Source organism: Elaeis guineensis, chromosome 1 (assembly GCF_000442705.2).
Source record: "Elaeis guineensis isolate ETL-2024a chromosome 1, EG11, whole genome shotgun sequence".
Classification (NCBI taxonomy): Eukaryota; Viridiplantae; Streptophyta; class Magnoliopsida; order Arecales; family Arecaceae; genus Elaeis; species Elaeis guineensis.
Window position 1 is genome coordinate 157774420 of NC_025993.2, and position 72089 is coordinate 157846508.

General features: G+C 39.4%; 1 protein-coding gene across 1 annotated transcript; it reads right to left on the minus strand.

The window, feature by feature from the left end:
- Window positions 1-25403: 25403 nt before the first annotated feature.
- On the minus strand, window positions 25404-32400 carry LOC105039259 (4-coumarate--CoA ligase 2). Its single transcript, XM_010915347.4, has 5 exons — window positions 31310-32400; window positions 30043-30241; window positions 27431-27644; window positions 26737-26839; window positions 25404-25743 (listed from the first exon to the last, which is right to left on the minus strand). The coding sequence occupies exons 1-5, from the start codon at window positions 32300-32302 to the stop codon at window positions 25612-25614; spliced, it is 1641 nt and encodes a 546-aa protein (XP_010913649.1). The 5' UTR covers window positions 32303-32400; the 3' UTR covers window positions 25404-25611.
- Window positions 32401-72089: the final 39689 nt, after the last annotated feature.

Consider the following 72089-nt stretch of genomic DNA (forward strand, 5'->3'; position numbering starts at 1 on the left):
CACAGAAATTTATTCTCACTTTGGAGAAGGCATGTCATTAATCGCTTGGTTATTAACTCCTGAAAAGTGCTGATTAGCGATTGATCTGGCTGCCATCACTTATAAATAGAGAGCTAGGAAGCAAAGGGATCTCCACTCCTTCTGTGGTAAGAAGTCTCTTTTTTCATCTGCTGCCATGTCATCGCCTTCGAATCTACCACCCTTGGAGTTAATTAAGAGATGGGTGAGAGAGCGAAATACCGTTGCTAGGGACGCCCGTCGGAGGTACTTAGCCCGTGAAAGGGAGAGGGCTAGGTGGATCGATGCATCCGCTTCTCATGGGCTCCCCCTCCTTTACCTCCTGCAACCAGATTCCCCCCTCAGCTTGAGCACATCCCGCCTGTAATTCGGAAGCACTGCATTATAAAATTTTGAGATTCTACGATGTTTCGGAGGGAGTTGCTCGACGTTGCTGTCGCTGCCTTCATCCAGGACTTTGATGATTGTAAGGTCCATCTACTGAGGATAATGCCTATCTAGAACTTCACAGCATACAGACTAGCGGTACCAATGAAGAGGTGAAGACCTCGATGGATGAAGATTGAATCAGCTCATCCAGATGTTGAGGAGGTGAAGTCTTTGATGGACGAAGATCGAACCAGCTCATCTGATCGATCTGATATTCTGTCGATTACAGTGGGACATCCCTCCTTATCTCCTCTTCTTCCTCTTCATCTTTCGCTGTCCTCCTTTTCTTTTTCTACTATCCTCCTCTTCTTCCTCTTACTTTCTTCATTTTTTTCTCTTGTTCACAAAACGGTGCCTGGAGCAACCATCCTCTAAAGTGTTTAAAACATCAATTTTTTCTTTTTAAAGTGCTTAGAGCACTGGCTTTTTTTTTGTAAAAATTTTAATAAATAAAAAAGAATATTTTGTTTTAGAAGTCATTACTTCATTTTCAACTTTAAATTTGTATCTGTGGACTTTATGAATTTTGCTCGGCTCGTAGAGAACAACACAAATAGGCACTCAGATCAGTGTGAGAAAATATTCAGAGCTCAGCTCAGCATGAGTAAAGTTCTAGATTGCTCAGCTTTAGCTTAGATATACTTAGGATAATTTCAATTAAAGTGAATATGTTTAGAGTAGTTTAGAATGACTAGAATGTAATCTGACCACTCATAAATCTGAGGCATCATAATAATTATCTCAACACTACCTCCCTACTCCTGAGTGTAAGAGAGTGCCTCAGGCAGAAGAAGTACTTGTTGAGGTAATACCTCTCGCCGTATGTTGTCCATCTTTTTATTTTTTTCTGAAGAGGTTGTGTGTGCCGGTGACGAGCTTGTACCTATAGCATCTAGGGCTTTTCAGTAGCATTCTGAGGGTTGAATTAGTTATCCCTCATGAGTGGCATTGTATGCTTACGACGACCTTATGCCTATGGCATCTAGCACTTCTTGTCTTCATGCGAGAGGCAGTGTGTGCTAGTGGCGAGCTTGTGCCTATGGCATCTTGCACTCTCGATAGTATTCTGAAGGTCTGATTAGTTATCCCTTCAGAGATTTTTTAAGGATCTCTTTCCACTTCTTATGTGACTCGGGCTCTAAAAGAGTCTGATAAGTTAGCCCCACCTCGGAGTCATTGAGGTCTTCTCGAGGATCTGACAAGTTAGCCCTCAGATCTAGACAACCATCAAAATTTGAGGCTTCGACCTTCACATTTCTAAGAATATGCTCATCTTGATCGAACTGGTTATGATGCGGACGTACCCCTATAGGTCGATCAAGTTCTAGATTCCTACCTCTTTGTCCTATAGGTAGTCGGAGAGACTCAAGTTCAGGTTGTTTCTGTCTAGCTTCTTCTAATACCACTATTCTCTCATCCATAGCTTTCATAAAATTTTTTATGTCATCAAATTTTTCAGTCAGAGCATTAATGATGGCTGCTATATTGGGATCCATATTGGTGTTGGATGAAAAAGTAGGATGTTGGTATCAGGTACCTGATCTAGTGGTCATGCAACTCTATGATGCAGAAATAAGGTGTAATAAAAATTAAAATGCTTAAAAGTAAAATACAAAATTTAGAGTATGAAAATTTAACTTGCAAAAATTTAAATTACTGAATTTAAACTAAAGCCCTAATCAATCAACTCTGATACCAAATTGATGCGAGACAATCCTAAAGAAGAGAGAAAAAAAATCAATCCTATTGGTCAAGCTCTCTTCTATTCATCAACAACAAATCACGTCTAGGGGCTCATTATTTTCAGGACCTACAGTATAGTTGCCTATACTCTGCTCAGGAGGTATGATTGATTGATAAGAGACTAAGTGAGATCAATCTAAATGATACAGATGAATGCCATTCGAGAGATCAGTAAACAACTAGCAATAGAAAATTTCATAAATAGATAGTAGAAATTAAACATGCTCATGAGTAAATGCAAAAAAAAAAATATGAATGGAATGAGAGAAAATAAAATATTAAACTGATGAAAAAAATCTAAAAAGATGATAAGAATATGGATCGTGGTAGTTAACAAACTACTCTGATTAGGACTCTTAATCTTTTAACCAAATAGATCCATCGATAAATAACTAGGTCTTTACCAACATCGGATTAAAAAAAATCAAAGATCAACTGATAAGGAACGAAGGTCCTTGACAGCATATGATCTGTAGAATAAAAGATCACTCCTTTTCTCAGCACTATAGATGAAAATTCTGGAGGAGATAAATCTTCTCTTAGCGGGATAGGCTTGCGTGGATAGATGGTGGAGTCAAATTAGAGTTGCAGGAACACTGGATCTTAAGTAGAAGGAGTAGGATAGAAAGTGGACCTCACACCTTCCCCTTGTGGGATGATTTTGAGTCTCACACCCTCTCCCTCTCGGAGCGATTGACACAAGTATTTGTGGAGTTTGTAAAATCATTCATTGTCCTCTTCATGGAAGATACAAAGATTTATATAGAACTCTAAGGGTCCTGTTTCTTTAGGAATCTCTTATCTTTTACAAGAAAAAAATCAGCCCTCCACAAAAAAGTAAAGCATTATATGTGATAAAATAATCTACCATGGAAAAGAAATCAGCCTTCAACAAAATAAGTAAGCAGCCAAGAACTCTTAAAAAATTTTAGGAAAGAATGAAACTCCATGTAGGTGCTTGATACTTGACACAACTTGGCATGAGCACGGCATACGCTGGCATGCATATTTCTTCTCTTGGCTTGTGAAGAGTGGTGGCTCCAAAGGTGACGTGGACAAATCCAAGTATGGTCCTATGGACCCAAAGCTAAATGCATTAAAATTTATTGACTGAAAATAAATAACTAAAGTAGAATCAATCTAATGAGACTTCTTCGATCCAAATCGAATTTAAATTATATTGTCGATTTTTGATGGCTCAGGTGTCTGCACCACTTAAGGGAGGTCCCTTTAAATAGACACAAGAATTGAATCCTATTCAATTACATAATACAAGTCCGACTTGCATTGATTTTTTTATTAACTTAAGTTATCTAACTTACTTTTAGAGACCTTTTAGATGTCAACAATTGGAGCCCTTGCATCCATAATTAGACATCCCAAAATACATTCAAGAGATGCCCCATAGAAGAACTAAAGACCCTCTAATCAATGGACACGCCCAACTTGATCAAATCAAGGTGGTGCCCAAGAATAACTATCAAAAAAATTAATTAAGGACTTGCACCCTTAATTTATATGATCCATAACCTTAGACACCCAACAATTAGAGTTTCATGAATCTTATTCATGTAAGTTATTAGCACATAATTAAGTTAGAATTATTTTATCAAATAAATAATTCCAACGGAAAGAGAAATTGGGTCCAACCATGTACTAGCAAGATTACCATGAATCTAATGAGTTTCTCTAAATCCAATTGATACTTCATAAGCTCAATTACTTATTCTGGACCTAATTTCTTTGTTGTATGATCCCATAGGTTCAATTCTTCTGGCAGTGAGACATACAATGATCTCTATCATCATATCATTGAAACTCTTTTCAATGGATCAAAATAATTTCACTCTAACTCAGCAAAGATTGTCGATCCAAAATAATCCTAGTGAGCTCTCACAATCTACCAGTGACGCCTAGCAGTATGTAGTAGCAACTCAGTAGAACTGAAATGAACCTCTAGGTGTAGTTAATGTGTGATTCAGTCCCTCTATCATGAGTCTTGACTAGATGGTAGGTCATGGATAAATCGTCAAACCTCATCATCAATCATATGATAGATTCGATTAGCTCAAGTCCAGTTATAATTTCTATGAAAACTCTTTTCCATCAATCACACTGCCGTGGTCATAGACTCTTGGACTTAGCTTCTCAAATCTCATAGGACTACTCTTCTCTATCAAGGTTGGTAGATCCTATCTTGATGCGTATCCTATCTCTATAGTGGACCAACTATCACCAACATCCACTAGAAGAGCTCATTAAGATCCATGTTTATATGTCAGCCAAACTCCAGTAGCCTCACTGTAAGTAGCAGTATCATCTCAAGTCAAAAGATCAGTCACACAACAACAACATCGAGATAATCACTGATGATCAAATAAAAATTTAAGTGATCTCTCATATGGTCATGCTCAGTACTAGTTGTTCTCTAACAACTACTCACACTCGTCGCCCTGTGTCTCTACATAGTAGACTAGAGACTCATCTATCCTAAAGGAAGCGATTTATGCACTAGTCTATCCAGATCTATCATCGTCCTCATGATAATCCTATGACTGAGAGCATTTAAAAATTAAATACATGTCTCTAATTCTCAACACCTTGAGAATATGTATCGAAACTAATTTCATGGATGATTCAAGGACACATCATACTTGAATGAAAAAAAACTTATTCTTTTATTGATTATATCAATATATTAAGTATAAAATTATGTTCTAGATTTATTACAATGTGTCAGTCATATTGACTTCTAGGACATACATCTAACAGTATCATCGACAAAAGCCTCTTCCATGTGGACATACTTCTCTATATGGGTAAGTATATCCAGGAGATCTCGAGGATAAGTCTTAACTAACGACCTTTTCAAGTTGTTCTTTGAGAGACCGCTCATCATCGCGACCATCACGGTCAACTGGTCTAGATTTTGGACCTCCAAGATTGTCACGTTGAATCTGTTCATAAAAAAGTGAATTGTCTTGTCCTCTTTTTGTTTGATGGTATGAAAGTAGTCGAACTGCTTCTGCTATCATCGACTGCTGATAAAATAATGGATGAAAATCGATATAAATCTTCAAAAAAATGGATAGATGCCAGCCTCAAACTCGACTACCACTGTCGAGCGGCCTCGTTAAGAGTTGGAGGGAACGTTTGATAGAGGATCACATCTGATGCTCCCTAAAAGAGCATGGCTGCCTTGAAGGACTTCACATGATCGACGAGATTGATGGTTCCATCATAGACCTCCAACTGAGGTAGTTTAAAATATAGGAAGAGTGGTTCCTGCACAGTCCTCGAGATGAAGGGCGGCTGACTGTTATACCCTTCGTAAAGTAGTGTCGAGGAGCCATTATTATTGAAGGTCTTTTCAATTCTCTGACCTAACTACTGGTCGAGCTCCTGGAACTATCTTTCAAAATCAACTTCATGGACAGTACCAGCCTCAGAGCGTAGAGGAGATCGACGTCCGGAGGTTGAGTCATAGCCTGACTGTAGACATGGAGATTGCCGCCTGGCCAACTACTAGGCCTTAAGGCGACATTGATGAGTTAATCTTCTCTTTGAACTTCAAGAAGATGCTTGCGGCTCTGATTGAAGCGATGGCCGTGGAGCTGCAGATAAAACAGGATTCTATGGGAGCATCGTTGTGGAAGGCATAGATGGCACCATTAAGGGAACTGCATGACGCACCATCGTAGGAGGTGCAAGGACAGTCTGAGTAGGCTACAGTGCCATCTGAAAGGGTATGAGAAATGTCTAGACCGTCTAGACTGCGGTCATCAGATGTTGAACTTGTTGAAAGAGCTGACCGAATTGATCGACTGTGACTGATGCCGGCAGGATCGATTGAATCGATGGAGGGACGATTGATTGAACCAACGGAGAAATTTTTGACACCAGCAATTGAACTTGATTGTCAGCCTGACTGACCATCTATCCGAAAGCGACGGTATTGGAATGTTGAGAAGATGTCCATCTTGGAGCCATAAATGCGAATGTAGGCCCTTCCACTATCTGTTGCTGCTTAAATCAGTCGAAGTCAAAAGACGAACATCTAGAAATCTCACACGATGATGCTGGTGCTGGAGTCACCTGCAAAATAAATTCTAAATCAGAGGTTGTGGCTCCGATGAGGATCCTTCGATGCTTAAGTCAGAAAAATAGAGAACAAAAAAGTAGCAACGGATTCTTTGAGAGGAATGCAATTGAACTTACCTGGATCCTTGGAGCTCTGATTATTTATATAGAAGAATGTCAAACAGCTGGATTGTTAGCCATGAGATTGCATGATCTCGAGATTGTCGGATCATTGGACATGCCAAATTGGATGAGATAATTCAGCCCGTAATTGCTCCCACGAGATCAGGAGAGATGGTTATGCCAAATCTTATCTTATTCGGAATAGACTGCTGTTATACACGTTGAAGAGATAAGTCGGCTGAGTAGCTCATACACAGGTCAGATCTCAGAGATACCTCAGCTCAGCATGAAGATGGACTCCTCAGCCATACGGTAGTCAGTGGTCGTATTAATGATCTGAGAGCTTGACATGTGTTGTGATATAATGCTGATCCGAGACGCTCGCAGTAACCACCGTAATAGATTAAAAAAATAAAAATAAAAAAAATAATTCACTCCTTCCTATTTCTATGCAATCATATGAGTCTTCTCACCAGCAGGCTCAGTAATCAATTGGTAAGTCAAGCCCAGCAGCATTCAAACAAGGCCCAACCAATCACTTGCATTTCCATCACCATTGGTGAGTTGGATGGATTCCCCACCCCCTTCATCATTTTTTTTGATAAAAATGGAGCATTCATATAAGTATTATGTGAATACATTCAAAAGACTCAAAAAACAAAAAAAATCCCTAAATGGTTTGGGGGCCCTCCACTTCCATCCATGAGAGATCCCCAGTATGCTTCGCAACATAAGGTATCACCTAGTCAGTTGCAATATTCACCTCCTGAAAGACATGTCTGCTAGTAAGGTCTACACATTCGAAAAGTAGAATCAAAATATCCTGCAAGAAAGGATGAGTGCCTATTTCCTATGTATACCCCTGTATCCAGATCACCACTATGGCTAAGTCATCCTCGGCAATGATATGATCAGCTCTCAAGATCCGCCAAGTATACATGCGCTACAAGAAAACTAACTATTAGCGACGGCTAATTGCCATTGCTAATAGTTAGTTTGCCATCGCTAATGCTAGCCATCACTAAAATTCTAATGGAAATATCCTAGTCACTAATTACCATTATTAGCGACGGTAATTTTGTCGTCGCTAATAATAATAATTAGTAACGACATTAACAATGATAATACGATTGTTAATAGTTTTTTATTTTTTAATTATAATTTTAAAAAAATATTAGCGATGGCATTAGTGATGGTCTACCATTGCTAATAGTTTTTTATTTTTAATTATAATTTTTAAAAAATTATTAGCGACGGCATTGATAGTTTTTATTTTTTTAAAAAAAATTATAATTAAATATTTTAAAATCTATTTTATAATTATTTTTTAAAATTTATTATAAATAAAATAATAATTATTTAATATAATTATAAATAAAAAATTAATTATATTATATTAAAAATCTAAATTATTTAACATAATTTTTTGTAGGGAATCAAATAAGCATAACTGTTAATAGTGGATGTCTGTTAAGTCATTGAAATATGAAACAGATCAAAATAAACTATTTTTCATATTTATATTGAAGTGAAATGGCTGAAAGATCACAAGGATAGCTAAGAGGAAGGGGCACAAATAAGCAGGAATTAAAGAAAGAAGTAAAGTATGTAGGATTTTCAAATATTTTAAGATGATCAATGGTACTTTTATACTTTGATTTCACAGTGCATTCTATTATGCTGGATAAAAATTTGGACCATTATCAAAGTATGGAAATTGCTCAAGTATTAGAATGAATAACTGAAAGCTAACCATTAAATAAGAGCACTGCTTGCTTAAAGTAATTAAGAAAGTATGCATGTGGCGGCAATGGCTGAGAATACTTTTTGATATCTTTTTTTATTTCAAATGATCAAAACTATCATTCTTTATTAACAAAAGCTCTAAAATATATCTAATCTTGCAAGGACAGATACAGCATATTCTTGACTAGCTATATTTTTTTTTTATTTAAGTTATCTGAGGTCAAGGCAAAAAAATATCAAATAAAATTACAGGCTCATTGTTAAAAAGTAAACTCTGTAAAAATAATTTTTTTTTGAAGATGCAAAATTTCTCTTTCAAAAATTTGACTATACAAGAATTTTCATCTTTGCATTCACAAATTATTTCAAACACTCTAAGATTGTTTCTTATTCTGGTCATCATACATGATAAGCAGTCCAAAGTGCAACCAACATTAATTGATATTAGCAAATCAATCAAACTGGACACACAAAAACTAATATCAAGGCATTTAGATTTGGGAAGTAGAAGACATCAATACATAACAAATGAAAATTTACTGTTTAATAATATCAATCTATGATCAAGTAGGATGAATCTAGATCTTGACACTAACTTATTCATAAAAGGACACAAATTCTGTTGCAGCATCAGACCAACAAATGCAATTCATATTCTTAAACATTAAAAAGATAGAGCCAGTATAATGTAATAATATACCTGATTTGTTTTATGACCAAGCCATTGAATGCATGTACTCAACTTGGTTAATCTACAAGCATAAGAACTATTTTCAGAATCATGGACAAGCAAACATTAATCTAAGCCCTTGGATACAAGATAAGGTCTGATAACATAAAGAAGACAGTGTACATATGAAACTAGCTAATGGATAAAAAAATAAAATATTAAAATATACACATGTGAATAATGAAAGTTTAAAAATAAAACACTACATCAGATTTTCAGAATCATGATACATGAATGGGCAGTATGAAATTATCCAATAACTCCTTTGACTGCAATCCAACCATGTTATCACTATAATTCTCCACTCTATATGTTAATACCTAGACAACAATAAACCACCAAATAAAATATCAAAAAACCACCAGAAATAAAGATCCAAAAGATTAAACCATCACATATTGATAATCGGCGATCCAATCGGAGAGAGGAGGGTTGGGGGCTCGGGGAGGTGGGTCGGTGGCTCAGGAAGGCGTGAGGTGGCTAAGGGGCTCGGGATCTGACAAACGGGGGCTCGAGGAGGTGGCCTAGGGGAGGGGGGCCAGGGGCTCAGGGAGGCAGCTTGGGGCTCGGGGATTAGGGAGGCAGCCAGAGGAAAGCGGGTAGGGGCTTGGGACTTAGGGAGGTGGCCGATAGCTTGGGGAAGCCGAATCCGACGACGAGGTAAAGAGGAGACTGGAGGTAGTCAGGGGGAGGTGGGCCGAGGCCTCGAGGAGGCAGTCAGGACTCGGGAAGGCAAAAAGCGACTGAGGGGCTTGGGATCCGATGGATAGGGGCTTGGGGCGACAGCAAGGTCGTACTAAAGACGTCGGGGTCAGGGCGGGGGCTCAAAAGCCAACGGGGCGGGGTTGTAGGCTGGGGCAGTTGGGCAAGGGCCGCAGGGCCGGTCGGGTCAACTCAGGGTCGGGCCAGGGCAGGGGCCACGAGGCCAGCTCGAGGTTAGGCCGACATGGGGAGGGGCTAGTGGTGTCAGAGCAGTCGTGGAATGCTAGAGAGATGGGAGGAAAGGGAGGTTGGGGGGGTGAGGGCACCGGCAAGAGGAGCATGAGGAGCAGGAACGGGAGAGAATGAGCAGGCAAGCAAAAAGTTTTTCTTCCATGGTGGTTTATATGATGGACTATTAGCGATGGCAAATATACCATCGGTAAAAATATTCGCGATGGCATATTTTGAATATGGCATAATAACCATAATTCTGTCGTTAATAACCATAACTCCATCCCTAAAAAATCATTTGAATATGGCATAATTTTGAAATTTAAAGATCATCTTCACTATTCATTATCTAAATAATTATCATTAGAATATCATCATAAAAAATCATCTCGATCCGATAGCCCTAGCTATGTCGATCAATAAAATTTGATTTCGACGATCACAAACGATCGCATGATGATCTAATAGATAGAGACCACCGATGGATCCAAAAATTTATAATAATAATTTTGATGATATTTGTAGTATACTATCAAAATTTTACTTGAATCAGATATTATTATCATGATCAATTTAGTACGAAATGATTTTGACTGTTAAATAAAAAATAAGTAATCAAAAGATTAAATAGTGTCTGATTAAAGTAATTTTTTAAATAAATGATCTTTGTTACTATTTTAATCATTTATATGATTATAATCATAAAATTTAAACTGCACGTATATGAACCATCCACGTTAAGCAAATCTTACAGAAGCACAAGTATAATTACTTAAGGACTTTAAGAATGAGTATCAAGAGACATATAGTTTTAAATCATTCATATATACATAGTGTTGGGTATAAAATACCCACAGCCGGAACCCACGGCGGAACCGCCATCAGCAAGTGCAGCTCCGCCCGGACTCCTACGGGAGCCGGGCTCCACCGCCATCAGCAAGTGCAGCTCCGCCCGGACTCCTACGGGAGCCAGGTTCCACCGCCATCAGCAAGTGCAGCTCCGCCCGGACTCCTATGGGAGCCGGGCTCCACCGCCATCAGCAAGTGCAGCTCCATCCGGACTCCTATGGGAGCCGGGCTCCACCGCCATCAGCAAGTGCAGCTCCGCCCGGACTCCTATGGGAGCCGGGCTCCACCGCCATCAGCAAGTGCAGCTCCGCCCGGACTCCTACGGGAGCCGGGCTCCACCGCCATCAGCAAGTGCAGCTCCGCTCGGACTCCTACGGGAGCCGGGCTCCACCGCCATCAGCAAGTGCAGCTCCGCCCGGACTCCTATGGGAGCCGGGCTCCACCGCCATCAGCAAGTGCAGCTCCGCCCGGACTCCTACGGGAGCCGGGCTCCACCGCCATCAGCAAGTGCAGCTCCGCCCGGACTCCTACGGGAGCCGGGCTCGGCCCACGACATCAGCGCAGCTCCCTCCGGACTCCTACGGGAGCCGGACTTCGCCGCCAACATCAGAACAGCTCCGCCCGGACTCCCACGGGAGCCGGGCTCCGCTCTCAGTATCAACTGCTGGTAAGCTCAATCCGGACTCCTATCAGAGCCGGACTTCACCCTTAACTTTGTTTGCAGCGCAGCTCCGCCCGGACTCCTACGGGAGCCGGGCTCCACCGACGACATCAGCGCAGCTCTCCCCGGACTCCTACGGGAGCCGGACTTCGCCGCCAACATCAGTACAGCTCCGCCCGGACTCCCCCGGGAGCCGGGCTCCGCTCTCAGTATCAACTGCTGGTAAGCTCAATCCGGACTCCTATCAGAGCCGGACTTCACCCTTAACTTTGTTTGCAGCGCAGCTCCGTCCGAACTCCTACGGGAGCCGGGCTCCACCGACGACATCAGCGCAGCTCCCTCCGGACTCCTACGGGAGCCGGACTTCGCCGCCAACATCAGAACAGCTCCGCCCGGACTCCCACGGGAGCCGGGCTCCGCTCTCAGTATCAACTGCTGGTAAGCTCAATCCGGACTCCAATCAGAGCCGGACTTCACCCTTAACTTTGTTTGCAGCACAGCTCCGCCCGGACTCCTACAGGAGCCGGGCTCCACCGACGACATCAGCGCAGCTCTCCCCGGACTCCTACGGGAGCCGGACTTCGCCGCCAACATCAGTACAGCTCCGCCCGGACTCCCACGGGAGCCGGGCTCCGCTCTCAGTATCAACTGCTGGTAAGCTTAATCCGAACTCCTATCGGAGCCGGGTTTCGCCCTTAACTTTGTTTGCAGCGCAGCTCCGCCCGGACTCTTACGAGAGCCGAGCTCCACCGCCGACAGCAGCTGCAGCTCCGCCCGGACTCCTACGGGAGCCGGGCTCGGCCCACGACCCCTACCGCCAGGAGGACCTCACCCGCACCTCAACAGAAACTGGGCTCCGACCGTTACCGAGCTTCAATCGACAGATCCACGACCCCTGACAGGCCCTCAAAGCGGCCACGACCCTGCTCCACCTCCTGTGGCGGACTCCACGCAGTATCATCATTCCCTGACAAGCCGCAGCAGCCATAGCCGCCCTGCTCCACTTTTTGTGATGGACTCCGCACAGCTCCACTACCCCCTGGCAAGCCACAGTGACGGCCACAAACCTGCTCCACCTCCTGCGACGGATACCATGCGATTCTCCTGACGGCGGACGCTGCTCCACCCCTCATAACAGATTCCACGTGGCAAGTCGAGGTGATGCCCACGTGTCTGCTCCATTATCTTTCGCAATCATTTCCCCTGACCGTGGGCGGCCCACTACCAGGCGGTTACAAACATCGCCATCAGTTCGTTGCCTCCCCCGCCTATAAAAGGGGAGACTCAGATACGTTATTCCTTAAGCCCTTTCGCCTTATCTCAAAACTCTGCTAAACTCTCCGTTCGAGCACTCCATTCTTGTTGAGGCAGAGAACTGACTTGAGCGTCGGAGGGTCTTGCCGGAGCAACCCCACCTCCGGTTTAGACTTCCCTTGCAGGTCCCGACGGCGACCGCGGCTTCCTCAACTCCAGCTTCTCCGGCGCAGGCGGATTTCTGCACCAACAGGATTGGCGCTAGAGGAAGGGGCCTGTGTCTTCGCAGCACCCTTGTTCTTGAAGGAGCGCTCGACGGAGCCGTCTCCGGCCATCTCTCCGTCATCTACTCCTAATCCTCCCCCGCGAGATCGACACCCGATGCCTCCGCGCAGGGCGTCCACCCGATGATCCACGGCCTCCGCGGCCAGGTCTCAGGCTCCGGCCTCCCCTCCCGTCTCTCAGCCAGCTCCTCCTCCCCCTCCGGCGACGGCGGTCGGCGCGGAGCAGTTTGACTTGCTGGCGCAGCAGGTCAAGGGCCTCGTCGAGGCCGTACAGGCAATGCAGCAGCAGCCACCGCGGGCGTCAGCGCATCCGGAAGGGGCATCTCCGGAATGCCAGAACCCGGCGGTGGGGCGGGCCACCTGGGCCAGCCGCCCTGTCCTTCCCGGGAAGGCGAATCCAAGGGTGGAGAGCCCTCAATCGGATCACGACTCCACCCCTGGGAGATCCCTGCCCCCGTTCTGCCAAAGGACCCTCGAGACTCGGAGTCGAGAGGACTTCCTGGATCGGAGGCTCCAGGAGATGAACCGGCGGATCGAAGAACTCCGCCATGCGCCTCCCGCTTACGGTGAGGAGATCTGCACTGACCCTCCCTTCTCCCAAATGATTATGCAGGAACCAATCCCGTCGAATTTCAAGCTCCCCCAGTTTGAAAGCTACGACAGGACGTCGGATCCGGTGGACCATCTGGAGGCCTTCCGAACGATGATGCTGCTTCATGGTGCTCCCGACGCCATCTTGTGCTGGGCTTTCCCGTCTACTTTGAAGGGAGCGGCAAGGAACTGGTACTCGGCCCTGAAGCCGGGCATCATATTCTCCTTCGACCAAATGAGCCACCAATTCGTGGCCCATTTTGTCAGCAGCCGACGTCCCCGGAAAGGTTCGGAGTCCCTCATCAACATCAAGCAGAGGGAAGGGGAGTCCATACGGGCCTACATCAACCGCTTCAACATCGCGGCGTTGGAGGTCCGGAACTTGGACCAGTCGGTTGCCATGGCCGCCCTGAAAGGTGGCCTTCAGAAGAATGATCTCTTGTACTCCCTGGAGAAAAAGTATCCCAGGGATTTTGCTGATCTACTGGCTCGGGCTGAAGGATACGTCCGAGCGGAAGAGGCCTTCAAGATGAAGGATGAAGAGACGGCGAGGGAGCGCCAGGCGGGAGATTCTGGTAAGCCCGCAGTTGAGAAGAGGCTAAAGGAAGCCCGGCCTCGCTCTCGGTCCCCTCCTGGACATAAGCACGCCCATACTCCCCCCCAGGCACGCAGGCAGAGGAGCCCGGACAACAGGTTTCGACGGGGTTCCCCGCCAGGAAAGTTCCGCAGCTACGCCCCCCTCAACGCCTCGAAGGCCCAGGTACTGATGGAGGTCAGGGAGCTGCTCCCAAGGCCGGAGAGGATGCGCATGCACCCCGGGAAGCGCAACCCCAACAAGTTCTGCCTCTACCACCGCGATCACGGCCACGACACCGAAGAGTGCATCCAGCTCCAGGACGAGATCGAGGAGCTCATCCGGCGAGGTCGGCTCGACAGATTCATCCACCGCCGGCCTGAGGGTAGAGGAGACCGGCCAAGAGCCCTCCCACCGCCTGAACTGCAGAAAAGGGAGGAGCAGCCCGGAGACCGGCCTCCTATCGGGACCATCGACTCCATCGTCGGAGGGCCTCAAGAAGGAGCGGGAATACTGTAAATGTATCGCTTACTATTTCGCTTTGAATCTACCTTTCTTTTTAGCTAACATGCTCCTCCCACCTAGCATGGATGTATTATGACCGGATATGATTCCTCCAAAAGCACGGCCATGTCAGGAACAGGAGGAGAACCTCGTCCTGACATGCGCAAGGTCAAAGGCCCGGTTCTTTTAGACCGGATGGGGGGAGAGGCCTTACAACGCCCTAATGTGCCCCCACAGCCCTGTTAGAGACAGGAGGAAAACCTCGCCCTAACTTGAGCAAAGTCAAAGGCCCGGTTCTTTTAGACCGGATGGGGGGAGAGGCCTTACAACGCCCTAATGTGCCCCCACAGCCCTGTTAGGGACAGGAAAAAAACCTCGCCCTAACTTGAGCAAAGTCAAAGGCCCGGTTCTTTTAGACCGGATGGGGGGAGAGGCCTTGCAACGCCCTAATGTGCCCCCACGGCTATGTCAGGAACAGGAGGAGGACCTCGTCCTGACATGAGCAAAGTTGAAGGCCCGGTTCTTTTAGACCGGAGGGGGGAGAGGCCTTGCAGCGCCCTAACGCGCCCCCACAAGCCAGGCTGATAACGAGAACCTCGCGCCGGCTCAAGCAAAATGGAAGACCCGGACTCCTACGGGAGTCGGGTTCCGCCGCCAAGGTAAACTTCACCCGGACTCCTACGGGAGCCGGGTTTCACCGCCCAGGTAAACTTCACCCGGACTCCTACGGGAGCCGGGTTCCGCAGCCAAGGGAAGCTTCGCCCGGACTCCTACGGGAGCCGGGTTCCGCCGCCAAGGGAAGCTTCGCCCGGACTCCTACGGGAGCCGGGTTCCGCCGCCAAGGGAAGCTTCGCCCGGACTCCTACGGGAGCCGGGTTCCGCCGCCAAGGGAAGCTTCGCCCGGACTCCTACGGGAGCCGGGTTCCGCCGCCAAGGGAAGCTTCGCCCGGACTCCTACGGGAGCCGGGTTCCGCCACCAAGGGAAGCTTCACCCGAACTCCTATGGGAGCCAGGTTCCGCTGCCAAGGAAAGCTTCACCCGGACTCCTACGGGAGCCGGGTTCCGCCGCCAAGGAAAGCTTCACCCGGACCCCTACGGGAGCCGGGTTCCACCGCCAAGGTAAACTTCACCCGGACTCCTACGGGAGCCGGGTTCCACCGCCCAGGTAAACTTCACCCGGACTCCTACGGGAGCCGGGTTTCGCCGCCAAGGGAAGCTTCGCCCGGACTCCTACGGGAGCCGGGTTCCACCGCCAGGAAAGCTTCGCCCGGGCTCCTACGGGAGCCGGGCTCCGCCACCAAGAAAGTCGGGCTCCATCCGCTACTTCGCCAGCAAGGGTTAAGAATGATGGCGAGGCTTGGCCACATGATGAGATCGGATGGAAGGGAAGAGTCCCTTCCCACGACGACCTCTAAGCCAAACAGGCCAAACGACGAGAAAGGGTCAACGAACGACAATATTGGCGCTACGCGCGAACAAGGTAACACAAAATGCTTTTTCCTCATTTTCGATATATGTACTACAGGGCCAGGACGGCCAGAGAAAGAGGGACAAAACGACAAGAAAAGAAAAGGAGGCAGCTACAAAAAGGGGGTGACTACAAAAGAACTCTAAGGAGGTCCTGCTCCCTCTAACCTAGGGTGATCACCTCCATCCCTCGACCAGGACTGCCTCAGGCTCTCCACTGTTTCCTCTAGTTCTTCCTTCTTTTGCAGCATATCCTGGAGCGCCTGACGAAGTCGCCGGCTCTCAGCCTCCGCTTCCCGATGTCACTTCCGCAAAACTTCGGACTCCGCCTCTGCGTCCGCGACGGCCTTTCGCTCGAGTCCCAGTTGGATTTTTACTTGTTGAAGTTCGACTGTCTTCTCCCCAAGGGAGACAGAAATCCCTTCGACAGTGCCTCTCAGGGCTTGGAGCTCTTCGTTATCTTGGGCGTTAGCAAGCTGCGCCCTAGTAACCAACTACCCCTGGAGACGAATCACCTCGTCCGTCGATCGATGGAATCTCCCCTTGTACTCTTCTACCTGCCGGCGCCAGCTGGCCCGCTGCACGTCGTGGCTCACCTCAGCATCTTGAAGCTGCCTCTGGAGGTCGGAAACTTTTTGTGACCATATCTGCTCATCCCGCGCTGTGAACCGGGATGAGTTCCCCTCCAGTTGGCCGATCCTCCTCTTTGCAGCTGACAGCTCCACCTTAAGGGCGCTGATCCTGGCTTCTTGAGCCCAAGTTCGGTCGCTGGCGCTCTTCGTGCATTCTTCGAGCTCCTTCGCGAAGTTCGCCTTCCTCCGGCTGTAGTCCATGATTGCCTTCACTTGGAGACTCCTGAAGTGGGCGGCCTCAGCGGCAGCCTCGGAATAGCATTTTTTCGCCTGGCGGAGCTCGCCCTCTGACTTTTTCAACTTCTTCATCAGGTGGAGGACCTCCTTTTTTAGCCGTTGGATAGTTGACTTCAGCGGGACCCCCAGGGGCAAGGGAAGTGCTTCGGCGGGACACTGCCATCGGAAGATGCAAACGTCAGAGACCAACTCGTTACAAGAAGAAAGGCAGAAAAGAAGAAGCAGGGGGAAGGAAAGGCCATCCACAATAAGAAGTTCGACTTTATTGATTAATTTTGAAGACAAACGGAAAGGAAATATGGCGACAAAAGAAAGATACAAGGTCGGACGTCTCAGACCTCGGGGGCAGGGGGTGGAGAGCCCGGCGCGGGGGGTGCGGCTGCGGCAGCGGCGGACGAAGGGGCGGCCTCATCGTCAGACTCCTCCAGAAAGTCGAGTTCAAGGTCGGGGTATCTGCTGGCCACCCTCTCTCGGCAGAGCTCGAACCCCTTGGTGAACGCCTCCAGGCCGAACTGGACGTTCAGCTCCCTCATCTCCGCGGAGGTCTTGAACTCCTCCACCGCAAGGGTCCTGGCCTCCGAAACCAGAACCGGAGTTTGCTCGGCCAGATGGGCGACCTCGGCCTCCGCCTTCCTTGCCGACTCCTCCAGGCTTCGCCTCTCCGCCTCCCGGACTCGTCTTTCCTCTTCCCGGCCTTGTCTCTCTCTCTCCAGGGCCTCCCGGAGGGCGGCCACCTCGGCCGTCTTCGCTTGAAGACGAGCAACCTCGTCTTGGCAGCGCTCCTCCGCCCGAAGAAGATCCCTTCTCGTGCGGCCCGACGCCTCGACATAGGCGAAGAGCTGGTGCCCGATCTGCAAGGACAGATGGAGAATTACAACAAAAACCGAGCAACTGAGCAAATAAAAATCCGCTTACCTCAAGAAAGGACCCCAAGGTGTCCCAGGCCCGCTGCTCGGGATCTGCACGGTCGATCCTCTCCACGACATCGGGCAGAATACAACCATCGAGCAGCCGACGGATCAGAGCCTTGTCGTTGAAGGGGTTCTCCGATCCCCCCTCGGAGCAGACGGACTCGTCTGCGGTGGCTCGGTGGCTGCTTGGCCTACGGGCCACCGATTTTCTCCTCCTCCCCACGGCGGGCGCCTCCGCGGGGCGGACCTCCGGAATGGGGACCTCGGTCGGCGGGCTCCTTGGGGGAGCCCGGGGGGCCGCTGGCTCGGCATCCGAAGGAATGTCGATTGCCGGAGTGGCCTGGACGGGCACGGCCAAGCTCGTCTCCTCCACCCTGGCCCTCTTCGCCGAGCCAGAAGTCGCCGCGCCCTTCCTTTTCTGGGCTCTCATGGCCTTGGCGAGCATCCGTGTGGCTTCGGCGTCCATTGCTAAAAAAAAAAAAAAAAAAAAAAAGGAAGAAGAAAAGAAGAAGGAAAAAGCGGCACCAATCAGTCCAAAAAAAAAAAAAAAAGAAGAAGAAGAAGAAGAAAAGAAGAAGAAAGAAAAAAGAGGAAAAAGGAGAGAGAAAGAAAGAGAGGGAAGAAGAAGACAAAAAAAGGAAAGACGTGTACTTGCTGGATCCTGAGGGCTCAGGCCGATGTTGAAGAGAAGCTGCTCCCTCAGTAGGTTTGGAAGGGAAGGAGCGGGGTAACTCAGGAGCTTCTGGGCGGCCTGAAGGTCGTCCTCTCCCAGGCTGGGAGCCCGGCGGACGGAATCCCTCAGAGACCCCCAAGGGGGCAGGCCCAGTTCCAGGGTCGGACAGTAAATGAAGAGAAATTTCTCCTTCCAGTTGTGAATCGAAGAAGGGGCGCCCTTCAGCAACCCCTTCTTGCCGAACTGGGGGGAGAAGTACCACCAGTCCTTCGCTGAAGGATGGCGCTTGAAAGTGTAGAAATGTCTGAACAGGGAGAGGGAAGGCTGGACCTCGGCTATATGACAGAGGGAGAGAAACCCTATCAAAAACCTAAAGGAATTCGGGGCGACAGAGGCGAGAGAAATGTCTAAGAAACGAAAGAAGACGGCAACAAAAGCAGGAAGCGGAAGCCGGAGTCCGGCACGGAATGCCTCCTGGTACAAACAAAAGCGACCAAGAGGGGGAGCGCTGGCCCGGTCAGAGGGGCCAGGAAGCTCCAGGTCGTACTCTGAAGGGATCCCGTACCGAGCCCTTATCAGAAGAAGTTCGTCCGGAGTCGACGAACAAGGAATGGCGCCCGGTGCGAAAATCGGGCGAGACCCTGCCCCGAACGCGGGTTCGTCCGCAGAGACAGGGGCCTGGGGGTTGGAAGCAGAAGAACTCCCAGAACTTATGGGGGCAGAAGAATCGGAAGACATTTTTCTTTGGGGGAGAACCAAAAGGACCCTAGAAAAGCAAGCCGAGAAGGGAGGGAGACGCCGGAGGTCAACTCAGGAGAAGACACAAAAGAAGTGGAAGGAGGAGAGGACCCTAGGCGGTAAGAAGAGGAAGGTGGGCACTAACCTATCTTGCTCTGGGGGCCTGGGGAGCGAGAAACGGAAGGCGCCTACGGCTCGAGAGGGCGTTCGCTAGGGCAGACTCTCGGGGAGATGACAGACGCCAGCAAGAAATCAGGAGCGGAGTGGGGCACCTGAAGGGGGGAGGACGGGTTTAAATAGACGCTGGGATCCGGCGCCATAATGATCTCGAATCCCCCCGGGCCAGTCCGCATCCGACACGTGTCCCACTCCCCGTGGCAGACGGCTGAAGGCGGCTGACGGTTGGCAGGGTCATAATTGCGCCGTACCTAGGCCAGCGTACCTGCGGGGTATTCGAAGCATCCCCTCGTACCGCCCCAACTCGAAAAGACTCCGGCACGCGCTCATTTAATACCAAAATATCTGGGAGCGGCGGGGCGCGGGATTCGAAGGGACGGTTCCGGCTGTACTTCTGTGTACTTCCTTCGTTTGAAATTCAAAACTCGGATGTAGGGGGACTGCTGTTGGGTATAAAATACCCACAGCCGGAACCCACGGCGGAACCGCCATCAGCAAGTGCAGCTCCGCCCGGACTCCTACGGGAGCCGGGCTCCACCGCCATCAGCAAGTGCAGCTCCGCCCGGACTCCTACGGGAGCCGGACTCCACCGCCATCAGCAAGTGCAGCTCCGCCCGGACTCCTATGGGAGCCGGGCTCCACCGCCATCAGCAAGTGCAGCTCCGCCCGGACTCCTATGGGAGCCGGACTCCACCGCCATCAGCAAGTGCAGCTCCGCCCGGACTCCTACGGGAGCCGGGCTCCACCGCCATCAGCAAGTGCAGCTCCGCCCGGACTCCTACGGGAGCCGGGCTCGGCCCACGACATCAGCGCAGCTCCCTCCGGACTCCTACGGGAGCCGGACTTCGCTGCCAATATCAGAACAGCTCCGCCCGGACTCCCACGGGAGCCGGGCTCCACTCTCAGTATCAACTGCTGGTAAGCTCAATCCGGACTCCTATCAGAGCCGGACTTCACCCTTAACTTTGTTTGCAGCGCAGCTCCGCCCGGACTCCTACGGGAGCCGGGCTCCACCGACGACATCAGCGCAGCTCTCCCCGGACTCCTACGGGAGCCGGACTTCGCCGCCAACATCAGTACAGCTCCGCCCGGACTCCCACGGGAGCCGGGCTCCGCTCTCAGTATCAACTGCTGGTAAGCTCAATCCGGACTCCTATCAGAGCCGGACTTCACCCTTAACTTTGTTTGCAGCGCAGCTCCGCCCGGACTCCTACGGGAGCCGGGCTCCACCGACGACATCAGCGCAACTCCCTCCGGACTCCTACGGGAGCCGGACTTCGCCGCCAACATCAGAACAGCTCCGCCCGGACTCCCACGGGAGCCGGGCTCCGCTCTCAGTATCAACTGCTGGTAAGCTCAATCCGGACTCCTATCAGAGCCGGACTTCACCCTTAACTTTGTTTGCAGCACAGCTCCGCCCGGACTCCTATGGGAGCCGGGCTCCACCGACGACATCAGCGCAGCTCTCCCCGGACTCCTACGGGAGCCGGACTTCGCCGCCAACATCAGTACAGCTCCGCCCGGACTTCCACGGGAGCCGGGCTCCGCTCTCAGTATCAACTGCTGGTAAGCTTAATCCGGACTCCTATCGGAGCCGGGTTTCGCCCTTAACTTTGTTTGCAGCGCAGCTCCGCCCGGACTCTTACGAGAGCCGGGCTCCACCGCCGACAGCAGCTGCAGCTCCGCCCGGACTCCTACGGGAGCCGGGCTCGGCCCACGACCCCTACCGCCAGGAGGACCTCACCCGCACCTCAACAGAAACTGGGCTCCGACCGTTACCGAGCTTCAATCGACAGATCCACGACCCCTGACAGGCCCTCAAAGCGGCCACGACCCTGCTCCACCTCCTGTGGCGGACTCCACGCAGTATCATCATTCCCTGACAAGCCGCAGCAGCCATAGCCACCCTGCTCCACTTCCTGTGGCGGACTCCGCACAGCTCCACTACCTCCTGGCAAGCCACAGTGATGGCCACAAACCTGCTCCACCTCCTGCGACGGATACCATGCGATTCTCCTGACGACGGACGCTGCTCCACCCCTCATAACAGATTCCACGTGGCAAGTCGAGGTGATGCCCACGTGTCTGCTCCATTATCTTTCGCAATCATTTTCCCTGACCGTGGGCGGCTCACTACCAGGCGGTTACAAACGTCGCCATCAGTCCGTTGCCTCCCCCACCTATAAAAGGGGGGACTCAGATACGTTATTCCTTAAGCCCTTTCGCCTTATCTCAAAACTCTGCTAAACTCTCCGTTCGAGCACTCCATTCTTGTTGAGGCAGAGAACTGACTTGAACGTCGGAGGGTCTTGCCGGAGCAACCCCACCTCCGGTTTAGACTTCCCTTGCAGGTCCCGGCGGCGACCGCGGCTTCCTCAACTCCAGCTTCTCCGGCGCAGGCGGATTTCTGCACCAACACATAGTTTGAATTTTATGATCATCAACATATAAATGAGCAAAGTAGTAGTAAATATCATTTATCTAAAAAATTATATTATAATCGGATGTTGTTTGGCTTTTTGATCACTCGATTTTTATTTAACGGTCCAAATTATCCCGTGCTAAATGGACTATGATAATGATATCCGATTGAAGTAAAATTTTGATAGTATGCTACAAATATCACTAAAATTATTGTTATAAATTTTTGGATCCATCGGTGATCTCTATCTATCAGATCATCATGCGGTCATTCATGATCATCAAAATAAATTTTAATGATTGACATACCTAGGACCATCAGATCAAGACAATCTTTTATGATGATACTCTAACGATAATTATTTAGATAATGAATGATGAAGATAGATTTTAAATTTCAAAATTACATGATATTCAGAAAAAAATAAAAAAAAAAGATTTTCTTTTTGCGACGGACGTTCTGTCATTAATAATTATTAGTGACAAAATTTGCCATCTCTAATACTTTTCGCACCATCACTAATAATTATAATAAATAAATAAAATTATTTTTTATGATGGACACATCGTCACTAATGGTTATTAACGACGGTATTTGCCATCGCTAATATTTTTTTTACTATCGCTAATAATTTTGATAAATAAAAAAAATTTTGATGGCTAATAATCTTAAAAAAATATTTTTTATTAACGATGATGAAATGTTGTCGCTAATAATTAAGAATCCGTCGCTAATAATTTTTTAAAAAAATAAAAAAAAAACTTTTTATTAGACTGCTCGGATGACTGCAACTTTGGACGCATCATCCTGGCACTCCACCTCAAAATCCCCAAGAATGCCTTGATCAGAGCCTTAGTCTAGACGATCTATTGGTATAGATATACTAGGTACCAGACTTATCTTACCCTTGAGCATAGAAAGAGTATATGCTCCACCATCTCCTCCTCCAAGCCACAACATGGGTAGGTTAATCGGAGATCTATGCCTCTCTCCTCATAATAGTCCTGATCGAAAGCCAGCCTCAGGCCACCTTCTATAAGAAAAGGCTCACCCTCGAGTATACACCAAACCTCCAAATCTACCTAGCATCCAAACACCTACTGGGCTCCCACTAGTATAATCAGTAGAGGTCGGTTGTCACTTCACTTGGAATACAAAAAAAATATCCAGACCCTGACATTCCGACTGCTATGGAGAGAAATTGCTAAAGATATAGCTTGCTCTCCCATCTACCCCCTAAAAAGACAGACCATGACTACTAGGTCCTAAAAAAGAGGTCGTAAATTATCATAGAACCTGTCACTTCGATACTGATGAAGGTTAGCCACCGGCTCAAGGGCATGTCAGCAACCCATGGGTCAAATAGGATGCTCACAGACCGACCATCCCTCATAAGCCATCTTGTTTAGGGAATCATATTAAGAGCTCATGCACAAATCTTCCTCCATAAGAAGGAGGCACTCCAACCAATCTGAATTTCACCATCCGTAGTCCACGGTCCATATCTAACCCTCACCATCGTGCTTCATAAGGATCGAGTCCGAGTGAGACCTAACAACATGCCAAGCAATTAGAGCCTCCTATCTCGTGATCAAGGACTAAATCTCAAGGCCACCATCCCTCAATAGTTAGCACACTACCTCCCAAGCCAAGATGTGCACATCGCCACTCCTACTACGATATAACCCCCATAAGAAGCACTAAAACTATTGCTCAAGCTTCACCACCAGAGTTTTGAGCAAGATCGAATTTGAAAGAAGATAAATAGGCGTAGAACTAAGAATCGACCTCACCAGGATAATCTAGCCTATTATAAAAAAGGCCCGGGCCTTCCAGCCGCTCTCGGACTACTCGCTTTACACCCACACACCAGGCCCTCCTCAATTTGTGCCCAAAGATAGGGACTTCTAGGTACTACAAAATCCCATCATGCTCTGCAACTCTCAGTCTGTCCTTGACCAAGTGTCGCACCTGAGCCAGCATCCTCGGACTAAAGTATACTACAGATTTGAAGAAATTTATCTTTTGGTCTGAAGCATCGCAATACTCCTCAAAGATTCTCCTAAATTTGATGGCATTCTAGATCTAGATCCGACCTATTAGTAGACATTCATTTATAAAAAATAAATGCGAGATCGACTGGACTCCTGAGACTGACATATAGGGGTCTAGTACCAGCCTTAGAGATGTAGTATGCAAAGCTCACGAGAGGGCTTCAACATAGATAATGAAGAGATAGGGGGATACAGGATAACCTTACCGTAGCCCCATTATGAAATAGAACAAGTCTAATGGCATCACATTGATCAGAATGAAAAAAAAAGAACCATACTTCCTCCTCCATCACAGGTTTGAAAAGCTCTTTGTTCTCTTGCTTCATGAACCCTCCCCCCCCAAAATGGCATCATCTACCTCGATTCGTAAAAATGCACAATCTCTAGCCTCATCCCCTCCTCACCAATCAGCCACCCTCTGGCATCCCTAACTATCCTGATCTAGTTCCTGTGCCTCCAGATGATGGAAGAACCTTATGTTTTAGCCTCCTTTTTTGATTCACTGTACTCTAAACTTCTACCTTCAAAAGATTTCTCTACCTCAAAAGAGAGTGGTATGTGGAGAGCATACCCTGAAAATCAGCTAACTCCCTCTTCATAAGCCTACCCTCCCGGTCCTCCCACTCTTGGAGCACAAAAATAAAAGCCTCAACAGGCTCAAGCCTTCTAAAGATGTCGCCCATCTTGACCATGTTCCATCTCAATAACCGTCTCTTTGTCAAGTCAAGCCTTCGAGTCATCCAGCACCTGACATCATCTCAAACCAGTAGTCTCCAAACCTCCTCACAATATCCCAAAATCAGAGGCAGGAGAGCCAAAACTTCTTAAATCGGAATGAACTCTGGTAGTCGAGAAAGAGAGGTATCAATGATAAACAAAACTGGACAATTGTTGGAAGCGATCCTCGACAGGTGGCAAACTTGATGGGTAGGATGCCGTTGAATCTAAATGGCTATCGTAAGAACCATATCGATCCTCTCCTATACTCTAACCCCTCCATGATGGTTATTACACCAAGTTAATTTCAGGCTGACAAAATCAAGAACCACTAGTCGACTGGACTGAATGAAGTCCTTGAACTCTGCCAATTCCTCATCATTTTCTTTTCAAGAAAAAGAAAGAAAAGCTTCTTAGGATTTAGAAAAGATGAACTCATGAAGGCTAAGAGAATAAACAACTTTTCTGGACCCTCAGAACGAAAAGGTACAAAGGGAAGAAAGGAGAAGGTAGATGCAACTGTGCTTGGAGAGAGAGAGGAATTGGGAAATCGAGCATCCAAAGCTTGGTGGATCCGAGTGTGCAGCCTAGGTACACGAAGGGCCAGCGTTAGAATCCCCAGCCAAAAGATTCAAAGTGCAGGACACTTTTTCCTTTTTTCTTTTCCTTTTTGTAACAGAGAGACTACATATGTTCTATACTTGAAGATTTGCCTCCGTTTGGATGTAGGTTTTGTGATATAACTAAAATAGTATGTCATATATAAATTATAACCATAATTTCAATTCCAGAAAAATCATTGATATTGTATTGGAGCAAAAAAAATCATGGCATATTGTATATGAACACGGCACACTCGACCAACAAAATAATTTGTCTAGATATATATATATAGATTGCAGCCGGATTGGAAGACAAAATTGCCCCTACCCAGCTGCCCACAACCTATAAATATTAAGGAAGCATATTACACGATCCCTCCTCCTCCTATTACATCAGAGGAGAGGTAAGCATATGGTATTGATAAGCTACGGTGTATCGCAGTACAAACAGCTTAACAGCCTTCACGACTTCTGAACATCGGGCAATCCAGCCGCTAGCTTCGCTCTCAAATCCTTTCTCAGGATTTTGCCAGACGGCGCCTTCGGGATGGCCTCAGTGAAGAAAACCCTGTTTATCCTCTTGTAGAAAACCACCTGCGTGAAACAAGGCATCTATCAAAACCAAGTTTTCAGAAAATAACACAGTGAGGCCTCAGATTTCGGGGAAACTTAGACACAGCGAGGCCTTTGCTTTACACCTGATTGCTCGTATGGTTACTTTGTGTTGCATAATTAGCATTTTATGTTTGGTTATTAAACATGAAATAGCCATCAAAATTTTTGACTTGGTATAAATTTCTCGATCATCATAAGTTAAAATATAAATCAGTAGTCGATCTGGGAGGTTAACATTGATTATCCTGTGATTTTAGATGAGAAAATTATTTAGGTCCATTGGCATCAAGTTACTTCACATAATTTATTCTTACTGGTTGTGGAATAATCATAATTGACACTATAATAGCTTTGCCTGAGAAGGTGTTTTTTTGGAGTATGGCAACCAATGCCTTTGGCAAGGTTAGTTTTAAGATTGTTCGAACTCTGTTTCAAATTTGATTGAAGCTTAAAAGCTAGGTTAGGCCGTAATATGGGGATGATATGCAAATCAAAACTTTGAAAGTCAAGGTTTATATTTCAGCAATAGAGCATTTGATTGGAGATTAACAGATTAATGGGTCTGGATCCAGTTGGGACATGTCCTTGTTTTTTATACTTTTTGTTCAACAGCATAATTTATATCTTTATTCAACAACATAAATATTTAATTTTATATGGTATTGGTTAAGGCAGTTGGGTCGCCTATCATTATCCACTTATTTGTTATACAATAACAAATATTATTATTTATCTTTTCATAAAATAGATAATTAATTTTTTCATTCAACAAAACAATTTTTTTTATATTTTTCAAAAATTTATTTTATAAATAAGGTCTGATCTTGCTTTGAGTTGCTTCTTTTCACTTATATACGTTGAGCTTTATAATCTGCTATGATTGAACATGAACCTTATCTTAACAGAAAAGAGGGAAAATTTTACCAAACAAAAAAAACAGAAGAGAGGGAAAAATATGAACCTTATACATACCTGTTTTGAGATGTATTGCTTGATCTCGTCCTCTGTGATTTTAGAGCCATCCTTTGGCACAACAAAAGCTACAGGGACTTCCCCAGCAAGTTCATCTTTCATGCTGCAATAATTTGTAGAAATCAGCCAATTTATTGGCATTAGAAGCTTCTTGTGTACTCATCCAAGATATCTTTCTTTGGCATAAATTAAAGATATTAAGGGTTTTGATTATGCCATCAGGTATCTTGCTGGTGAAAGTTTAATATAACTATTAATTTCAGGAAAACAATGAGATGTATTCGTTTTTGTCTAAATTATAAATATATTGTCATCGATTACCAGTTTACAACTAACTCATGATAATTATGGCTTGATAATATATGTACTCATTGTCTTCCAAAGGAGCCATATTGGGCGAGGAATATTTTGGATACTTTGAGAAATGTTATATTTAGATTTATCTAAAAATATTTAAAAGATGTGCTTGAAAGCTAAAATAAATATTTTTGACAAAGCATATCCCTACATTGTCCAACTAGCCCTAGCACTTCACTCTGTATTTTAGCAACATCCAACCAATACACACATATCAAAAAGAAAGTACATTTGTTGTCTTTCTTGAAGTAATAAATAGAATTTGGAAAATTAAAACTTAGGATGTTGGGATGATTTATGAAAGCTAATATCAATGAATTTGAAGAGAGTAACTCACGGGACAACAGCAGCTTCTACAATGTTGGGATGGGCGATGAGCAACGCTTCAAGCTCCGCGGGAGCAACTTGGAATCCTTTGTATTTGATGATCTCCTTAAGTCTATCTACAATGAAGATCTCATCATCATCATCCACATAACCAATATCTCCGGTGTGCAACCAACCTTCCTTGTCTATTGTATTCTTTGTAGCCTCAGGATCATTGATATAACCTGAATAATCATCCATAACCTCAGTAAATGATAAGATATGACAATATATTGTTTTTCAAAATTGTAGCAGAAGAACAATTTTTATTTTTTTTTTTCCCACAAGCATATTATAGTAGAATGAACATTTTTTGAAACACAAACATATATAGAAACAAGCTTTCTACTCCATGATTAAGAAAAAAAAATTTCTTATGAAAACACAAATAAATAGAAATTTTTTATTTTAGGACCAGTGAACACAAATTCTGATCCATAAGAATGGATATTATTCAACCCGTAGTAGATAACTTTATTCAATCCATATCCATCAACCTGTTTCATCCTGAGGTAAATACAAAGTCGGCATGGATAATAATCTATATCCAACCCAGATCCATTACCACCTTTACTATGCCTCAAGTATTTTAGACAGATTCCAACTCGTACCTAAAAAATTATTAGCGGGTCTTCTTCACTACGATGCACGCGGATGTCATTTTGAACGCATCGCAAGAAGCCACATCATCACACCTTACTGCAGCGAGGCCAAGCCGTACGGGATATTAGCAAAAGAAACCGGCCTGCTCTTTGTCTTGGAGGGGGCGCCATAAACCTATCAATCGTCATGGCCACATCAATCCCATCGTACCATGAGAACCAACCAACTCATCATGTGGCGAAAATTAAGTTTGTTTCTTTTTAATTCGCTCGATTCTTTGTGCACCGCGCGCGGTGATTGATCACCGCGAGGTGAGGATGGATTTCCGCGCCAATCACCGCGGGGGGTGCAGCTCGTTCTGCACCGCCCGTGGTGCCACAAGAATTTCGCTTTTAATTATTATACGAATATATAGTGACGCACTAGAAAAAGGTGACGGGCCCAGGCACAGATAATGGACCACGATCGTAGAAACACAACGGCAGCTTGAAACCACCATCTCTCGGTGGAAGACAAACCGCAGCAAGCACTGTACCCTACGTGGCTGATCACAGCCGCTTGTCTTTACAACAATGTACCAAAGTATATGTTTAACGAAAAAAATTGATGAAAATAAATAACTATAATTGATGATATATATAACTATATATTATATATCAAGATATAATTTCTCCAAACTATAATATTTTGATTGTTGAAATTGGTGTGTTCGAGTGGTCTCGTCCAACGGTCCGTTGGGTTGATCATTTTTTAATCCAAAGAGGCATTAAAAAGATACTTTAATTCATTCATCTTTTCTCTTCCTTGCAAGTTTTATTTATATAATTATTATTTATTAATAACTATTTTAGTTGAACCAATTTTTGACAAGAAAATCGGACCTTGCCGGTTCAGATGGGGATCACGAAGACTAAACTAGGCACAGGCGTTTGGTAATTTGGCTTGTTCTTTTCGACCAAACAATTTTCTGTGGCCTACGGCTTGCAAGGCTTGTGACTTCAGCAAAACATGATTGTTCTATTATTCTAAGACGCACAAGAAGGTAAGGAATTTCTTGCAAGAATAGGTTTGGTAGAGCAACAGTTCCTTTCGGGCTTTTCCCAAAGAAACCCTCAAGAAGAATTTAAATTCACAAATAAAAAATAACAACTTGACGCCCACCTACCGCCGTTTTTAAGAAAGGTCAAAGGCTGCTTAATTTTTAGTCAATTATCTAACTAATTCCAATGGCAATATAGGAATTTTCATGTATATAAAGTTTATGTTTGTAATGGGTATAAAGAAAGAATTGTCAACTCGGCTTATAATTGGGTGGTCGTCACGATTTAAAGAAGAATCACCATGTCCTCATGTGCAGCTTGTCCATAACCCCATGCATGGATTCATTTGTGAAAGTCATTGACTTAAATACAACGGTATCCAAATTAAAAATATATATATATTCTCTGCCTAACATAGCTTAGTAAGAAATTTCAGTCTTACTTTCTAACGGAGAAGAAATCATTAGGGAGACTAGGCCCATCATGGACTTAGGAAGAAATCATCCTAGCATGTGTTGCTTTTAGGAATAAAAAAAAAGGGAAAAAAAAACCATTTCATCCTAGGGATACACCTAGTCCACCTAATAATCTCCTATCAAAGCGGACGGAAGTTAGCGATTAGTCAGTGCTTTAGAGAAACAATATAATTAAAGCTAACGATATTTTCCTCTTCTTTTTTGTCCTGCTGTAACCGAGCAAGCATATTTGTTTTATAATATAAGTTTCTATTTTCCTCCAAAGTTATATATCCCAAGCTCTACAGCTGGAGTTGAAATCAACTATCACCCCTTGGGGAACAATCATTGCTCTAAAGCATAATGATATAATTGGTATCCAAAACAGTAGGTATCCAATGATGCAATTTCAAATCTAATGATATCGAACCATCAAAGGCTATAAGTTAACGAGAGACTTAAAATAAAACATTTCAGAGACTCACCTTTCATGATCTGAGCTCCCCTGATGCAGATCTCCCCCGGCTGGTTCCGTCCCAAAGACGCCCCAGTCTCAGGATCAACGATCTTGAGCTCCGCGTTTCTCACCACGGTCCCACATGCCCCAGACTTGGTCTCGGACGGCTCCTTGGCGAACGCCAGGTTCATCGAAAGCACCGGGCCGGCCTCAGTCATCCCATAGCCCTGTATAAAATCATATGTTTAATACTTAATTAGCAACCAAACCTTCTCTGGCAAAAATAAACTTACATAGATTAACTTAATGGTAAAGGGGCACATAAGAAATTCCAAAAAAAAAAATTTGAGTTGGTAGCGTGCTAGCGACGTCGGGGAGAGTGACGTGTTACCTTTTGATTGTTCCTACTTCTAGGCCGTCCATCCAAGCACACAAACATTATAATTATTTTTTGAAAAACATATTTTTAGGGAACTCCTTTCGGTTTCGATGGTAATTAGGACACTTTTGAAGAAAAACAACCCATTTGTGGTCAAAATCAGTCACATCCATGGTACGGTCTGTTTTGTTTGAACCTTGCTTAGTCATTTCTCTTGCCCGTCTCTAAATGAAGCATGGATCTTTGCGGTGCTCGCACGGCACCGCAGGATGCGGTACTCTCGCTGTTTATTGTAGAGCGAACGGCCGTGCGCGAGAGAGAGCCCTGCAATGCATGCCGTCTGCGGCCGTCCATTCTGACATTCACAAGTACACCACAGGGATCCGTGCTCTTCTAAATGAGATCTATTTCTGAAACACATGCATTATCTAAATGCCAGGGTAGAAAAGGATAAATTGATCCTTTTTCAACTATACACCTGGGTGAATTGCATGGAGGGAAAAAGTTTTATAGCCAATGAAAATTTACCACATGGACAAATTGCAATAATAATTCCCTAAAATCTATGGTGCGCGGGAGATAGCCATCAAACAACGCATATCGTACGGTGTATGATGCAGTACACGGTCATCGATTGCCTTGTTTGAAGGCTGCTGTTTTTGATGGCGGCATCCTTGACCGCATAATATTCTGCGGTGCGCATGGAGGATTCATGCTTAAAAACAACCAGGATCCTCCGAGGATCCATGGCACCAGAAAACATCAATAGATACAAAAAGATGGACGTATAACTATCCAAGTTTGCTGGTGGAAGCTACGTTGGTATGATTGACATGATGCTCATCTAAACCCCAACAGGCAATAACTAATAAATTAATAAAAAAGAGCCGGTAAAGAACCGAAGTACTCCACGCACCTGGCCAAGCTTGGCATTGGGGATCTTGGCCCTCAGCTTGTCCTCCAGATCCTTCCCCATGGGCGCCGCCCCGGACATCACCGTCCGTATCGACGAGAGGTCGTAGCTGTCGACGATCGGGTTCTTGGCGATCTCCACCACGATCGGCGGCACGAACGGCGCTATCGACACCCGGAACCGCTGCACCAGCTCCAGCATCGCCACCACGTCGAACTTCCTCATGATCAGTATCGCCGCACCCACCCTCAGCGCACACAGCAACACCGAGTTCAACGAGTATATGTGGAACAGCGGCAGGACGCACAGTACCACGTCTTCTTTATGGAAGTAGAGGTTGGGGTTATCACCGTCCACTTGCTGGGCCACGCTCGTGATCAGCCCCCGGTGTGTCAGCATGACACCTTTGGGTAGCCCGGTGGTTCCTGACGAGTACGGCAGCGCCACCACGTCGTCGGAATCTATCTCGACGTCGGGGAGATCGCTTTCGTTCGATTGGAGGAGCTCGGAGAAATGGTGGCAGCCTTGGGGCGGGCCGTCGACGCAGACGATGGTGATTCCGCGTTCTCCAGCGAAGGCGCGGACTTTGTCGACGTGGGCAGACTCGGTGACGATGAGGCGGGCGCCGGAGGCAGTGGCCTGCTTGTGGATCTCGGCCGGGGTGTAGAAGGGGTTGGCGGTGGTGGCGACGGCACCGCGGAAGGAGGCGCCGAGGAAAGCGAGGACGAACTCCGGGGAGTTGCGGAGGAGGATCATGATGACGTGGCCTTGGCCGATGCCGAGGCGATGGAGGCCAGCGGCGACTCGGCGAGCGGAGAGGTGGACGTCGGCGTAGGTGTGGACCTCGCCGGTTGCGCCGTCGATGATGCAGGGCCGGTCGGCGAAGTCCGCCATGTGCTCGAAACAATATGTGTGGAGGGGCTGGTCGTTCCGGATCTCGATGTCCGGTAGCGTCGACCGGAAAATGATCTCCTCTGTCTGCGGGAACGACCCCATGGTGGCGGCGGAGGTGGAGGTGGAGGTGGAGGCGTTGGTTGTAGTGGAGAAGAGCTGGGCAAGTATTATTTTCGTCAAGGCTCTTCCCTGAGGAGAAACTGGGTGGGAGGAGGGAAGGTAATATACGGGTGGAGGGGGTTGGGGAGTTGGTGAGGACGTCGGGAGAATTAAAGCATTTTTGAGGACAAAAGTGGGAAGAAAATGGGATAGGGTTGGTGAGCGAAGTGGAAGTTGGGTGGTGGTGGCGGGATGGCTTGACTAAAGACGAAGTAAACCGCTCCATTTTTGCCATGTCAGCATTTTACCTAACGCACACACGGTCGCACGTGCGACGTGCACTGTCGTGAGGGAAAATGTCCGGCCGGCTCGGGGCTGGCCTCGGTCTTACCTACCGTGAGCCGGAACAGGTGGACCGGTTCCGGATTGGCGGAGTGACGTCAGCGGGCGTCAGCATTTGTCGGTAGGTTAGATACGTCGCTGAAGGACCCATGACATCTATCATCATGGAGAAAGGTAATCCAGACCGTCTATCGGAAATGATTTGTTTTATCGGGTGGATGAAAGGGAGGAGTTGCTTGCTGGGGGAAGGTGACCCTGGGTTTATTAGATGCCAACTTGGCGGAGGCGATTGTTGCCGTCTCACCTACCTCCGCTACGTTGACGTGTGGGAAATGGTGGCGTGCGCCCCGACGTCGACGCGTATCAGCGTGTGGCGGTCGGTGCCACTTAACGTCTGTTTGGAGCGTCTGGGATTGATCGAGGGATACTGAAACTAGAGCCCTTCATTTCAGATGAAACGGGCTCGATCTTACGTATCTGTTGGGTCCTTTTGTAGCTCACGTTTTTTTTATTCTTGGTTGAACTTATAACTAACGTTTGACGGAGTCGCGGCAATAGAATACAAGTATGGAGAAATAAAAATAGCTGGATGGCCGTTGAGGCACAGAAACAGCTAGCAACTTTCTGGGAAGAACATTATCTATGATTGGCTTTAATCAGCGTGTGAAACTTGTGCAACGAGTGGAGACAGAAGATGGAAATTGACTCCACATCTGATTCAATAGAAAAAATAGGAGTACAATGTGCAAATTAATTCCTTACTCGGTGGACTGAGCCATCTATACCTCTATTAATTGTTTTTGGTACTGCATCTGGCCTCTATTTGTAAACGTAGTGCACAATGTCGATTTGGAAATCCTAACGTTAATACTCTTAGGCAAATATATGAGAGTTCTAAGGTCAATACTGTATAATTAAGAAATCAGCATCTACACCTATACCTTTCCATTGGGACCATCCTTACCGAACAAATGTTTGGTGTTGGTCAAACCACATGCTAAATGGAAATAAACAAATTGCGTGAAGCATATGAACCTTCTTCTTCGTCATTTTTTGGGGGTAGTAATCAGAAGATGATATTTATGATTAATGCTATAAATTTGATTCTCCAAATATTTTTTTTTTTTTAATAGCAAATCAGCTAAGAAATGAAACTAAGAATTGCTGAGGTACCTGTGCGTGTCGGTGGAAAACATCGACCAGCGTGGTAACGATGCATAGCCTGTGTGGGTAGCTATCCATGTCTTTTTTTTATTATTATTGGGATGGCTAAATTAGGGAGCACCGGAATAGATACACCCACCTACATTAGCAGTCAAATTATAGTGAAGCTAGATAGGAACTGAGGAGATGGACTCCCGCGAAGCGGGCGGCTATCTTTGATACTTTTTTGAAAAGATTTTGGCAACCGGTTGGTGGGTTTCCAACCGGTTGATCTTTTTCTCAATGATTTTTGCTCCAATGCAGGGACTAAAGAAAAGATGTGCTTTATTCTTTTTTCTCACAAAATAATCAACAATGGATCAAAAAGATTAAACGCAGTAATCAACAATGTAATTTAGTGTTGAACTGATGACAATCATCACGATTTGTTCAGGTCAACCCTAAAAAACTAGAATTATTGAGAAATATTGAATATTTTGAGGATGGTTTTGGAGAGGTTCATCATATGATATATGAAAAATAAATAAATAAATAACAAGTGATTGGTTGTCTTAGTGGCTAATTGTATGTGGAAATATCGTTCTCGTGTAGACGTTTATTATTTTTCAAAAAAAGTAATGGACGAGGCCTGGTTTGGGGAGGGGAGGAATTAGGCCTATTTATTGTATAATTACGTGAACTCAAATAGTTGCAGATGGTATCAAAGACTTAAATCTAAAATTTTCTGTCTAAGGAGAACAACTATTGGGCCAAGTCCCAATTCACGAATTGCTCTGTCTTGCTGGGTTCTACCGTCAGTCAGAAGGGATATCATTACACTTGATCTTCAATATTTGGATTTCTTCAGTGTTATATTCTTCAATGTTCATTCTTTTCAATGTTCAAAATTCTTCTTCAATGTTTTCTACCGACGGGTATGCTCTATCTTACCGGATTCTGCTGCTGCTCAGGTGAGATATCATTACACCAAATCTTCACTGTTGGGTGTTCTTCAGAGTTTTTATTCAATGTTCCATGTTTGGAGTTATTCTCCAAGGTTTTTCTACCAATGGGTTGCCAACTGCTGTTTTCTTCTGTGAGGTAATTATATATCTTTCAACTTTGTGGTCTCTCATCTCCGCAGGATCATCTTTGCTTTCAGGATCTTCAAGCGTAAACGGCTTTGCTTTTTTGAGTTGTTATGCTATGTTTTTTTTTTTTTCTTATGTAACATTGTTGCTTTCACTTTTCTCACTATCTCTGTTGGTTTTCAGGTGTCTACTCCCCATTGGTTTGGGGGCTTGTGCATATTTGATGTTAGTGGTCTTTCTTTTTCTTTAATATAGCTCCTAGCTTTACTGTTTATCAAAAAAAAAATGTGGCGATTGGATAGATGAGTCGAGTTTTTTTTTTTTTAAGAAAAATATCCTGATTCACAAATTCATGTGTACGTTCATCCATTTACAATTTACTGTATGTCCGGCATTGAAATGGAGAGAATGATATATAAGAAACTCTATGAAGTGAGAGAAATTATATCCAACATGATGTGCCCAAGATAGTTATGTATGCCTGTGAGATCAGTGCGAGCATATCTTAAATCTTATATTGATTATTTACTGACAAGATCTTGAATACTTATATAACACTAAGAAATCAAATAACATCTTCCAACTAACTTTTTTGAATGATATTCTAGATTATTACAAATAATAGCAGAGTAGATCCAGCTTATAACTCATTCAAATTAGAGGTTGCTACAGCATGAGTTTACTGGGCTGATCATGGGCTGGTTGTGATGTTTATAAGAATTTATATAAATTTGGATGCTTATCCTGACAAGGATACTCACATTTAAATGAGAGAGTATATGAGCACATGTACAGGCATATTATTTTCAAAAAAAAAAATTGGATACTTATATAGAACCAAAAAATCTACCTTCTAATCAAATTTTTTGGATGAGATCCTGAATTATTACAATATTGTCAATCATAACTGCTCATTTCTATGAATCCCATTCATCAAATGTTCATCTTGGTGTAGTGCTATAGGAACCAATGCCATATGATACATGGAGCCTTATTCATCAAATTAGTGATGACATCCAGAATTGTGATGAAGCCTTACTCATCAAATTAGTGAGTTTGCATCTTATTGCCTCATCAGATCCCTTTTGTGCATGCTGACTATGCAAGTGAGCACTTATCTGCTCACCTTGTTGTCGATGAGACTTGCACATTTTCTCCTCTCTGGTATCCTAAGGAATATGCATGTGAGCCTCCTGCTCCAATTAACAATGCTGTCCCTCACCGCTACTGCTATCTATTCATTGAACAATAATATCATGGGGCTCATCTACGTTAGCGATGCTTTTATTCTTCCTTCTTTAATTTGTCATATGTATGGAGTCTATTTGGAAAGGTGTATACCTTTTACCTCTGTTGATCCCTATCCCCCAACTGAGTTCGATGCATTAAGGTTGTCTCCAAAAATAGATCTGATGCCAATGTTTTCTGCGGAGTTGATTTTAATTGCTGGGTGGCTTGGTTGCTCTTTTTGGTTCTCCCTTGTATATCACTTGGATTGTCTTATCTCTTAATTTCAACTATACAGGTTCAGCAATCTTCACCATGAATTTTTCTATAGTTTCACGGCTTTCACTGTACATGTGCCTGTAAATGTTAATACTTTCACTAATAGATTCACATCTAGTTCTTTTTATCATCAGCAAAGTATTGGCATGAGCTGTCTGTAGGTTGTAATTATCAAATTAATTTCATAATTATAAAAATCAGATTAGTTGTCAAATCTTGTGTATAGTTGTCAAATAGATTAGTTGTCAAATCTTATGTATAGTTGTCTTTGTGTATAGTTGTCAAATCTTGTGTATAGAAATATTTAATTTCTTTAAAATATGATTATTTCATATTACTATGGTGTAATTGTATCTATATATTGGCTCCAATTTGGAGAAAAAAATAATATCAAAAAATATTCATTTACTAATGTCAGACATGGTATCAGAGCAATTCTAATCCTAAAAGAACTGCTCAACACAAATCAAATCTCATTTTCCAAAGCCTTTACATGAAAATCTCCATCTCTATCTCTTCTTCTCCATCTAAAGCTAAATGGCTGATTTCAATTCCATTGTCCCAGCTGCATTGAACAACTCAACACCACCTATCATCATCCACCAAGACAATTCTGCTTTTCCTACTAGCATCATACTAGATGAGATAAATTATCAATTATAGTCTCAGCTTATGGAGATGCGTATTGGCGCTCGCAACAAAGCTGGATATCTTATCGGAGAAATAAAAAAGCTTGCACTCGAAGATCCCAATTATAGAACATGGATTACTGAAAATCATAGAGTGAAAAGCTAGCTTATTGACTCAATGAGCCCAACACTTATGTAATGATTTATCCGTGTTTCCACAGCGAAGGAGATATGGGAGGCTGTGTCGAAAACCTTCTACAATAGATTGGATGAATCCTGTCTCTTTGAATTGAATCAAAAAAAATTTTCTACCACACAAAATGGTAGACCATTGTCAACATACTATAATGAGCTTGTTGCTATTTTTTAGAAAATTGATCAAAGGACTACCTTTTAGGAAGGAACAGTTGAAGGAATGATTCAGTTGCATTCTGGATGGTTAGGCTTTGAGTTCATATCTTTTTGAGTGAACTCGACTCTGAGTTTGATCAGGTTCATGAAGAAATCTTACGAAAAGAATCAAAACTTGATTTGGAGAATACATATGCATATGTGAGGAGAGAATATCAACAAAGATAGACAATGGGAGGCTCACGGCCAATCTCTGAGAGTTCGGCTATGCTAGCCAACCAAACTCGACAAAAATCATCATCTGGCTCAGTAAAGATTCGGATCCACCATTATGGTGAAAAGTCTAACAACCTTGTATGTAGTCATTGTGGTGAAACAGGCCATTCGAAACAGCGATGTTATGAAATCATGGGCTATCCTGAGTGGTGGGATTTTTCAAAAAAACTAAAAAAGAAGATTGTAGGGAAGGCTATGGTGACTTCTATGGAGGAAGCCCAATCAAATGTGAAGGAGTAATCGCAGCCCACAGCAAACGTTGCTCACCCAGGTATTGATGGTAAGGCAAATGTATTCTCTACAGCTTCTAAGAATAGTACTTGGATTATTGATATAGATACATCTGATCATATGACTAGAGACTCTGATCAATTACAATCCATTCGTCCATCTTTTCAATCTGTTATATCTACAGCTAATGGTAGTACCTCTCCTACTACTGGAGAAGGATCTGTCACCTTGTCTAGTACTCTCACACCGAATACAGTTCTAGTTGTTCCATCTCTTGAATATAACTTTTTGCTTGTTAGTCAAATAACCTCCTCTCTTGCTTATACTGTAACTTTCTAGCCCTCTTTTTGTATCTTTCAGGATATTCTGACCAGGAAGATTCTTGGTTATGATGTTAAATGGGATAAACTCTATTACTTAGAATAAACAGAGAATGGAGGACAGAAATTTAGTCATGCATATCATACTAGTAGTGAAGAAAAAGATTGAGCAACTAAATGGTTATGGCACCGAAGATTGGGATATCTTTCTTTTGAATATCTCAAAAAATTACAACCCCATCTTTTTTCCAATTTTAATACTTCGGATTTTTATTGTGATATCTGTGAACTGGCCAAAAGCCATCGTATTTCTTATTTACCAAGTTTGAATAAATGTTCAGAACCTTTTGTGGTTATACACTCAGATGTTTGGGGGTCTGCAAAAAATTTTTCAATTTCTAAAGCTTGTTATTTTGTTACATTTATTGATGAGTGCACTAGGATGACTTGAGTGTCTCTGCTTCACAAAAAAAATGATGTTTGTATAGCATTTCAAGAATTTCATAGTATGGTGGGCACTCAGTATCAGAGGCAGATTTGTGTTTGGCAATCTGACAATGCAATAGAGTTCGTAGATGCTTCCTTTGGAAAATTTCTAAGCCAACATGGGATTCGACATAATACTTCATATGCTTATACTCTGCAACAGAATGGCTTGGCGGAGAGGAAGAATAGACAGATAATGGAGGTGGTTCGTACCTCCCTTTTTGGCATTAACATGCCACGGTTCTATTGGGAAGAAGCTGGGAAGTCTGTCATTTATCTCATCAATCGGATATCTTCTCGAGTGATAGGTTTCTAAACCCCTCAACAAAAGATGCAATCTTTTTTTTCAATTCCATATCTCCCGAATCTTGAACCAAGAGTCTTTGGTTGTACGGTGTATGTTCACTTTCTCAAGACTTTGTGAAATAAACTTGATCCATGTGCAAAATGATGTGTATTTGTTGGCTATTCAAATTTTCAGAAGGGATATCGGTGCTATGATCCTCAAGCCCAAAAGTTACATATGACCTTGGATACCTCTTTTCATGAGTCAAAACCTTACTATTCAGGGAGAGTTTCTGCACCATCTCTTCAAGGCGTGAACTTTAGTGAAGAGAGCGTGTTACAAGAAGGCAAAAGAGGAGATGAGCTTTTTGAACTAAAAAAAGTGAATCAAAAGTTTGGGACAAGTAGTCCACAATATTTTGATAGTATTTCTGCAATTGAGAATGAGGAGGTAGTTCCTTTCGAAGACAAATCACAGTCACCAATGGCTGCAGAGTTGCCCATGTTAACACCATTAACTGACGAATCAACCCAGAATATTCAAAATTCTTCTCCTCAAGTAATCTCTAGTCCAATATCGAGTCCCATATTTAATGAGTCTCTTGAAACAAATGTTCCTCCTGAAAATTTTGCTCCAAGATATCCACAAAGATCGAATAAGGGTGTCCCAAAGAAACAGTATGAACCGATCCTAAAGCCAATGTTAAATATCCAATTAGCAATTATGTCTCCACTCATAGATTGTCTAAATCGTATGCACTTACTATTAATCAATTATGCAAAGTATCTATTCCTAGTGGTGTGCAGGATGCATTGGCAGATCCAAAATGGACAAAAGCGATGAATGAAGAGATGGAGGCTTTACAAAAGAATTCTGCTTGAAAACTTGTTTCATTATCCAAAAGAAAGAAGACGATCGGATGTAGATGGGTGTTCCCCACGAAAGTCAAAACAGATAGAAGCATTGATAGATATAAAGCAAGATTAATTGCAAAAGGTACACACAAACGTATCAGGTGGATTACTAAAAGACTTTTACACCAGTAGCTAAGCTCAACACAATTCACATTCTCATATCTGTAGCAGCAAATCGGGATTGGCCTTTGCAACAATTTGATGTTAAAAATACTTTTCTAAATGGGGATTTAGAGGAGGAAGTCTATATGGAGCTGCCACCTGGAATTAAACATAGTTCTTCAGGAAAAAATGAAGTTTGTAAATTAAAGAAATCATTATATGGGCTTAAACAATCACCTAGAGCTTGGTTTGGGAGGTTTTCTTCTGCAATGAAGGCATTTGGTTATAAACAGAGTAATTCAGATCATACTTTGTTTATAAAACATAAAGAAAGGAAAGTAACAGCTTTAATCATGTATGTTAATGCTATGGTCTTGATAGGAGATGATCCATGTAAAATGAAGTTGTTACAGGAATATTTGGCTGTTGAGTTCGAGATGAAGGGTCTAAGACAACTTAAATATTTCTTGAGAACTGAAATAGTAAGATCAGAACGAAAAAATTTTCTTTCGCAATGGAAATATGTGCTAGATCTTTTGACTGAAACTGGAATGCTTACTTGCAAACCAGTCGAAACACCCATAGAAATGAATCATAGACTTGGAATTTTTTTAGATCAAGTTCTAACAGACATGGGTCGCTATCAACAGTTGGTTGGGAGACTAATTTATTTTTCACACACAAAGCCAGATATAGCCTATACAGTAGCATCGTAAGCCAGTTTATGTATGCACCAAGTGAAGAACACATAAATGCAGTATATAGAATCTTGAGATACTTGAAAGGTGCTCCGGACAAAGGTTTATTATTCTCAAAAAATGGTGGCTCTAACATTGAAGGATATACGGACGTTGATTGGATAGGTGATCAAATAACCAGAAGATCCACATCTGGCTATTTTACTTTTGTGGTGGGTAATCTTATTACTTGAAAAAGTAAGAAACAGAAAGTTGTGGCAAGATCAAGTGCAGAAACTGAATTCTGAGGTATGGCTCATGGTGTATGCAAATTGTTATGGATTAGAAATATTTTAAAAGACGTGGGGATTGAATATGCAACACCTATGAATCTTTATTGTGATAATAAGGCTGCTATCAAAATTGCACAAAATTCTGTACAACATGACCGCACCAAATATATTGAAGTTGATCGTCATTTTATCAAGAAGAAGTTAGATTAAAAGATTATACATTTTTCATTCATCAGGTCAGAGAGTCAGTTGGCTGATATTCTCACAAAAGCTATTTCAAGAAAAATATTTCATGATATGATTGACAAGTTGGGCATGATAAATATCTATGTTCCAACTTGAGGGGAAGTGTTAGCATGAGCTATCTGTAGGTTGTAATTACCAGATTAATTTCATAATTATAAAAATCAGATTAGTTGTTAAATCTTATGTATAGTTGTCAAATAGATTAGTTATTAAATCTTATGTATAGTTGTCAAATCTTGTGTATAGTTGTCTTTGTGTATAGTTGTCAAATCTTGTGTATAGGAATATTTAATTTTCTTAGAATAGGATTGTTTCATATTACTATGGTGTCATTATATCTATATATTGACTTCAACTTGGAGAAAGAAATAATATCAAAAAATATTTATTTACTACTGTCTAATACAAAGTCTCTATCTTCAGCAGATTTCAGCACATATGCATACATTTATATGGACCTGTACACAGTTCAGGATATTACTGCAAGCTTATGGTTCTGTATCAATATTTTCATACATCTTTATGGAGGTTTACAATACTTCATACTCATGGTTTTGAGACTAATGAAATGGTATTGTGTCTCCTCCAACAACGTACTGGAGTTTAGTATCGTAGACTTTATTCTCCGGGTGCTCGTTTTCAACAGTGAATTACTTTTCAAAGGCTTTATGCACCAATTTCTCCTTACCCATCATGCTACACATTGTGATTTCTGATTTCCGGGGATAATGAGATATTTTCTACCCAGCCTGGGAACCTTCATTTGCTACATGCACAAGATTCAATTATATATCAAGCTTTTCGGAATTATGTTTTCTATTGTCGGGAGAAGACATCAGTCTCTCTGCTATTATGACCATATGGAAACAAAGGGTTGGCAGGCTGCTATTACTCCCAGTAGGAAGTGGCTGTCAAGTGAATATTTTGGTTTTGTTGTCACATCTCATGTTTTTGTTATATGGTTGGTAAATTGTGTCCGATTCATTTCTATATTGTCGTGCATCCCTAAGAGTTATGTAATTTGCGTGGACTCTTTCACAAAGTTTTGGCTCATTTTGATACCAAAAAAAAATTAGTAAGTTCGCATGACTGATTTCTCCGTACAACTGGTGGTTAGCCCAGCTTTTTAGCATCTTCCTTGTTAAACAAATCTAAGGTTAAAATAAACAAGATTTGTGTTCAAGATTTCTGATTTATGTAGTTGTAAAAAGACTGTGCAAGAGAGTTTATAACCCAAGCCCAAGGTGGGTGATTAAAGGGTATGTGAATCCAGACTTTTTTTTTTTTTTTCCCATGCAAGTCCAGATTTAAGATCAGAAGAAAACAAAAATGTTAGACATTAATTTTATGGATTTAAAGAATTTAAATTTTTTTATTATTGTTTCGATCCAATCGAACCAACTTTAGGCTTGAGCTTCAGTTGGGGTCTCATATTACAGGACTATTATGATATCAATAATTGTATCTTTCAAAAATTTTAGAGAAAAAAAAAAGGAAAGCCAACTCGCACCCGAGTCATTCAAATTCATGCTTTTCGGTATCCACCGTCTAAGAATCCAACTTAAAAACTGTGGTTGCTAAGTAGCGATGTGTGACGAATAAGACAAGCATATTTAAATAGTGCTATTTAATTTTTTATTTTAAACTTATTCTTTGTCATTTATATATATATATATTTGTCTCTCTTCTTCTTCCCCTCCTCTTTTTCTTTTTTTTTTTTTCTCTATATATCTTTCTTCTTTCAGTTTCTTAGTCTCTCCAACATTAAATGGACTTCTAACTCCATCAAGCGGGCGGAGCTGAACACAAAGTATGATAGAAGGAAGATGGAAGGATAATTTAAGTGATAACTAAGGGCATCTGTTATATGTTGAATGCAATTTTACTATATTATTACTATCCATGAGGCCATCGGAATAATGGATAAGGCTTGCTATATTTTAGGTATAAGAGTGTATTATACAAACTTTTACTTTATCATACTAACATATTGATACCACCAGCACAAAGGGTCATTAATCCTTTCGAGTTATGCCCCGTTGCTTCACTTGAACATCCCGAAATCCGTAGCTATTAGTCAAGTATAGGCTAATTTAGGATGTGTTTGATCCATGATCGAAATTAAAATGGATTGGAATGCTGAATTGGAATGGGTATCTCCCTCAAAGCAATTAATGTACAATCGGAATCAAAATAGAAAAAAGCTTTGAATATTAAGAGAGAGTATAGATTAGATTTTGAAAGATTAGGATATTTTTTCATTTCCTTCCACACAAATAGAAATGAAACTCTCTCCAACTAAACAGTTGGAATAGAAATCACTCATTCTTATTTTCCTTCGAGAGTCCAATTCTCCCTAACCAAATATGCCCTTATACGATTGCTAAGTTGCGGCATTAGTAGGCTAGGCTTAGAACAGGTAATAGTCACTAGACTTGTCCAAACTCAGTCCACTTTGGTCACGAGGCTCACTAATTAAGCCCAAGAGTGCCTAGCTCAAACATCATAATAAATTGTTCGCCTGATGGAGCCTGCGAACCCTGTTCGGAGGCGTGGCCGAAAAATAAGACTTAGACAAGAAGATACGCAATAAGGAGAGAGTATTTGATCATAATAGGAGACTTGGATTCAAAACAGTCCACATAAGGTAAATTACCCCTCAAATAGAACGTATAATGTAATTTTCTTTTTTTCAGAGATAGTGAGCACCAGGTGGTCGCCATCCCTGTATTTCTTCATTCTTTTTCTCATATTTCTTCCTCCCCTACTTACTTTAAACTCTAATTAACTGGCCTGACTTAATAAATTACATACTCAGCCATCCAAACAGGCATGCTCGAAATAGTCTCTAGTTCTTTATGAAGCCCATGTTCTTTCCCCTTTTTTTTTTTTTTTTTGAAAGTGACCCATGTTCTAATTTATGAGATCATTGGTTGACAATTATAATTCTGTAGTCCTTAAGGTAGGACTTTTACTTGCAAAATAGCCGGGTCAGGCCAGGCCTAGAACTGGTCATTCTCGGCTCAATCATGCTTGCGTGCAATCCGCCCATACTCTATCCATCTGATCACAAGGCTCACTGATTAAGCCCAACATTGGCTAGCTGAGCCATTAGACAGGTCCAACTATTTTTTGCTAGTGCGTGCCCGTGTGGTTGTCAATAGGATGGGCACGAAGTCAGCCTAAAAAACTTTTGAATCTGGCTGATATAATGGATTATCAAGAGAAAATATAAAATTAGGTTTATGTGATACACACCCAATCATCATCATCATCACATCTCTTTGCACGGTGTGGTCAAAAGAGTTTGTCCATTTCAGTAGGCAGAATGTCTCTTAACAAGTAGAGAGAGAATGATTGAAGACAGTGAGCAACAAAAATTAAGCAATCATTTGGCTTACGGGAAGTGGAAGGAACAAAGTGTGATTGAAAAATGGAAAAGGCGCCATATTTAATTAGAGTTTTTAAAGACAAAAAGAAAATAATATTCTTATGAAAATAATTAGATTCTAGCATTTCATGACAAAAAAAAATCATATGAGACATAGGAAAGTTCAACTCCCGTTGACTAGAAATTAGGATATTTTTTCTTTCAAATATGCTCTCATAGATAAAATGAGATAAGATCTTTCTTTTTATTAAAGACATAATGAATATTTTATATTTTTTTTTATAAAAATATATGCTCAACCAAATATAAGATATTCTGAAATATATATCTTTTATAGTCAACCACATATACAAAAATTATTTTTCAAACATCATATATCTTATCTAAAACAACCTTTTAGAAAAAAAAATTTTTCCTCTGAACTAAATAAATTCTAAGAGAACCTTTGCTACAAAGCACTACAAGCACGGTGGGCAACCTAGGTCATAAAAGATGGGGATACAATTGAAGTTGACCTATTTTACTTTGCCGTTCCACTTGGAGCACTAACCCCTAGGTTTTAGACAATTTCTGGAGCCCGCAGGCAAGTGTTACTATTTCTATTTCAAGTGCTCGGAGTTTTGATGCACACTTTCCCGTTCGTTTGGATTGAATGGAGCCTCTGACTTTCACGTAAGGGATGTTTGGTTCATAATTGAAATCAAAATTGAAATCGAAATAGGAATGGATTGAAATCGGAATCGAAATAGTCAAATCATTCGAAGTGTTTGATTTATGATCGGAATCGGAATCGAAATGGATAATTTTCATTGTTGTTGTTTGATTTATATAAAGATAGAAATCAGAGTCAACTCAAATTTTTATTTTATTTTTAACTAAAATTTTTAAAAATTAATTATTTTAAAAATTAATATTAAATAAAAATTAAATATAATAGTAATATTTTTAATTTTTTTTAAAAATATTATTAAAAAAAATCTCGCATAATTTAAAAGATCCCACGTTTGGCATACAATTCGATGATCAAATTTCACAATACAGTATCCATTTCAATCCCATTTTCTACTGCCATCCAGTGAACTCTGATTCCAAAAGTAAGATCCTTGAGCTCAGGACAAGCATGCAACACGCTAACCACCATGACCCTGTTAGGGACCATGCCGTCTTGTCCTCGTTCCATCTTGTCGTATAGTCCCAAGCACGTTCCGTAGTTGCTGCCCTGAGAGTGCCCAGACATTATGGTGTTTCAGGAGATGATATCTCTTTGGGACATCGCATTGAACAACCTCTTCGCGAAGGTCAAATCGTCTGTCCGAGCATAAAGCATTACCAATCCATTGGAGACAAAGAGGTCGATGTTGAGGCCGGTACAGAGGGCGAAGGCGTGGTGGACCTCCTTTCCGATGAGGTGGGGGAGCGAGAAGGTGGGGAGGGAGGAGAGGGACTTGAGGAAGGTGGAGAGGGTGAAGGCATCCTCACCAGAAAGCCGATGAGGATACGATGCTGCGAGCATGCTGCTGGCCGTTGGAGCGGTGCTTCCGGTGGCCCGACGTCGCCAACGACGGAGACGGGCTCCTCTGGCACTTGGATCTGAAGCCTCGTACCTCCGACAATTTCTCCATCACAGTCATCCCAGGCCAACTCCTCCCTAGAGGACCAGGGCCAGGTCCTTACCTCCCCCTCTGCCACCTTCGTCAGCATCTTCGATGGGCACGGCGATCTCGAGGCCTCCCGCTTCGTCAACAACCATCTCTTCCCCCACCTCTATGGTACTCCTCTACCACTCGCCCCTCGTAGAAGAGATTTTTACTTGATCTATTGTTCTAAATCGGTGGGTTTTTTGGCAGAGTTCGCATCGGAGCAAGGGAGATCTCGGTGGAGGTGATAAGGTAGGCATTCGATGCGATGGAGGAGGAGGAGGAAGAGCTCTAAATCGATATTTTTTTCTTTAATTATCGTTCCGATGGAATGGGATCTCAATCCAATGGAAGTGTCTAGATCGGATTGGGAAGGGATCGGACCATTTCTATTCCTCTAGAGAATAGGAATCGAAATAGAATTTCTCTCAATCAAACATTTAGAATGAAAATTATTCATTCCAATTCTCATTTCAAATCTTAATTATCCCAATCAAACATCCTGTATATTTTCCTTGACAACTGCCCACAATCTTTTACCGCGTAACCACCTTTATCTCTCCCCCTGTTCTCTATATACCAATAAAAATTCTTCTGCCTTTCCCGCTCGCCCCCATCCCCTAGAAGACCATTGACCAACGAGAACTCCACTCATGGCCATACAAAATCTATTGCTTTTGGGATACGGAGGCCCTGTTTGGATGTCTGACCCCAAATCTCATCCAATTATTCAAATTTTATGGGATTTGTGGCCCAACCATCATAATTATTGAATGATAGGTTGGATTAGGCCTATGTTTACAGCTGTTCTGGACTATATTTTAAGTGGACTGACTAAAATTCTATAGAAAGAAAAAAAAGATCCAACCCCTATGATTTCAGGCTAGCCCACTCCAGAACAGTTGTAAATATAAGCCGAGTCCAATCTATTATCCAATATTTTTGGTAATTATATTGACCTAGCCTATGAATTTTATAGATTTTGATTCCACCCATCCAAACAGACCATAAGAAGTGTTATAGAAGGCTTATAGTTCCTACTCTTTCTTAAAACCAAGAAAGATATTTTCTTGTAGAATCTCAGTCAAAAGTTATTGTTCCATTGCCTGCGAGCCCTACATTCTCCTCGACCAACTTCGTCGTTAATCAAGTATACCTAGTATACCTTGATCCTGTTGCACCCCTAATGAAAAAGAGGCCCACAATTGTGGTCCAGAAACCGGTAGTAGTTTATACCTACTCCATGTTACAAAATACATGAAGTCCGAGATGTGTACCAGAATTAAATTGCCTTTCTTTTTATCTGATCTATTATATTATATTACAATAATATTAAATTATATAGGGCAATATAATTTACATAAAACTAAACCTATCGGTCTTCATCTTTGAAACAAATCTGACTGTAATCATGAGAAGAAGATCTAGATGTACTCCTCTCTATCTATAAATAGATATATTTTTTGATTTTTCAAAACCCAACTCCTAGTATTTTCGATAGAAAAAGCACTTTTGAATGAGCCGGGACTAAATCTGTAGGATATTTTTTTTATAACATAAAATTTATTTTTATTGAAATCACCATAAAATATTGTCACCGAAGGCTTGTCTTGAATCAAATTAAAACAGCTATCCTAATAGTGTTAATGAAGGCGATATTTGGATGGGCTCAATCAGATAAATTTTCATCATCTCCATGAACACATCCAACTAGCAAGCAAGATGTTACCTTACTGCGTAAGTTATCTAATATTCGTGCCCGAGAATGGGTTGAAGTAGCATTTTCCTTCGCTCTATTTGTTGGTGGGAAAATAACGGATGAGGGGTAGGGGTGGCAGTTAGGTCGGATCGGATTATATATGAGTCGGATCAATGCGAGTCAGATCAAAAAATCACCAATATAAATCCGATCTGTTTATTAAATGGGTCAAAAATTCAAACATGAATCCAACCTATTTATTAAACAGGTAATCCAATCTGATCCGTTTAATTCGTTTATTAAATAGATCAAATTAGATTAAATATGTTAGATGGGTTAAACGGATTAAACCTGTTAAACAAGACGGATTAAACCTGTCAAAAACAGGTTAAGTAGGTTTTAAACAGATTAAACGAATTTTAAATGGGTTAAACGGATTAAACAGGTCAGGTTAAATAAGTCAAAAATAGGTTAAACATATTTTAAACAGATTAAATGGATTATCTGACTCAATTCAATCTGAATATTAAACAGGTTAAATGGATCAGATACGTAAAACTCAAATCTGATCTAAATATTAAATAGATTAAACAGATCGATCTGTTTATAATTCAAATCTAGATCGGATTGATAAATTGGATCATATTTTATCGGTCCTAACGAGGGGTTTTGGGAATCAAGTGGGCTGAATGCGTCAGTTGGTGTCTGCCAGAAATTTTTCTCGGTGGGAGATGTTGGCCAGGAAACGGACAATTTGTAGCTTGACAATGGGTGGGTGAGTAGATTTTTTTCTTTTTGGTACACAAGGTGGGCGAGTGGATTGAATCCACTAGGTGGATCCTAAACATTGGGCTTGTTTACAACCAATACTTTTCCACCGGCTACGATAAGGATTAGTTGGCCATTATGCTTCGCCTCGTGCTCTCCGGTCATTAGGACTACGACCGTTCTGAGCTGTTCACGGCTGGGCTCGACATCAGCTTGGTTAGGACTCATCCAAGTCAAAAAGTAAGCAACCTTCGAGCAATTTCCAAGATCGACTCATATACAAGCCGATCCTAAATATACTTGGTAGAAAAGCTCGGTTTGGCTTGACCAAAGCTTGGCTCAATAAAAGTTTAGCCAAACCAAGCTTGAACAAGTTTTCTTGAGCTAGGCTCGAGTTTGAGGCAAGCTCAAGCACCTTGTTTATTTTCCACGCCAAGCCTAAGTAGTCCAAATACTCTGACTTGTTTATACTCTTTCACAACCTTGCTGATCAATTGAAGATTTAATCCAATCACCTTCTATCTATATACTCGTGCAACAACAAGTGATTGAGTAGGATTATGCACTATAAAAAATAGCTGAAATTACAACAGAAATTAGAAAATTTTCGTTTCTAATCTGCAACGGATCTGAAATAAAAATAAAATAAAATTTGATAAAAGATATTAGCGACGGTTTAGAAACAGATTTGTCAATATTTAATGAAAAATTTAGAAACAGATTAGAAATAAAATTACAATGGAAATTAAAAATAAAAAGCTTTCTATTACTAAATTTAGAAATAGATAATAATTCTATTTTTAATTCTGAAATGGATAAAATTTTTATTTTAAATTTAGAAATCGAAGTACTAATTGTTGTTAAATTTAGAAACAGAACCGTCGTCTGTCGCTAAATTAGGAATGAAAACTTTTTCTGTTGCTGATTTTAGCAATGGATAGTACTTTTATTTCTGTTTTAGTAACAAAAAAGACGTCTATTTCTAAAGTTAGAAACGGAACAAAATTTCTTTGCTAATGTTAGCAACGAAAAATTTTTTCTTTCTAATTTCAGAAATGAAACGAGATTCCATTTCTAATTTACCAACGGATAGTTAATATCCATTTCTAATATTAGCAACAAAATTTTTTTCATTCGTAATGTGTTTCAAGATTAAAAATTATTTTAATATTATTTTATATTTTATAACAAATTGAAACAAAATCTTTAAGTATTGCATAAATTAACTTAATATATTATTATTTAGTATATATATATAACAAATTTAGTTATTTTAATTATTAAAATATTTGATGACCATCTTTTAATTATTCTCATATCGACAATTTCACCTAACTCATGTCTTTCTCTCTCGATCTCTTTAACTTACAAAGCAGCCACTGCCCCTAGAAGCTCATTCAACTTTAAGATTAGCCACTACGTCCAGCTCTAATCTGACCACTTTCTAACTGCTCCATCAAGAAATAACTGCTCTATCAAGAAATATCCTTATACGATTATGCAAGTAAATAATTGTTCAATCAAAAAATTCATCAATGTATCCATCAAAATTAATTTAGCGATTTTTTTATTTACACTAAAATATAGAAATGGATTGAATTTTCTGCTTTTTAAATTAGAAACGGAATGATATTTTTGTTTCTATTTGAGCAACAAAATTATTTTTATTTTTAATTTAGAAACAGAATCGTAATTCTATTGCTAAATTAGAAATGAAAACATATTCCGTTTGTAAGATTTGAAATGAAACTTTCATTCTGTTTGTAACATTTAAAATGAAATTTTTATTCCATTTTTAAAGTTTGAAATGAATTATATTTTTCGTTGTAAATGTGGAAATAAAATAACTTTCTATTTGTAGATTTTAAAATAGAATTTATTTTTATTTTTATTCCCTTCATAAATATTATGAATATCTCTCTTGCTTCCTCAATTTTCAAATATACACCTAAAAATAAAATGAGATAGGAAAGGTTCATGATTGAGTGAATAGAGAGTTTTTGTCTAAATTTTATGAAATTTTGATATACATCATGAACAAAAAATAATTGACACTCAAATAAATTATTGTCATCATTAATGAAATAAAATTAAAAATGTCTGTCAAATATCAAAAGCCAAAAATAATTTAATTTTAATTTTTTTGAAATTCTACATTATTGTTCTAAAATATCCTTGCCATGAAGAAATTAATTAGTACAACTATTTCAGCTAAGATAATATATAATTTTTTTATAACAATATTTAACATATTTAATAATTAAAAATCCTATATCCAATCCATACCCATCTCAAGCCAGTATTGGGATAGTAAGTCTAATCCAGCCTCCTTGACCCGAGTCTTATATGTGCGATATGACTAATAGTCGCGGGTCTCCTTATGGACGGCTGTAATTTTTTTTTATTGTCTCATTGGAATGTAAACAAGGTTTGAATAATGATTGAAGTCCTATTAAGTTAAGATATAGTTGACTTTTTTTTATCTAGATTTGACTCAGGCTCGATTCAAACCCAAAATTTTTAAGTTGGGGCTTGATTAGATATAGACCGATCCAGCACAAATGACTATTTAGTCAAAAATTTTGATTATGGACCTAATCCAATCTGATCCAGTCTTCTATTAGATTGGGTTTGACTCTAACATTAGGATCCAATCAAGAAATAAGTTACTCATAACCAAATCTAATCATTTGACCGAAAATCTTCCATCTAAAAATCCTTCTCATTAAGAAATTTTTGCATGCACTTGGTTCAAGTGGACCAAGGCAAATCCCGGAGCACAGGCATGGTGGAGAACGCACAATCTAGAATTGGTGAAATACAAGGGGTGGTGTGGCGTGTTATCCACCATGGGATGGACCATCAAAATCAAGCCTTCTCACCGCCTAAGCAAATAAAATATCCGACCCCGCATGTCTTTTCGTATACCATGAAAGGTTACATCTCCTCATCTTCTTCTTCTACTCTTCTTCTGGGCAATGGCGTTTAGGGTTAGGGATTGGTCGATTGGGATGACCACATCCGACGAGACGAGTGGCATCCAAGCAGCGAAGGAGGAGAGAAACAACAGCACCGACGTCGAGACAACACCGACATGCGGTGAGCCGACGACAGTGAGCATCGAAGCTTATGAGTCCCTCCTTCCTCAATATTTTTTTTTTGTGATTTTTCTCTCTGAGACGGAGATAGGGGTCGGAGGGGGGAGGCACAGAGGAGGCAAGACAACCGGGGGGAGGGTGAGGGCATGGAGGAGGCGGGACCGCATAGGGGGTTAGGCCGTAAAGGAGGTCAGAGTCAGGAAAGTGAGGAGTCCTCCTCCATCACCGCTGCATGTCCTGTCATCCTGAGATCTCCGACTCTATCCCTTGAATATGATGGAGGCCCTTTCCGGTTTCCATCGACCACTACAAGAAAAGTAAGTTTTTGTGATGAATTTATTTGTAATGAAAATATTTTCATCATAAATATGATTATTTATGATGAAAAGATAAATTCATCACTAATAATAAAATATTTATAATGAAAAATTATTTTCATCGTAAATAACTTCATATTTTCAATGAAAAAAATTTATCATAAATATAAATTATTTATGATGATATTTTCATCATAAATATTAAAATATTTATTTTAATTTTAAATTTTTAAATATTAGCAAAAAAAATAGTTTCATCATAAATAAGATAAGTATTTACGATGAAAATATATTTTTTATCATAAATACATATTATTTATGATGAAAATTTTTCATCACTAATATTTAAAAAAAATAAAAAATTTAAAAAATTTAAAAACTATAGATTATTTATGAAAAAAATATTACATCGTAAATAACATACTATTGGTGACAAAAACTAAACTTCCATTGTAAATACTATATTATTTATGATAAAATTTTTTATTATCAATATTTAAAAAAATTTAAAAATTATAGATTATTTATGATAAAACTATTACGTCATAAATACTTGAGTATTGATGATGAATAGTAACTTTTCATCATATATCGTTGTTATTTATGATGAAAATTTTTTCTCACTAATATTTTAAAAAAAATTAAAAATTTAAAAATTATAGATTATTAATGATGAAAATATTACATCATAAATAATAAAGTATTTATGATGGAAAGTATATTTACATCATAAATACTTTACTATTTATGATAAAAAAAATTTATCGCTAATACATAAAAAAATAAAAAATTTAAAAATCATAGATTATTAGCGATGAAATATTTTTCATCATAAATAGTGGAGTATTTATGACGAAAAGCATCATTTCATCGTCAATACTCTATTATTTATAATAAAAAATTTTCATCATTAATATTTAAAAAAATAAAAAATTTAAAAAATTTAAAAATTATAGATTATTTACGATGACAATATTATGTCGTAAATAATTGAGTATTTATAATTAAAAATAAATTTTTATCATAAATACTTAATTATTTATGATGAAAATTTTTCGTTGCTAATACATAAAATAAAATAAAAAATTTAAAAATTTAAAAACTACAGATTATTAGGTTATTTATATGTTAAAATAAGATCTATAAAAAGATTATTCACATGGTACTTGATCTTTATATATTAAAACATGATACTAGATCTCAATTATTTATGATAAAAAAATTTTATCACTAATATTTAAAAAATATATATATAATATAAAAATTATAGATTTTTATATGATGAAATGCTAGAAATATCGTAAATACTTCATTATTTATGATAAAATAATTTATCACTAATAATTAAAAAATTATAACTTTAAAAAAATAACTTTCAATACTGAAAAAGAATCATTATCCCAGTATCCAAACTTTGTTGGATGATGCAACAAAATTTTTTACCAACAATCGAATCAACCGTCTATAAGATTCAAGAGCAAACCACCTCAAAAAATTAAACGTAAGAAATTCGATGCAGAAAAAATATCAACTTCCAACTATATAAAGAATAAAACTTTATCAACTGTTCGATGGACTAAATTATGTCATTTACTTCTAAACTGTATGCAGAAGACCTTTGCTGAGTCTTTCAATATTATTTTTCAAGAGTGCATTCATAGTCTTAATTGATATACAATAATTATTTATCGTAAATACTCTCTAACTAGCTGAACTCTTATTATTGTTATCCAGTTCAAGATTTATCCTAAGATTAACATACTCTTGAGCAGGTACCTTTCTACTATGCTTCTTTTGTATCGAATCTCAAGGGTCTTAGCTACTCGCAAATTAAATTTGAATTCGGATGTCCATTCAATCCTTTTGATCAACTTATGGCAGTGTCGCCATTAAAAAATAAATCTAATTAGTTAGATTTTTTTAATTATAAATTAAATTTAATTGTTAGTTAACATCTGTAATATATCAGCAGAAAAATAATTTTCATCCGACGGTACATGATTTAAAATTTTTTTTACATATATAATTTTTTTATGTACATAATTTTTTTAAAAAAAATTATAAATTAACTATTTATATAATTTTTTTATTAATATTTTATTTTTTATCATGAATATTTTTTTAATATCATTTTTAGTTGTTAAAGTTTTTGGATAGAAAATTTTTTTAGTGAAAAAAATCTAAAATAAAATTTAGTTTTTATCGTAAATAATTTTTTTATGAAATTTTTTAAGAGAAAAAATTTTTTTAATCAAAAATTTTTTATTATTTTGGTAGAATTATTAGCAATAAAACTTTAGTTTTCATTGCTAATAGCATTATTGACGATGAATTTTTTTCATGGTAAATAATTAGCGATGAAAGTTATTTTTTATTGCTAATAAGTTAATTAATGATGAAATATTTTATTTTTATCTTAAATTTTTTGAAAAATTAGGATAATTTTTTTATCGCTAATAACTTAATTAACGATGAATATATTTTCATCACAAATAAATTTTTTTTGTAGAAAAACTTTTTTATAGAAAAATAAGAATTTTTTTTGTAGAAATTAGTAGCGGCAAAAATTATTTTTCCATTGTTAATAAATTTATTAATGATGAAAATCTTTTTTCATCGCAACTAATTTTTTTTGATAGGAAAATTTTTTTATCGAAGAATTTTTTTTTAAATTATTAGCAATAAAAATTTAATTTTTGTCGTTAATAACTTTACTAGCAATAAAAATTTTCATCGCTAATAGTTCACGCCACATCCATGTCTCTTCGTGTGAAACCATTCTTCTACCCCTCGTTCGTCTCGCGCGAAACCCATTTTCCTCTCCTCCCCCTCTCTACTTTCCCGATCTCTCTCCCTCTCCCCTCCATCGCTTCCTATCGGCGAGCATCTCTCCACTGTCGTCGCCCGCCATCTGCACCGCCTGTCATCCGCTGTCCGCCATCCGTCGGAGGTAAGGATTTCAACCATCTCCTTTTTTTTTGTGTTGATCGGGGCCATCAAGGGGCTGGAGAGGGGTCGGCCGGTGGCGATGGAGTGGGGCCGGCGGCGACGGAGACGGGGCTGGTGGGGAGGGGGTCTGAGGCCGAAGATGGCGGGGATAGGGTAGGGGGCGGGATGTGGCCGGTGGGGGATGGGGTCGAGGAGGGGGCGATCGGTAGTCGGGGGAGACGGAGCCAGGGAGGGGCCAGCGACGGGGAGAGAGGAAGGGAAGAGAGAAAGGAGGGGGGAAAAAGAAAAAAGAAAAGAAAAAAAAGAAAAAAAAAAGAAAAAAAAAGAGAAAAAAGAAAAAAAAAGAAAAAAGAGAAGATGGGGCCGAGGAGGGGGTGGCTGGTGGTGATGGAGACGGGGCCGGGGCCGGGGAGGGTGTCGGCCGGCGGCGACGGAGATGGGGCCGGAGAGGGTGTCGGTCGGCCGCGACGGAGATGGAGCCGAGGAGGGGGCGACCGACGGTCGGGGGAGATGGGGATGGGGAGGATGTCAGCCGACGGAGATGGGGCCGAGGATGGGGGTGGCTGGCGATCGGGGGAGACGGGGCCAGGAAGGGTTTCGACTTACAGAGATGGGGTGGCCAACAGTCGGGGGAGACGGGGCCAACGGTCGGGAGAGATGGGGCCGGGGAAGGTGTCAGCCGGTCGAGACGGGGTCGGGGAGGGAGGAAGGGAAGAGAGAAAGGAGGGGGAAACAAAAAAAAAGAAAAAAAAAAGAAAAAAAAGGAAAAAAATATTTGATTAATAAAATTATTTAATTATTTGATTAATTATTTAATTAATTATATTTGTTACATAAATTTTTTATTGTTACTGCTGAAATTATTTAATTATTTGATTAATTATTTTTTATTCCACTAGCACAATGCACATTGCTGTTACTTATTATAATTTAATTATTTTATATACTGTTTTGTATGCTTTTATTTATTATAATTAAATATAAAAAATATTTTTATTTTAGAGAAAACTCGATTAAAATTTTTAATAAAAAAATTTTAATGCAGAGTTACTCTTTTTTAATAAATTAAAAATCTAATTTTGAATGTATGTTCAGAGATGGTAGTTAAATTGCATTGAGCCGTAGATTTTAGTTCAAGAATCGATCTTCATCAAGATTGACTCTTGGATGTCCCGTATTCAGATTTTTTGAAAAAATAATAACCTTATTATCGTTAATAGTTGATATTTTATTTCATTATGTGGTATTCAGTAGTTATCTATCTATTATTCTTCAGGTATATGATGGATAGGGTGCGTAGGCACCATATTTACATCGTATACTTAAAGAACCATAGAGAGATACTACCAAAATTTTTATAATAATAAGATAAAATATTTATTAATAATAATAATAAGATTATTATTTTTCTGAAAGAGATAGGGCCACATATATTAGTAATGAATTGAAATGGATAGGATCATGCATTTTTGCTTCATTAAATTGATGGAAGGAGATTTTCTGTGTTACTGTTTAGTCAGTACTTTTTAATATATGTTGTTTTGTATAAAATGACCCATGTTCGGATTCAGATCGAGATTTTGATCAAAATTCGGATCATGATTCAATCTTAAATTCAGATCGGGATCCAGTTCGGATGAATACCACTGAATTTTTTTTTATTGTTAATAATTTTTTATTTATTGTTAGATGGATATCAACAAAAGTTGGATGAATGCTAGAGATATTTTTTTACCTGAATATCGAAAAAGAGTTCAAAATTTTATTGAGTTTGCATGACATAAGGCTGACAATGCTAGTCGGATAAAATATTCATGCAAGAGATGTGTCAATATGATATATCATCATATAACACTTGTTGAGGAGCATCTGCTACATTATACTATGGATAAGAAGTATACTTGTTGGATATGACATGGAGAGGATGATCCGAATGAAGTAGTGTGCGACGATGACGATACTGAAGATGATAGTGATGCTGTTAGACCTGTCGAACATAGTGGTATAAGAGAACTATTAGATAATTTACATCATAATGCTTGTTCAAATATACGTATGAGTACTACTGTATCTGAAAGCAATTCTGATCATGAACATAATATCCGGCTTGAGATAGAAGGGATTTCTGAATAGTTTGCAAAGCTTGTAAGAGATGCACGAGAGCCACTCTATCCAAATTGTATAAAGTTCTTCAAGTTAGAGTTTTTGATAATATTGCTTCATATTAAAATCGTGAACCGATGGAGTCAGAAGTCATTTGATCAAAATTTGACATTGATTAAAGTAGTTCTTTTCGATGGAGAAAGACTTTCAAAATTATATTCTAAAACAAAAATATACATATAGAAATTGAGACTTGGCTATATTCCTATACATGCCTGTAAAAATAACTGTATATTATTTTATAAGGATAACGAACAGACAACTGAATATCCAAAATATAGTGAGCCTAGATACAAAACTGATAATGGAAAAGCAAAAAAGATACCTCAAAAGATTTTGAGATATTTTTTATTGATTTCAAGACTTCAAAGGTTGTATATATCTACAAAGACAGCTGAAAAAATGAGATGGCATTATGAGTAGCAGATTCTGAAGGAGAACATACTTAGCCACCTGACCGATTTTTTAGTGTGAAAAGATTTTGATGCAAAGCATTCGCACTTTGCAAGTGACCCACGAAATATCCGATTTGGTCTAGCGACAGATGGATTTAATCTTTTTGACAATCTGAGTACCTCTTACAGCATGTAGTCTGTGATGCTAGTTGTATATAATGTGTCATCTTGGAAGTGCATGAAAGAATAATTTATTTTTGTCACTATTGATTCCAAATCCGAAAACATCATGTAATGAAATTGATGTATATCTACGACCTTTAATCGATGATTTGAAAAAGCTATAAAAAAATGGGGTACAGACATAATTCTGTGAGTCGAAGTAATTTTAAGTTGCATGCATCGATTCTATGGATGATAAATGATTTTTCTGCATATGAAAACTTATCTGGATGGAGCACCAAAGGATATCTAGCATGTCCAATATGCAATAAGGATGCATCATTTTTACATTTAAAGCATGGACGAAAAATATGTTTCCTAGATCATCGATGGTTTCTCCTTGATAATCATTCTTGGAGGATCCGTTATAATCAATATTTTGATGGTATGTCTGACCGATGTCTGCCACCTAAGGAGTTAAGTGGAGCAAAAATTTTATAACAACTTGAAGTCATTAAAAATATTCAATTTGAAAAAACATCGGGTACTCGCAAGCAGAAGCGTACTGAAGCTGAGCTGAATTGGATGAAGTGAAGCATCTTTTTCGAACTACCATATTAAAAATAGCTACTACTTCATCATAATCTGGATGTAATACACATTGAGAATAATATTTGTAATAATATCATCGGTACTGTATTGAACATTCCAAAAAAAATAAAAGAAGGTATAAAAACTCATCTTGATTTATAGAAAATAAGAATCTGATCGAAGCTATATTTAGTTCGTCGAGGTGATAGATTTCTTATGCCACCTGCATGTTATTCACTGTTTGATGAAGAAAAAAAAATTCTATGAATGGTTCAAAATCGTAAATTTTTTTGATGCATATGCTTCAAACATATCGTGGTATATTGGGAACAATGATAGTAATATCTCTAACATGAAAAGTCATGACTTTTATGTGATGATACAATGTTTGCTTCCTATGGTTATGCATGGCTATTTAGGTGGTGATGTTCAAACTGCATTGATTGAGTTGGGAGTATTCCTCCAAGAACTATATTGTCAAAAATTGAAGATTAACTTACTTGAGAGATCTGAGAAGGACATCGTACTCATTCTTTGTAAGTTAGAAAAAAAATTTATCATTATTTTTTTGATGTTATGGTGTATCTGACTGTTCATCTTCCAAAAAAAAGCTCTTTTGATTGGATCGATACATTATCGATAGATGTATCCTATTGGAAGGTAAAGAAATTATATGTACTTTATCATATCAATTATAAGATGTAAATATATTTTTAAAATTTAAATTTATTTTTTTTATAGATTCTTGTATATCCTAAAAAAGTATGTACGTAATAAAGTATGGTCTGAAGGATTTATAGCGGAAGCATATGTAGCTACGGAGTGTGTCACATTCTGCTCGATATATCTTGATGATATTGAAATAAGATTTAATCATACAGATCGTAATGCAGACCGTGAATAGGGTGACAATAAATCGATGTTGTCTATATTTAAACAAATAGTTCGACCTATTGGTGCAAGGAGATATGAATTTATGGATGTGAATGAGCTATCCAAGGCATATTTTTACATTCTAAATAATTGTGAAGAAATTGAAGATTTCATTGAGTAAGTACTATCTTAGTATACTGTTTAATATTCTAAGTAATTTTTTCATATCAATGTAAAATTAAAAATCATAACTTATTGCAGTGAGCACAAGAGTATACTATGTAGAGAGAATAATACAGATGCTAATGATCAACATAGAAAAAAATTTATAAAATAATTTGGTAATCTTGTAAGTTACATTAGCAATATATTATTTATTTAATTATAAATAATATTATTGAAATCGATAAAATTTTTTATGTTATGGTGTAGATAAAACATAAGTATTTCAATAAAGAAGTGGGTGTGATCGATGAGTTGTACGATTTAGCATGTAGTCTCAATCGAAGGGTTAATCACTATGCATCCTGTACCATTGGAGGAATAAGATTTTACATAAGAGAGCTTGAGATACAATGACGGACTCAGAATAGTGAGATTGCTATCATAGGATATGAAGGAAAAGAAAAGATTGAATATTATGATGTACTGGTAGATATCATAGAACTGAAGTATGGGTCTAGTAATTCTGTATTCTTATTTCAGTGTGAATAGTGGGATATTAGTAATAAAAAGATCGATATTCATATCGATCTATATTTTATCAGTGTAAATTTTGCACGAACATGATATCAAAATGAGCCGTATATATTAGCAACTCAAACAAAACAAGTAATATATTTGAAAGATTTAAAATATTAAGGTAATTAGCATGTCGTATAAAAAATAATATCTAGAGGCATATATTACATACCAACCCGATTAGAGATGGATGAAAAATTAAATTTACATGAAGAGGAAGCTTTTCAGCAGAAAGAACAAATATTAGCCGAATTTTTTGTTGATGAAAAATTTGTAACGGCACCTTTGAATAGGACTGATCTGTCTTTCAACGAAGTAGAAACTGATTTTGTATTTAATCTTGATGAGTCGGAGGGCGATGATCAATTCATAAATGACGATGAGATAGAAGACGACACATATATCGATTATTGTAATTCAGAGGAGGATCTACACATCGAGAAAGATACGAATATTGATGAGTAGATCTATATTTTTTATTCAATCTTCTTTTGCAATAATGGTATGCGATATAATTCTATTCATTAGAATATAATTTATTTTTTATTATTATTATTCAATATTATATTCATTTATATATCAAAAATTGCAGATATGGCACCAGGAGACAGACGATGATGTTCGCATTCATAGTCTGCCCCAGAGGCTGAGGCACCTTCATCAATCTCCATTACCACATTGGCTCCATTTCTAGCGGGTCCTGCACTGGCAGGTCCCAGTGAGGTGGGTCCCAATGAGACGAATTCGAATGATATTATTATATTTTTTATATAATAAATTTTAATTTTTTTATTTGGATAGCTATCATACTAACGATTTATTTATTATTATTTCAGGTCAGTCTTCATCAATAGTGAGGTGAAGATGAGGTCCATCAAAGAACCTCACTCTAGAGTATTAGAGACGTGAGCATCCGAGACAGCATCTCCGTATCGAGATAATATCTGGCCACATCAAGCCCATTAGGGGATGGTGCAAGCCGTGGCAGACTGAGCTGGGCATCATATGCCGCAGCTATGCCCCCATGATGCTTTTCGATTGGTGCCATATTCTATCAGCTCAGAGAGAGGTTTTCCACACCCACTTACAGTTATACTGTGAATATTTAATTTGCATGGTATTCTTCTAATTGTTATTGGTAGGGTGTATTCGACATCATTAATTTTGAGGAGGATCACGTGTGGTGAGCCATGGATACTCATTTATCTTTGTGCTTCAAAAATTATCACCATCACATGCATCAGCATTGGTACCATGTGGTACAGAATCATGGGGAAGAGGCAGCACGGCAGCAACCCTATGATAGCATCACTATGGATAATTGGACTATCATATGCCGGTATTACGAAGATCCGACATATCAGGTTACACATCCAAACTTTTTTCTTTAGAGTTTAATGATTGAATCATTTATTCTTAAATTAAATTTGTTATCTACTAATTTGATCGATAACTGTATAGAGAAGAGTGTCCAAAATGCTGCAAATCGGACGAGACAAACCATACCGCATTATGGGGATTCGAGGTCGTTCGCTCGTCACATGAAGCAGATGGTAAGTAATTTTTAATTTTTAATTAGTATATAATTTTTTAATTATTTCAAATTTTTTTAATTAATTATTCTCAAATTGCAGAAAGATACTGAGAGTGGCGAGCTTCCTGATAGGATTGATATCTACCAGCAGAACCACCAGTGATGGTCAGGAGAGTGGACGACGAGGAGCCAAGAGCTCTTTATAAATTTTTTTAGTTATTTTTTATTCACAGTCTGATTTTTATTATAAAATTAAAATAGCTGTAACTTTAATTTTTAGGACCGTATGACAGATATGAAATTCCAACCTATCTCTGAGGGCTCGATCACACCTACAGATGATGAGATCTATGATCAGGTGCTTGATACGAGATCCTGTTATGTTAGGAGTCTAGGGTATGGGATCACTGCTCCCTCATCCTCACGCTCGTCTAGGACTGATATCTATTCTGCCTGCGAGGCTCGACTAATGGAGGTGCAGAGATAGGCTATCGAAGATCGATAGCAGATTGAGTAGCAAGCTCATGAGTTGGCTGTACGCATCGATCAATATCAGTAGTTTCAGATCCAGATGATGAAGTGGATAGTGCGAATGGAGCAAACGATGCAGCGGATGAGGCAGCAGCAAGCCGATCCGAGCTCTTTCGAGCACTCTCCTTCTCCAGCTCATTTTTCAGATGCCGAAACTTGACGGTCTCTTTATGTAGTTTTTTATTTTTATTTTAATTTTTTTTAATTTTAATTTAATATAATAAAATAATAAAATTTATTTATAGATTTATTATGTAAATTTTTTATTTTAATTTTAATTTTTAATTTATAAAAAATATTATAAATATAAATTAAAAATATATATTCATAAATTATTTTTTTAAAAAAAATATTTTTAAATTATTAGCGATAAAATTATTTTTGATAAAATTTTTATCACCAAAAAGATTTTACTACGATGAAAAATTGATCATAAATAAAATTTTTAATAAGTTTAAAAATATTAAATTTTTATATTAAATTAATAATGATAAAAATATTTTCATCGCTAATAAGTACATTTGCAATAAAAATTTTTCATCATTAATAGTTTATAAATTTAATTTTTATAAATATTTTTAATCAAATTAATAGTGATAAAAAAATTTTATCATAAAAAATCTTATTTGCGATGAAAATTTTTCATCGCTAAAAATTTTTAAAAATTTGATCTTTAAAAAATTAATTTTTAATTAAATTAATAGTGATAAAAATATTTTCATCATCATTAATCTATTATTTATTAGTGATGTTAAATTTTATCATAAATATTTTTTTATGACTAAAATTTTTCATCATAAATAGTTTTCAAAAATAAATTTTTTTGATGATGAAAATTTTTTGTTACAAATAACTATCATTTACGATAAAAAATGTTTTCATCGTAAAATATTATCAACAACATGATTATTTATGATGAAATATTAACGATGAAATTTTTGTCACTAATAACTATTAGCGATGAAAATAAGTTATTAGTGATAAAAAAATTTTATCGCTAATAATCTGTTTTGTTGTAGTAGACTTTGCCCCATGAATCTGATGGAGTACCTTCTCAGCTCCTATCGATCTTGGACTCTTCACTCCCACAAGAAGGACATCAAATTTATATCCTTTATGTAGTAGTCCACCTCGATGTATATTTTATGAAAGTGCAAGAAATGAATTTAATGCTATTTTGGCTTTATGATATTAATTTATCAAATGCTTCAGCATCTATAAAATGAATTAAAAATTTTTTGTAGATGATGTAGGATGATAGTTTATTTTGAAGAGCTGTTTTGTGCATGATAGATAGAAGTATTGTGTATATTATTGCTTCTCTTTGCTTCTTATGCATCGACAATAGTGCACATCAAATTTTGTAGGTTCATGACATGCGGTTTGATCTGAATGAAGCTGAATGTAGAGAGGACCTAATCACACTTTTTTTTTAAAAAAAAAGATAATGTAACTTATTGTTGCTGGTTATTTGATTGACTTTTCTGCCAGATTCTTAGCTAAACATGATAAAAAATTTGTCATATGCTTGATGAAATTCTCTTTTTTAGAAGTTATGAAAGCCTTGAGGATTTTTATTCCAAGTGCTTTTTAGGTAGGATTTTGAGCATATATAATATAAAAGATAAAAAATATTAGTAGTGCTGTTGACATGTCTCAACCTTCAGGGATGATACATATTTCCTCACTTGAGAACCAACTCCCTTTGCTGGAACTATTGAAAGTACATTTTTCATTTTATCTAATTTCTTAACTTATCTGATTTAATATGTATTTTTATTTTCTTAATTTGTTTATTTATCTGATATGGATATTTTGGTTCTTGATGCTGCTAAATTCTATTTACATCTCTTATTGGATTCAGAAATCTACTCATTTTATATTATTAATTTGTCCAATCATCTTTTATTTTTAAGTATAAAATTCAAATGGTAGGTTTATATATGAATATCTTGTACAGATGTCTGTTAATATGAGCTACAGAGAGACCCTTTACATTTGTGTTGTACACCGTTGATTTATAGAAAAGTTGATAATATTTGATTTTTATATTAATTTTTTGATGATATTTGAAATTTCATGGGGAAACTCTATCAGATTTCTGGTAGAGTTTTTTTTTAACTTAGAAATCCATTCGGTGTTCTACTCATGACTAATGGGAGAGGGCACAATTATCCAGTTGGATAGTTTGGAATCACCTACTGTACTTATCAATGGGATGGATTTAAATGTTTATTCATATATTTATATAATTTCGGTATCATCTCTCCTTGTTCTCTGGATGCATATTTCATATCATGCACTTGGAGAACTAGGAGGAGATGCTGCCAAAATTTATAAAATATATGGACATACATTATTTGTCTTTGTTGGAAGTGATGGTGCATTTTCAAATGGGCTAGGTTCTTACCTTTCAATATAAAATGGAGCTATAAGGGGCTTAGGTACACATTATTGAAAGAATAGTGCCCTACAAGCCAATCGTATGGAGATACGATGGGATATTTCTTTATTATCTTTCTGCTCATTTTCATGACATTAGTTATTTTATCTACTCCTCTTAATTTTATTACATGTTCCACTTGTCCCTTGATTTTGTGTGCCATGTGATGATGCCTTAGGATAATGTGGACATGGGAGATGAGGTGGAATCCTTCTCTTGGAAGGGACTCCACACCAAATAATTTTGGGACGCCTCCTTTATTATGGGCGTTGAAGTGGAACAGTCCACTTCACTTGAGACTCTTAATTTCCTTTTATTTTTATGCATTTTCTTCCCTCCACCGGCCATATGATGGTATCTAGATATTATTGGTGCAGAAGTGGAAGAATCCTTCTCCTTGAAGGCTCTTCCACACTTAAGACTTCTATATAAAGAATTTTATTCTTTATGGAAACTAAGGGACGACACATGGGATATGTTTGCACCAAACATTGATTTCTCTCCATAAATACCTCTTAATTCTTACATGCTATTTTTTATGGGACCAGAGAAGGAAGAGTCCTTCTGCTCCTTGACTTCTCCGTGCCACTTTTTAATATGGTGGTTTATTTCACCGTGTGGAGAAGGTGGGATGCCAAAAGTTGGCATCCTTTGGAGATAATGTGGCGCCCCTTTGTTACCTATTTAAGGGGGTGCCACACCTTGGTTCAACATCCTAATTGGGATGGTTTTAGGCATGAGAATGAGAGGGAAAATACAAGATAAAGTCTGAAAAAAATGTAAGAAAAGAGGGAGAGAAAATGGAAAGAAAGGGAAAAAAAATTAAAAAGCATGTGATGCTTGTCCAAAAATCAGGTTGTTCAAGTGTTGAACATCTGATTTATTTTTATGTGGTGTAATACTTTGAAAAAAAATTTCTAGAGTGGTTCTAGTGGAGATCATGAATGCATATAAGCAATGGTGCATCATGTTCTTGTGAAGGACAATCGGCAACGTATTTGCAAAGAAGGATGCAGCACCATGACGAGTTGGAAAAGATCCTGATCAATCCTGTGTGGATCACCGTTTGAGGATTTTTACTTTGAAGTCTCATGAAGACATCAAAATCATCAGTTCGTGATCTTCATGATGGTATATGACTTCTGATCTTCTCCTCATATGCTTGTTTTGGTGATTTGATTATAATCATCAAAGAGTTTCTAGGATTTTTGAGTTCCGATGGTTGAGTTTAATTGTTAAACTTAGTTTTATTATTGTATGTATGTTAAAAAAATTTTAAAATCTATATTTTACTACGTCACCAAAATTTAACAGTGGTATCAGAGCCACTCTTGATAGATTCAGTCAAATTTTATGTTATTCTTATGATATGGAATAAATCCAGTTTAAACTATGTCGAAATCAATTTTTTTGATCGATATTTTATTGATGATTTTGATGCATTTTTATTAAAGATAAAGTATTATTATTCCTTGATCGAATCTTGGATATGAAATTTCAAGGTTTATATACTTGTGTGATAAGTTTAATTTAGATCCTATGATCTATTTTCAATGAAATTGATATCTAGTGCATGTGATGCGCGGGGGCCTTGAAATGCTGCATATGGATGTACATTGCCAAGGATTAAGGTTTATGCATTTGATGCATTTACTTAAGATCCAAGGACTGACCATCATGTTATCGGGGACTCATCATTGTGGGTCGACCATTTTGGTTATTGCCCCAGGCATGTGTGGGGTCAAAAAATTTTGGTCATAAAAAGAATGCATCAGATATCAATTAGGATTTTTTGCCGATAAATTGATTTAACTATAATTCATTATTCTAATGTAATTAGAGTTTAATGATTATAGATTAAATCAAAATCATTCTTCTAATTTGATTAGAAGCTAAGTTTAATTTTGGTTAATCAAATTTGTCATTTACCTAATTGGATTAGGGTTTGAGTTTTGGATGATCGAATCTGAGTTAACCTAATTAAATTAGGTTTAACCTTAGAATTGGTCAACTCAACTTAAATAAATAAAAATTGATTAACTTAAAAGTTAAATTTTAGATCAAGTATTGAACCCGAATCGAAAAACCTAGATGGGTCATATACCCATAATTTTGAACATCCTAATTGATATGTGTTTGAATGATATCCCAATTGAAATAACATGAGTTGTATGTTATAATATTTTATAATTATTATAGAATACTATGTTGATTTGTTATGGACTATGAAATATCCATGTGATGGATATATGCATTCATGGTAGTCTTCATGGTGATGAAGACTGGACTATCAGGCTTCTGGAGAGCATAGGCACATTAAAATTGATCATGAGATGGTTCAATCTATGATGCACCTAAGGTTAGACTCTTTGATTATCCCGTGGCTCGGATGATTTTTTAAAGTCCATAACTATTTATCTTCCTTAATATGCTCTTACATGCTGGTAGTTAGGAATTTGAATTTTCATAGCATATGATGCATGATTAAATATTTAGGATGTGCTTGAGACCTAAGTTCCTTGATTAAATTATATTAAGTTATAATGGCAAAGTGTTAAGAACACTATCCATGCCTTTCTTCATGCTAAGTCATTATTATGTCAAAAACTATAGTAGACTTGTTGTGCTATCCACAAGGCTTGCTGTGGGGACTCGCTTAATACTGTCTTAGTGCATTATGAAGCTAATGGTATTTAGCTCATACTAAGTCAATAAAGTATATCAAAAATTATAGTGAGTTTGTTGTGCTATCCACAATACTTGCTCTAGTGATTGGTATGATGTTGACCTAATGACGCTTATGGCATATTTGGTAGTGCTGCCTTATTGTGCTATCCACAAGGATAGTATTATTCAGATATGACTATATAGAATTGAAGGGTATGACTTAACTAAAATACTATAGTTTGTTGTACTATCTATAAGGCTATAAATATTTTAGAGACAAAAGTTATGTTGAGAATTGTATGAGATGCAATTAGTAAAGAGTTACTTACCTTTGAACTCATAGGAGCTTGTTGTGCTATCCACAAGATTTTTTATAAAGAATTGGGATCTCAACCCTACTTAAAAATTTCATGATAATGTTCCTTGATTTCATACTTGAGGGCTATGAAATTCGTTAAAATAGTGAAAGACACAATTAGATAAAATCTTCGTCTAACTTGTGCATGTCATTATGAGTAATCTTTTTTTTATATATTTTTATATTCACATTTGCATCATTACATTCACTGCTTAGTATATTTTTAAAATTGACCAAATGTAAAGAAATGGTTGAGAAAAAGAAGGTGAAAAATATCTTCACTATAGGTATCTAATATCATTACAGTATTCATAAGCAATAAATTGTAAGAATTGTCTTGCAAATGTGAAGTAGTAACAGAATGTAAAAGTTGCATCTACTAATAGTTTGTATGTGATACAAATTAATAATTCATTGAGTATTTTAACTTTAAAATTTTTAAGGTATGTGATACATTATATAGGTTGCACTTATGCAAAGTGTTACAAGACCTATAAAGCTGAAGTAAGGTGATTACTTACCTTTTGGCACTAATGGATAGTTCATTGTTGCTAAGATTGTAGGAATCTACTTATTTAGAAACTAGTAGACTATTGTTTATCAGAAATATTATTTCAATCCCTATGTTATTGTAACATAGATTTGAAATTAATGTTAAAAGTAAAAATTACTCTCCCTCTGATAAATTTTATGGTTATGATCTTATGTTTCTGTCACTCAATGTTGTTCTTTATGTTGATGAGAACAAGAAATAAGTATGTGATGGTCACACATCTTAGGGCAAAGAAGGTATTAAGTCTTGAACATATAGATGTTCGAAGGCTAATAATATCTCAACCCAGAGATGGATACTTCATATGTAATATGATGTGTTCACTAAAATACTTCACAAAATATTATTATCTCTTTCTGAAAATATATCTCAGAAATTACTGTATGAATTAGATACTATAAAAATCTATTACGAACACTCCATATGAGATATGAAAAAGATAAAAAGCAGGTTGCCCAACTTATGTGAAAAAGATTGATATACATAAGTTTGTGCTAGAACAGATTTTTTATAAGTATATAGGTTATCCTAAAAGAATAGTATGTGATACTATTACTACCATCCGACTTGATAAAAAGGTGTTTTGTTAGAAGGTATGACACCTTTTAGGAAAAAAAAAAATTATAAGGGGACAATGGGAGGATAATTGAACTTTAGAAGTTTAAGATCTATAAACTATCCTATCTAAACTTGTGGAGTGTCCACAAGTTAATTCTCAACCAGATGTATCCAGTGATGAGGCACGATCATGATACACACCTCCTCACCGAAAGGTTAATTTGAGTGTGTAATGTACCACTCAAATATGGATTTATCATTGTAAATAATAGTACACCATACATCATTGTGAATGATGTTTTACTTGACCCATTCGGAGATTGTTATGAGCAGGAACTCTAACAGCTGGCATGAAATCTTCACATCCGAAATTGACTCTCTGTATATCAACCAAGTGTTGACTATGGTTGAAGCACCTATGGATATGACCTAACAGATTACTATCAGAGATACCTATTCAAATTTTTGCTATTGCCATACACCATCTAGAAAAATTATCTCTAGTGGGAGGACAAATGCTTTTATAAATTCAGGCAGTTTATGAGGAATAGGTACTTCTATTATCGATAGGCCAGTTAAAATGTTTGACTTTATCAAAAATAGATAAACCATGAGTGTGTGCAAGAAGACAAGTGGGAGTTCTACTAACTTCTTGATTAAATATATAGGTAACGTACAGCACATTGGAAAGATAGTCTCGATATTGCATTCGATCAATGGCTTGCTTATCACAGAAGTTTTTATAGAATAGACTTGGGTTAAGTATCTAATATACTTAGCATCTATAAGAATAGGTGTAAGTGGATGCAAGGCTTGACCCAGTCTAGGTACATAAAATTTAATGTTGAAAGCATTCAACATGAATGGATGTAAAGATGTTTACTTACCCATACATTCAATGTACTAAGCCTGTGTGAATTATGCCTTGTGCATAATCATTGATTGCGGGCTGATCTATGATAGGATCTTATAAAAATTGTGAGAAGCATTCTCATAGTACTTGAGAAGTACTAGAATAGCAGTGAATTTGAAGAGTTTCAAGCAGCAAACTATGTTTGACTCGATTAATTACTGTTAGCAAAGATTTCTAAAAAAAATTGCCTGATGAAAGGTTTATCATTAAGTTGGATGTCGTCTCATCAAGTACCCATGCACATCCTAAGCACTTTCACCTCATTCATGATATGATCATAAAATGAGTTAATATTAAGAACAGTATAATAGGACCAGTTCACTAAGGCTTACACAGCAGCAGTGTAATCGTCATCCTGATTGTATAGACATCAAGTACAGGGATGATTGACTTTAGTGCAAGTGAAAGATTGAAAGAATAGTATCCTACAAGTCAATCACATGGAGATGTGATGGGATATTTCTTTATTATCTTTCTGCTCATTTTCATGATATTAGTTATTTTATCTATATGAGGTATTATGTTTTATCATTTGTTGTATCATTTTTTTATATGATTATGATAAACCCCATAGATTAAGGTAATGATTTTAGGACCATGATGAGATCATATCAGTGAGACTTAAGATCTTGATAGCTCTAATCTAAAATATTTTCAGTCGTTGGATCATCGAGTTAAGGAACGATGACTTCGATAAGACTGGTACATCCTATGTATGCTCGATGGAGAGGGTGGTTGATCTCACAACCACTTGTATGATGATACTAATACAAAGATGTAGGTGCTCATTAGAGAATAAATTCACTAAACAGACCCACAAAAGAATATCTGATGGAGCCTTACAGCTTGTCGACAGATGGCTCTTCAGTGAGAGTGGTGCATGTGATCTTTTGATCTGAGATCACCATGGTACCTTATGTGTATGGACCCTTACTTTGGTTTATTCTCTAGCACACCACTTTGAGATGTGTGTGAGATATTCTAGATATGACAAAGTGTACATAGAGGTTGTGAGTAATCAACAAGAAATCGATCACTCCTTGTAGGAGGAGAGAACATCCTATATGATTTCATAGGATGGTAACTCTGAGAGTCTCTGATCAGAGCAGGGATGAACAGTAGAAATGATTTCTACTGGTTCATCAACTGAGTCATCATCATCTGATCAAGATATATATGGTTAGGTATTTGGGTTTGACATATTTTTATATCCATAATCTTTTCAGAATGTTGTGTGATCGAAGGATTGAATTGCACGGTAACTCACCATGAAAAGATAATTTTGATATTTTTATCAAATTTTAAATCTTTTGGGTAGTCATGACACATTGCTAAACATCAATTTTGACTTGTGAACTCTCCAAAATTAAAAGAGTTTAATTCAAAAATTAATTAGAAAGAGTCCTAATTGATTGAGACTCTTGAGCTGATCTAATCCAATCGGATTAGGATTTTGTCGAGAGTTTGGGTCCACTACCGGCTAGATTTAGAACCCAATGGATCACACATAATAGGAATTTAGTCTTGGTCTAATCAATTTAAATTTATTATAAATTCAATAGGTTAATTAAATTGCTAGCACATGAATTAACCCAAGTTTTCAATTGGATTTAGTGCATAGGTGTTTGTGCTAACCTAGTTTTGTTGCCTTGACCTAATGTGATTAGGTTTGAACCAATTAATTTATTAATTGATTTTATCTGATTTTGTGGAAGAGTTTCATGTGGAACCTACCTCCTTCATGCCAAAAGCCATGCATAATTTAAGTGTCATGCCCAAAATAAATTGTGATGAGAAGGAAGAGTCCTTCTCACCTACTCCTCTTAATTTTATTACATGTTTTACTTGTCCCTTAATTTTGTGCACCATGTGATGATGCCTTGGGATAATGTGGATGTGGGAGATGAGATGAAGTCCTTCTCTTGGAAGGGACTCCATGCCAAATAATTTTGGGATGCCTCCTTTATTATGGGCGTTGAAGTGGAAGAGTCCACTTCACTTGAGACTCTTAATTCTCCTTTATTTCCACATGTTTTCTTTCCTTCACCAGCCATATGATGGTATCTGGATATTATTGGCGCAGAAGTGGAAGAGTCCTTCTGCTTGAAGGCTCTTCCACACCTAAGACTTCTATATAAAGAATTTTATTCTTTATGGAAACTAAGGGACAACACATGGGATGTGTTTGCGCCAAACATTGATTTCTCTCCATAAATACCTCTTAATTCTTACATGCTATTTTTTATGGGACCAGAGAAGGAAGAGCCCTTCTGCTCCTTGACTTCTCCATGCCACTTTTTAATATGGTGATTTATTTCACCATGTGGAGAAGGTGGGATGCCAAAAGTTGGCGTCCCTTGGAGATAATATGGCACCCCTTTGTTACCTATTTAAGGGGGCGCCACACCTTGGTTCAACATCCTAACTGGGATGGTTTTAGGCATGAGAATGAGAGGGAAAAGATAAGATAAAGTTTGGAAAAAATATAAGAAAAGAGGAAGAGAAAATGGAAAGAAAGGGAGAAAGAAATTGGAAAGCATGTGATGCTTGTCCAAA

What these genes read in the sequence shown, in the direction of transcription:
- LOC105039259 (XM_010915347.4), bottom strand. Translation starts at nt 32,302, where the DNA reads ATGGGGTCGTTCCCGCAGACAGAGGAGATCATTTTCCGGTCGACGCTA. An exon ending in GTAGAAGCTGCTGTTGTCCC is followed by an intron (nt 26,840 to 27,430) that starts GTGAGTTACTCT and finishes AAATTATTGCAG; the next exon opens with CATGAAAGATGAACTTGCTG. An exon ending in AGCAATACATCTCAAAACAG is followed by an intron (nt 25,744 to 26,736) that starts GTATGTATAAGG and finishes TGTTTCACGCAG; the next exon opens with GTGGTTTTCTACAAGAGGAT.